Source organism: Lissotriton vulgaris, chromosome 6 (assembly GCF_964263255.1).
Source record: "Lissotriton vulgaris chromosome 6, aLisVul1.2, whole genome shotgun sequence".
NCBI classification, from domain to species: domain Eukaryota; kingdom Metazoa; phylum Chordata; class Amphibia; order Caudata; family Salamandridae; genus Lissotriton; species Lissotriton vulgaris.
The window spans coordinates 1,637,969,582-1,638,041,670 of NC_141694.1; positions in this window are offsets into that span (position 1 = coordinate 1,637,969,582).

Genomic DNA, 72,089 nt, shown 5'->3' on the forward strand with positions numbered 1-72,089 from the left:
TAAGGATATGTTAATCGTAGGCTGGACAGCCTGTTAAGTGAGCAATTAAATAGGTACACTTATGAAATTCTACATGAAAGATGAGAGGTCTGAACTTTCATGCCAACATTATATCAGCTAGACTGCTCGAGGTTGCACATTGATCACAACAGAAATCATGTTACCCCACCAAGCAGCCTTATAGATTCATATTCAATGCTGTGTAACCCACAGCAGCAATTAGGAAGCATTTCTAATTCTTTTTAACAGGATTTTAGCTTTTCAAGTGTGTTTTACTTGAATGTGTCCAATTAAGATATTGTATGGTATTGTAGCATTTGTTTAGCGCTTACTTCCCATATGTGAGGCGCTGAAGCACTTACCAACATAGATAGCAAGCTATACATGTAGTTGGAAGTATGTGGTTGGAAGGGTGTTGTGTTGTTTTGAGCATATGTGTAATGTTTTTTATGTCATGCGTGATGGGCAACAAGGTACAGCTTACGTTATGGAAAGCAGCACCAGGGGTTGAGATGGGTGAGGCTATGTGAGAGGGAGACTCACAAACTGTAATTATAATAGCAAAGTGCCAGCTTAGCCACAGTGATAGTGGAATGATGTGTGCCTGTACCCCACAAAGGGTGATAATCACAGAAGGCCCAGTAATCCACAAGGCGACATGTGCCTGGAAGCAAAGGCTTTCAATGAGTAAAAATATGCCAAAATCGCTAAAAAAAAGTACACCTGATAAGGGGGAAGGGAGCCGAAGAGAAGTCAGGCTGACAACCTCAGCAGAAACAACACAAAATTGAAAACATCCAAATTCCACCTACTTCTATGGACCCGATGGAAGCCAACATTTTTAGCAGAACTTCACACAAGCCTCTCTCAAGCTGCAGAAGGCTGTCAAAAGCAGACAATCACCAGTCGGACAGGTTTTAACCAGATTTTGGTTTAGACCCCAGCCTCACTGATACCCTGCACCTGGAAAGGTGAGTGACAACGCGCTTGATAGGGTTTTGCCCTGAGAGCACAAGAGCAAAATGGCTGCCTAGTGTTGCCTTGCTGGCATCACCCCTCTATGCAAGCCCGATATTTTACTTGGAGTCCCAAGGACCCTTGTTCATTCTAGCTAACATGAGGAAACAGCCTCATGACCTTCAAGAATTTACTCCCAGAAATGTTCACCTTCGTTACTAGTAGTGAATGACATATCAGGGTAAAAAAGAGATAATTGAAGAAATAAGACTTACCCTGCGTCCATTATTTTGTCTAGGAGAGCATCAAGGCACAGATTTGTATTTCTCAATTTTTCAATCTTGGCACTGCTCTTCTCTGATCCAACAAGAGTATGCAGTTCCTTTTAAAGACAGTGGAATAAGGGTGTAGAAATACCGTTTATAAGAGGGGGAATATGCTGCAAAAGGAGCAAGTGCCCTCACACACCTGTATGCGGGTCATGCTTAATCATCGGGCAAGCTCCTTCTCGGGCCAGCACTGCAATGCCCAACAGGTACCCAAAAGGGAGCACTTTACCGGAGAACTTTTCATAGAACTGTTGGACCATTATATATAGTAAGGAGCTTATATGCTGGACCTAACGACTCTTGGTCCCCCCATTTGATATAACAGCTCTTCTGTAACCTGAGAGCCTTGTGAAAAACACGTTGTGTGTTTCTCCACAAGTTAACTTTACTTCTGATCTCCAATGTCCTAAGTAATATCCTGATCGGCTCAGGAGATCGTCGCCACCTAATCATTGAAGGAGAAGGTAAGCATAACACTCATTTTGTTGCCTTGTATCATTTCCCTGTAAGTTATGAATGAGCTTTCTGATACCTCTCATATGTATATGTTTGTATTAGGATGTAGGCGAAACAGGGCACATTCTACCAATAACTTCCAGATGTGTACAGCACATAATACGAAGATGGCAATTTCTTTTATTTTTACATTCCTGCCCTACCCCATATTTTTCTCAAGTTTGACGACCACATAAAGTTGTGAATATATAGATGAATAGGACCATCTTTTTGGGGTGATTGATGGATTTTCATCAGAATAATGCCGTTCTGCCACTACCACTTTCAACTGGCCTGACACCAAATGAAAAACCTGCAGACCCGAGAGCAGAGGACGGCCCGGGACCAGGGTTCGATTCCCGGCGCGGCAGGTTTCTGGACCAGGGTCAGCGGACTCGATAATTCTCTCGCCTCGGTGCCCACTCTGATCAGCGATCACACTCTGCAACTCTGGGCATTAGCTTGCCTCATCTTCACTAACGGCCCCACCAGACCGCCGGGGATGCCTGGTCTCACCCTGGAGATACCCATTAAGGGACCATCTCTCAGGGAAGCCAGGAAGGGTTTCGCAGCGGTCGAAGCGCCTTGGGACCCTCCGGGTAAGTAGTGCGCTATATAAATGCCTATACATACATACATTGGTATGAAAAACCCCTAAAATCTGCAGCATACCTTTACTTTAAACACACAGATACTAAACTTTACGTGATTAATCAATACCTGGGAGCCACCCAATGAGAATAACCTAGAACTTTGAAGTTACTCTATTTATGTTTCACTGGAATTGTCTTTTTATGTACCTGTCAATTTTCCTACCTCCTCCTTGTCTGAGTGTAATGTTTCCTTTTACCTGCTTTTTATAAGTAATGTATATATTCCTCACATGGCTTACATCCCCTGTGAGGAGTATATAATCATTCTGAATCCTAAATCTGAAAGCCTTTTTCTACAGAACTCTGCTGTCCTTTTTTGTGCTAGTCTGATGTATGAAGCTCTCAAAAAGAATAAAAAAGGTATTTATATCTGAATTCAACTTCATCTTGTTATACCCTGTTGCATAATTTTTACCAGGGATGCCATTCAATTTATTTCCGGCAATGCTCTCTAATTATTACTATGCACCAATTTGGTAACACACAGTTAACTAGGAGTTAGACTTGCCATCTTTGTGAGACCTGTGTCTAGCTTTCCCATCCAATGTGACTGTGTAATCCGCTTAATACAGTTTCAAAATAGATAGACGTATTTCATTTGTATATGTATCTTTTAATTCATGTTACTGATATCCACACTTTGTCTCTTAATAGCTTATTGTGATGTTGCATGCAAATCAGAGGGGCCTCACATCTTCCCTTTCGTCCAGGGCTCACAAGTCCTAGGACTTGCAATGCCTATTGGCTATGCCAATGCTTGTTATGGATGAAAATAGCAGACAATTGTTGCTCATAAGAAAAGACCTGCAGCATATCTTTCAGCAGCTCCTCTCTTCCTAGCTTTCTCGCATCCTGTGTTCCTCGTAAACAGCTTCCGACACCACGGTGAAGAAAGACAACTGTCTTTTAAAAAATGCCAGCAAGCTAGCTTTCAGCCATGTGTTTCAAAGCATGAGAATTGTAACATGGTAGGAGCTTGTTTTTGAAAAAAGGCAGGCAGCCCACATAGCGTTGTCAGTCTTTCCCAGTTGTTCCTTTCCTCATCAGCCCATTAGTGATTGTTTACACTTAATAAGTAAAAAGGGCCATATGTTGTTTGGCTCACCAGACACGCCACTTAATGCAGAAGCTCTCAAGTAGACCTGCCATAGTAATTATGTTTGCGGTTTGGCTGTCCATTTGTAAACACCATTAGGGTGCATTTCATTTTGTTGAACGGACAAGTAGATGTTGTTGTTCCTGTTTTCTTTTACAAAGTCCTCGTGAATTGTATTTACTTGCCTAGAATGACAATGGAGCCATTCATTTCATTTCAACTGAGGCCTGATTTATCTCAGATGCTCTGCACTATTCACTTAACCAAAGAATGTTTATAGAAGAGCAGTGGCTGCATTCAGTAATAAATGCCCTGCTACCAGTCCATCCAACCGGTCCACCCACATGCCTTCTGACGTCTGCTCCTGGGAACGACAACTTAAGCCCTTCCACTCTGACTCAGATAACAATGTGCTATCATCTTGAAGTATTAAGATGTGTTTCCTTATTTCTTCATGGCACCCTACGTTGATGAACCCAAATAACTAGTCATAGCCAAGGATAATATTGGAGTTAGGTTTCCTCAAATGATCCAGATAACTGATTCTTCTTTTTATAAAGAAAGTTCTATATCTTATGTTTCAATTGTTGAAAATGAAGAGATGCACGTGCCAAAGAAAGTCAAGTTATATATACGGGAAGCAAAGTGTTCAGGTGCAAATGTGCCTCTCCGCGTAGCAATGTGCCACACATTGCACCCTCAATTTGAAGACCAACAAAGGCATGCCTTTTGTTGCTACCGCATAAAATCCACGTTATTACTCAGAAGAAACTCTTGAGTGTTTTAAAGCACCATGGCAGAGGTAGAAGAGGAAAGTGAGATTCTTGAAACAAGTGCATCTTAGTGGTCACAGATGTGCCACAATCCCCAATAGTACAGGCACAGTCTCAAAACAATTGTGCCACCTTCACAGCGGGGACTGTAAACTTTGTGGTAGAAACCAACATATTGTACACATTTGAGGTTGTTTAGCCTCCAGCTAGCAATGACACCCGCATGTATGGCTAGCTTCTAAACTAGGGTTCTCTGAGGGTTGGAAAAAAGACAAACAGAGAAAAGCTATTCTCTACACCACATTGAAGAGGCCCAGAAGAGACTAATCAACAGAACTCGTGGAAACTGGTAGAAGAAACACAAGAAGCAAAGTCCTCATTGTTAAGGCTCTTTATACCAACATCCTCCATGGTGAGTCCTGGTCCGGGGGGGGGCGAGGGGGGGGTGCATTACCTGAGACAGTGCGAGAAATCGTCACTTTGATGCTAGATAGCAATTAGATTTTGGCTGACATTGGAGTGGTTCTCTCTAGTCTTGAACTGACACATATTATACCCGTACTGAAGAAAAACAACATGGACACAGATGTGCCAGAGATTGCTTACCAATAACAAGATAATGCGAGCTACAAAATTAGACTTGAAAACACTTTCAAATGTATGTGGAGTGCAGAATCTACCAGTACCATTAGCGCAGTCAAGGGGCATCGACTGCATTGCTACACAAGCACTGGAAAAGCCAATAGGTCTTTCAGTGTACATCAGCGTGGCTGAACGTTACAAAAAAAGTGCTATGACACAGCCAGCCCTGACTGCGAAAGACAGTGATTCATGTTCATTGAATGGGATTATTCTCTACCTTCACAAAAAAATCAATTTACTTATTTTACTTACGAGCTAAAGTTCGCCATTTCAAGGCAGTGCCAAAAAGCTATGCAGAATAGGGAGTGCAGTGTCATTTCCATCTTTTTAACAACTTGACACTTGGTATGAAGTTTGGGCTTTTTTTGTGGCGGGACAGGAAGTGGCAAGCAATAAAAAAAAGGGAGGTGGTGAAGGTGGACGGGGCAAGCAACAATGCAGGAAGAGGGTAGGGAGAAGGGCAAGCAGTCATGTGAGAGGGGGTAGGCGGAAGAGGATACCTGAAAGAAGGAAGCAGTGGAAGGACACTAGACAAGGGAAGAATTCAGGGTAGGAACAGACTCACAGAGAGGAAATGTAGCCAGCACTTGCTGACCAAAGAGGAGGAATGAAATGAGAGTGATGAGGAAGCCAGCCAATGGTAAGCAGTAGTCGGGCACTAAGCACGCTAAGTAAACAAAACATCACAAGTTGCACCCTGTCAAAGAGGTGAAGGTGCCACTAAACATACTGAAAGGCATAAAACTACCAACAATGCCCCCAAAACATTTGTGTCCAGCCTGAAGGGAAACAGCCTTTACCATGAAGGAACTTTATCAAAGTTAATGATGACTCATGGGTAGTTAAGAGGCAAAGGGAAGTGAGGGTGACTTGAGAGTTCATGGGTGGGTAGGGGTAGAAGTATGTGAGGGCGACTTGAGGGTTCAGGAGTGGATAGTTGTAAAGGAAGGTGAGGGTGACTTGAGTGTTTGTGGGTGTTTAGAGGTAAAGGAAGGTGAGAGTGGCTTGATGGTTATGGGGTGGGTAAAGATAAAGAGAGGTGAATGTGACTTGAGGGTTTAGGGTGGGTAGGGGTAAAGGGAGGTGAGGGTGACTTGAGGGTTCATCGGTGTGCAGAGGTCCAGGGAGATGAGAGTGACTTGAGGGTTCAGGGTGAATAGAGGTAAAGGGAGGTGAGGGTAACTTAAGGTTTCTGGGGTGGGTAGACGTAAATGTAGGTGAGGGTGACTTGAGGGCTTAGGAGTGGGTGGAGGTAAAAGGAGGTGAGGATGACTTCAGGGCTCAGTGGTGTGTAGAGGTAAAAGAAGGTGAGGGTAACTTAGGTTTCAGGGGAGGGTGGAGGTTAAGGAAGGTAAGGGTAACTTGAGGGTTCAGAGATGGCTAGAAGTAAAGGGAGGTGAGGGTGACTTGAGGGTTCAAGGTTGAGTAGAGGTAAATTGATGTGAGGGTCACTTGAGGATTCAGGGAATGGGTAGAGGTAAAAGGAGGTGAGAATGAATTGCGTATTCAGGGGTGTGTGAGAATGAATTGCATGTTCAGGGGTGGGTAAAGGTAAATGGAAGTGAGGATGACTTGAGGTTTAAGGGGTGGACAGAGGTAAAGGAAGGTGAGGGTGACTATATTGGATAATATGATATGGTACAGCCAGTCATTGTACTGTATAATATGGTATGGGGTAAAGAAATGCCTTTTTGAGCATGATCACCCGAAACGTTTTGGATTGATGCTGCTGTTTTGTTTACTCGAAGTGTGCACTGAGTCCAGTCAAGCAGGTCTCAGTACCAGTGCTCTGACTCTTTAAATGGCTGTCTGATTGGTTCTTCCACAATGGACATATGTTAACTTACTTCCTTGGATCCCAAGTATATGGTACCAGGGGTACTCAAAGCTTGTCCATCGTGATTTGCATTCCATTATTGAGTCACTACAACTGTGACAAAACTGGCTGGCAGAGATGTTTTTGAACTGCAAACTCAAGTTTGACATTTAAAATAATGACAAAGTACAGACATTCCTTTTTTTTTGTTGTAAGACTTTATTGGCAGTTGTCAAATACACAATATAACATTCGCGTGTTCAGACATTAGTTGTCACGCAATAAGTATTTCAATGCTTGCAATACACAGCTATTCAGCCGACAACCTTCCGGTCCGGCAGCATTCATGAACATTGTGTTCGAGACAGTCCAATAGTAGATAAAGAAATCAAGTGTCTTACTTTTGTTATTTTATCTAAACAAAACCATAGACTCATTAGGAATAATAAACAATATAGCAAGATATCAATATACGGTCATCTGCTTTTCTCAGAGAGGCCTTTAAACCTAAAAACAACCCCAGAACCTTGCGCTCCTCTTCCTATCATTGTGTTAACATTCCTCGCACCCGAAGAGTTAACTGGGGAGACAGATGCTTTGTAATAGCCACAGCCAAACTTTGGAATCCTCTCCCCACTTACATCAAAATCAGCCCCACCCTCATGACCTTCAGGAGACAGCTGAAAACGTGGCTTTTCACTCAGTAAACTGCCCTTTCTGTTTAACTATTTTCTGTCTGACTACTTTTGATCTATAGCGCCGAGACACCTTCGGGTATTTGCGCGCTTTAAAAGTCGCATAAATAAATAAATAAATACATAAATATCAGTGGGTTTTCCCGATTCACTATTCTATTCCTGTCGCGTGACCTTCTTAAAGTATCCCACCCTCGTATGTATATTCCCCTCCCATTATTTCGTTAACGTGTATGTATCACTCCCCCAACTCATCCTCTCCTTCAGAACTATCATCTTCCTCTTCCGGTAGAGGTTCACACAGGTCACCCCTATATTTATTCCAAGGTAACCATATCCTGTTCCATTTGCGAGGGTTGGCTCTGATCTTATAAACCGCTCGCTCGGTCATCATCAACCTATACATGTGTTTACACAATTGTGCTGACGTCGGTGTGTCCGCTGCCCCCCATTTCTGCGCTATATCACGCTTGGCCGCCATCGTTCCTACCACTACCCACTGCTGGCCCTGTCGCGTTAGATCAGTCTTTCCCCATATATTCAACAAGCAGAAGCTCGGGTTGGTGTGAGTGACACTTCTAGCGTTTGGGATATGGTCTTCATAATACGTGTCCAGTACTCAATAATGATCGGGCAAACCCAAAGTGTGTGCAGCAGTGTCCCTTCTTCTCCACAGCTTCTCAAGCAGTTTGGATGATCAGCCCTATGTATTCTGTATAGGGTGGTTCTGGTGTAATACACTCTGTGTAATATTTTAAATTGTACCAGTCGGAAGCGGGCCGACACACCTGCCTCCCGCGGGGATGCCAATGCGGCGTTCCAGTTCGTTTCATCCATTTCCCCCAACTCCTCCTCCCACTTGTCCCGTAGTTTAGTTAGTGGATCAGGTAGGTTGTTCAGCAACTTTCTATAAGTGAGTGATGTGGCCCCTGTTTGCATAAAATCAGTGAGTAGGCGGTCCTCCAATGGTGAGGATTCGGGGACCTTTGTCCCCGGCTCGATGGCTGTCATCAATGCGTTTCTTATCTGTATATACCTATAGGTCTCAGTAGGTCCTAGGTCATACTGTTGTTGTAAGAGTGAGAAGCGGATCATGCCAGTGTTCGTCCATAAGTCTCCCACTGTGGAAATTCCTATATTGTCCCATTGGGTGAATCCCTTACTGTGTCTCAGACATCCCAGTGATTTAGTGTCCCACAAAGGTGTAAGTTTGGTTATTACATCCCCCCACTTCAGCCTAGTCTGCGCCTTATGCCAGAGTACTATCGTATGTTTCGTTGGGCCCATCAGTTTTGTCAGTAGACTTTTATTGTGTAGTGGTGCCAACAGACTCTGCGTGCCTAGCTGTGTCCTGTCTGCCAAATAAGCTGGGTCTTCTTGTTGTGCGTGGATCCATTGGTTTATCACCTTAAGCTGGGAAGCCCGGTAGTACAACTGTATGTTCGGCAGCGCTATCCCACCATCATACCATCCACGGTTGAGTTTTATATGCGCCACCCGAGCCAGGCGTTCTCCCCATAGCAAACCTGAAATTACTGCTGTCACCTTTTTAAAATATGAGGGTGGTACTAGGGTTGGTGTATTCTCCAGTACATACAGAAGACGTCTACCTAAAAGTGTCAACGGCAAAGTTTTCCAATACCTTGCATCTGCCTTTAAGCGAGTGAGTGGAGGTAACAGGTTTTGAGTATAATGGATCGAGTCGTCTCTGGCGACGTGGATTCCCAAGTATTTAAATGAGGAGTCTGCAATTGTCATCGGGCAATCGCTGGGTAGATGTGGCAGAGGACCCTTCAGTTCATAAATGACTGATTTCGACCAATTTATGGTGTAGCCAGAGTTGATACCATGTGTGTTGCATAATTCTAATAATGTAGGGATGCCAGCGGCTGGGTCAGACAGGTATATTAACATGCCATCTGCGTAGAGGGAAACCCTGTCTTCCCAGTGCTCCCCCCAACTCACTCCCTTCAGTAATGGAGTGTCTCTAATGACAGTCGCCAATGGCTCCAGGACTAACGCAAACAGCAAGGGGGAGAGCGGGCAACCCTGTCTCGTCCCCCTGGCCAACGGTATTTCTCGTGAAATGTGCCCATTGACATGTGCAACAGGTTGTGTGTATAAAAGTTTAATCCATGCGATAAATTTAGGGCCGAAGCCCATGTGTGCCAATACTGCAAAAAGATATGGCCATTCTACCAAGTCGAACGCCATCCTGGCGTCTAATGATAAAATGACTGCTGGTTCCGTCAATAGGGGGGCCAGTGCGCCATGTACTCATCAGAGGTTCAGTGCCGTACTCCTATGGGGCATAATACCGGATTGGTCTGGATGGATCAGGCGGGATAGGTGGGGCAGCAATCTGGTAGCCAATGTTTTCGCCAATATTTTGGCTTCCGCATTGAGTAGCGGGATTGGGCGGTACGATCTACACTCGGCGGGCGGTTTACCCGGTTTCCGGATGGCCACCACAGTTGCCATCCGTTGATCCACAGGCAGGATCCCATGCTCCAAGCTATCTTTGAGCATGACCAGCAACGGCCCGCTTAGTGTGTCTGCCATCGTTTTGTACTATTCAACCGGGATACTGTTGGGGCCTACCGCTTTTCCTGTGTGTAGTGTGTTGATTGCTGCCTGTATCTCATCTATCGTGAGGTCTGCCTCTAGTTCATCCACCGCGTTTTGGGGTAAAGTCGGGGTGTGCACCGTTTGAAGGGCCAGCGCCGCAGCACTTGCCGTGACTTCCATTTCCGGGGTATATACTCCCTGAAAATGGTCCGCGAGGATATCAATTATTTCCGATGGGTTTGAGTGCAGCTTACCACATGGATCTGCCAACTGTAGTTTGGTCCTGCTACCCTCTTTCTTTTTATCTAGCCATGCCAGTAGTTTACTGGCCTTGTCGCCTATATCATATATTCTGTTCGCAGTCGCTGTAATATTCTCAATTGTTTGCCACCGCACATGATCATTGTGTAATTGGTGGCATAAATTAAGTGTGTGTAGTGCGTCCTCTGATGGGTGTGCCATGTGCGCCGCGTTCGCTGCTTCAAGTTTCAGTTCTAGTTCCTGCAATTCCCGTTGCTGTGTGCGCTTATGCCCTGTTATCGTTGTAATGGCAAGCCCTCTCAGAACCGTCTTATAAGCTTCCCATAGGGTAGTGGGGGATGATACTGAGCCAGTATTTTCTGCAAAGTAGTGCTGAGTCACCTTCTTCAATTCTTTCCGGACGTGTGGTACCTTAATATATCCCGGATAGATGGGGTACATTCTTTTGCGAACCCTTCCCGAGCTCGAGAGGTTTAGTGTTAGGGGGGAATGATCCGAGATACCCCTGGGTCTAATCTGTACATCACTGATTGTTAGGTGACCGTCCCCCAGTGTGAGAAAATAATCTATGCGGGACAGACTATTATGAGTTGCAGAATAGTAAGTGTATTGGCGACCCTCAGGGTTGAGGTGTCGCCAAACATCTAACAGTCCCTGCGCCTCGATGTAGTCGCTAAAACGGGACGGGCCAGGTGTGTGTGTTCGGGTCGGGAATCTATCTTGTGTGTTGTGTGCCACTGCGTTGAAATCCCCTCCCACTATAAGGTCACCTTCCGGGAGATCCAACAGTAATTTCCCGGGAAGAGTAGTCACATGCAATGCTGGGGGAATATACACAAAGACAATGTTGAGTGGTTTGCCTTCCCACTGCCCGATTGCCACTGCAAAACGGCCATACTCGTCGGTTCTCGTGGAATGCAGTATAAAGCGGGACGCTTTTCTCATTAAGATGCCCGTTCCACGAGACCCGGAGGTAAAGTCCGAGTGTACCACCATGCTATATCCTCGTCTGTCCAGTGCTTTGCTAGCCGTTCCCACTAGGTATGTCTTCTGAAGTAGGATCAGATCTGGATTTAGTCTTTTAATACCCTGCAGGACCAACCCTCTCTTTATCTTGTCTCCTAGGCCCAGACATTCCTTTTTAATGTACTCAAGTCTACTCTTAGGCAGGTCTATCGAGAGCTAAGGCAGGGTGCATTATATTAAAAGTTAGAATATGTGTTTTTACCTGTTCAACAGGAAAAAACCCAAATAGTTGTTTTTGTCACAGAAAAGTAGGTAACCCCATTGGCTAGCACAGGGTTATATGCTAACCAATCAGCTGTGCTAATCTCTGAATGGTACTCTTAAAGTTGGTACTTCAAGGTATCAAAAGAGTTGTTGCGTTAAACCCGATTTGATGCTCATGTCAAATTAAATTGAACTTTTAAGTTTGATTTACCTTTTTAGAAAGTTGCCACTGTGATATGATGCCCATAGTTATCCTGTGACCATTTAAAGTTGTTGGCCACAAGATAGCCTTCTGTCCTCCTGGGCGAAGGTGTGAATGACTCCCAGGAAAGAACACAAAGGGCCTGCCGTTGGAAGAGCTGTTACCATTCCCTGGCAGAAAGGGTGAAAGAGGCTGTGAGTCCAAAATGTGAGCTTCAAATAGGAAGCTGCATTTGAAGGACAAATGATGGACACAAATGAGAAGGGCTACTCTTTTGATGTAGTAGACAGTTTGGAGTCGGGGGCAGAGAGGGGAAACAGTTGCAGAGCCAGTTTTCCTAAGGGTGTGTACCCTCAGGTAGCCATATCTCTTTGGTGGGCTACCAAGCTCCACACACCAGATGAAGGGTGCAGGCAGAATATTGCAAGATGTTGTCATCAGGCGAGACAGGAAGGGACATTGTAATCCATTGGCTAATAAGCACTAAATCCCTAAAGAACAGTTTCCGGGCATAAAAAGGCACCCCTGGCACCCAATCATCAGATTTCATCTGCACTTAAGAGAGGACTGAAGATGACCTGCCTTGCTGGCAGACATAGTCTTCAGGAAAGGCTAAACAGCACCTGCTGTTCCTTGGGCTAGCAAAGACAAGACTGTGTTGTCCTGCTTGACAAAACGTCAGCCTGAGCTCCAGACACAAGAAGTGACTCCAAGAGTCAGTTGGCTGACATCCTGTTACAACTACAGGGCCATAAAAGTTGCAGAAGGCTGCCTTGGCTAGTTAGTAGGCACAATCTCATTACCTCAGTTGACCACCGAAGTCCCAATCATCAAAAGTTACACTGTGTCTTCTGGACCTGTAGTAGTTATCGGAGTGCAGTTTGGTCACCCAAGATGGACACTAACCCAGGTAAGGGGAACCACTGGTTTTGCCGTAACTGGAGACTGGTGAATCCCAAAGAGAGGGCATACCTAGTTCATAAAGCAGGGATATGATGTAAACAAACTAGGTGATCTTTTCACCCCCGGGGAATTTAATAGTGCCTTAATCAAACCTCTGTTGGATTCCAGTTCTTCTGTCGACTAAAGCCTATGCCAATACATAATGAGTCTGGCCATGTTAGTGTGATTAATATGGTGTAAACCAATGTCTAGGAGCTGGGGAAGACGAGAGGCACTCTGACGGAGGTAAAAGACACTCCTCGCAAACCTGTTTTCTATTTTACAAAGTTTAACAGACCTAGCGTGTCCCCACAGTTCTGCACCATACATTGGTAAGTTTTTAACTCTTAGATTATAAACCTCCACTACTGGAGCAAGAGAGCAGGCATGGGCCTTCTTATGGAGTTTAGACATAACCCCAGCTTCTTATTGGAGTTTTAGTGTGCTTTTTTGTATATGTGTGGACCAGCTCATTTTATGATTTAAGCATGCCCCCAAGTAAACAAACCCCTGCACTTGTTCAAGTGAAACACTCTGTGCCACTATCTTAGCGCTGGCTGATTTATAAGGATTAAGCACCATAAATGTAGTTTTATTGATGTTAAGCTCAAGGCCTTGTGCACTGCAAAGGTTTATGAAATAATCTGCTATTGCTTGCAACCACGCAGAGTTTTCGATATTAATAGCGTGTCTTTGCAGAGAGCAACGATGCAATTGTGATGGGGCCCAGTTTTGGTGCATCATTGCCATGGGATTCAAGTTCTCATACTAAATCATTAAAGTAGAGTGTGGACAGTGTTGGGCCAACACACAGCCCTGGCAAACACCAGATCCAATGTTAAAATGGTGAGTCAGCGTACCATTGTTACGGTATACACCCGTTACAACGAAGTTTTTACAACAACCTACCATTACAACGCAGGCACTACAACGCATACCATTACAACGCATTGCGCTGGGGGGCGCTCTAGAATAGGGAATAAGTTTAATTTTATATCCAACACCTTCCCTAGTATCCACGGGGACTGGAGTTGGAATATAAAATTATACTTACCACTATCCAGCACCTCTAAGCGCTATGCGTTGTAACGGTATTCGTTGTAAATACCGCGTTGTAATGGTATGCGTTGTAACGTCATACATCTCATTGTTACCATATCAAATCCTGGCCGTTTTATGCGCATGGAGCTTGATTAGAACAGACAAAATGTTGTCAGGGACACTCATCTCCTTCAGAACCTTCCACAACTTGCCTCGGGGGATGGAATCAAAGGCTGATCTTAAATCAACAAAAACACATATAAGTAGCCTTTGTTGAGCTTCACGAATTTCCAATAGAGACTACAAAATCAGAGAATTATTATTATCAAGCCCCAGCGATAATTATCGCTAAGCGCACTTAGCGCTAGGATAATTATCGCCGGGTAGCGTGGATTTTTATCACTGAGATAGAGTGCTATTAGCAACGCTTATCTCAGAAGTGATAAAAATCCTCGCGCTAACTGCCAAATGAGAGATTATCGCTGGAAAACCAATGATAATCTCTCGAAGTTTGGTGTTAGCTTGATGATAGGGGTTCACAAACTTAGCCATGATATCCACCTTCCATAGGATATCATGGCTAAGTCAGGAAAATACCAGGTGTAAAAAAGCAGCGCTAACCGCGGTTAGCACTGCGTTTTTTTATCACTAACAGGGTTAGCGATATCCTTGATAATAGGAGAAATGTCGCTTAACAACATTTCTCCTATTATTTTTCTCTGGAACGCCCCCTTTGCATCTCATTAGAGATGCAAGGGGAAGCGTAGAGAAAAAGGGTGCTAACATGCGAAATTGCGTGTTCGCACCCTGTTGCTGATAGGGAGATAATTTTATCTCCGCTTTCTTGGTTATAAAAGCAGAGATAAATCCCTTGACAATATGCCCCAAGGTTCATAATGCTGACTCTATTTCTAAAGCTCGCCTGGAATGCTGAAAGAATGGAATTGTCCACGGCCAAGTCAAATAAATGCCCAAGAATGAGACGGGAAAAAAGTTTCCAAGAGGAGTCAATGAGGCTGGTGGGACTATAATTGCACACAGGAATAGCCATAATTACCTCCTCAACATCCTTATACTGAAAGGTCAAAGGAGTACTTTTGCCACCTGAACAGAGATTAACATTGTTTGTATCTCTATTCCTACAGATGGACTTGTCTGCATAGATGTTCAAGAAATGATCAACCCAGGGCTGGGGTTGGAGGTTGTAATCAACACTGGTAACAGTGTTGTGGTTGCCATGGGCCACTTTCCCCCAGTATTTGGGGTGGAGGACAAGTCAAGGCGCTCTTCTAGTAGATAAGACTTCCTCGGTTTAGTCCTGAGACCACCTCAGATTACATTTTAGCCAATAAACTGTTTATTCTTCAAGGTCTCAAGATTTTCACTTATACTGGTAGGTATTTCAGGGATGTCCCTCAAAACAATCAGATAGGGTGTGTACTCTGGGGGAAGATGAGGGTAGTTGGTGTGAGGTCTGGCAATGTGGCTGGCTGAGATATCCCTCCCTCTTCCTGCCAATTGACCAACTGCACTATTAACTTTACCTTGCGGCCTTATATTGCCTGCTGAGCGCATGGTTACCATTGGATTCTGGCAAAATAGGGAGTTGAGATGAGATTGGTGGCTTTGACACACCATGGGCCTGCTGCACATGCTGGTGTAAGAGCTCCGCAGGGGTTGATAGGATATTCTGCACCTGTGGGAGGTGGGCCCTTGGTGATGCTTTTTTGTTTTTTTCAGTGAATTTCTAAGGTTTTTGACATTCTATTTACTAACTATAACATCCCTGTAACCTTTGGTTTTTTAAGTGAATTTCTATGGTTTATTAACTAGTAGTTGCGTTTTCAGAGTAGTGTAAAAAGGGGGCGTGGCCTCTGACCAGCTCACAGTAATCCCGCTGTGTGGGGCTTACTGGAGGTAACAGGAGGGGTTTTGGACCCCAAGAAACCTCAGCATCCATGGGGACTTCATCCCCCAAACAGTCGGGCACCAGGAGGCCTTTTGCAGAGTGGTGGAGTAAAGGGGTGTGGCTTCTGCCAACCTCCCAAAATCCCGTTGTGTGGGGCTTACTGGAGGTAAAAGGAGGGGTTGTTGGCCCCCAAAGACCTTCAGCATCCAAGGAGACTTCATCCCCCAAAACGTTGTATGGCAGGTTGCCCCTTTCCACAGTGGTTGAGAAAGGAAGTGAGGCCTGTGGCAAATTGCCTGGGCTGGCCTTCTTTAAAAAAGAAAATTACATTAGGGGAGGCCCTTCCACCAGGCCTTTTTACAATGGGGGTCACATGGCCACTGGGCTGATTTTGGCCCGCACAGCCTATTAGTAACAGGGGAGGGGGCGATTTGAGGCCCGGGGTCCCAGCCTTTTTGGTCATTTTTTATTTGATAGTATGGAAGGAGGGTTATGCGGCCCCCACTCCAGGGCAAATTGTGGCCCCAGGGCACCATTCCCTAGGGCCCAGCCATGTCTCCTGGGTGCCCTCAGGAACCCAGTCTCTACTGGGACCACAGGAGGAGCCTGAATGCCCCCACGGTTCCTGCCGGCTCCCCACCTCTTGCGGGAGCCGCCTTTGCTTTTAGACATAAGGAGCTGCTAAACATGCAGCTCCCAGTGTCTGAAAACAATTCTGCTCCATTTCAAGCAAGCAAGAACATTACTGAGCTCTTGCTTGCTGGAAGCGGCACATTTGCTTTGGCTTGGCAGGAGCAGTAAAGCTCCAGCCAGGCCATATCAAACAGCCATGTCCCGCAGGTGGGCACCATGGAATATAGCTGGAACCAGCCCCATGAGGGTGGCTGTCCCCAGGGCCATCAATGGCTCCAGGAGGGGGGCTGTGCCACCCTCTTCTTTCTTGCTCGAGGGCCTGCCCTGGGGAAGTGGCGGCCCCTGGGGCTGAGAACAACCCGGGAGGTGGGCTGCGCGGCCCCTTTCCCATTTTTAAATTAGAATTTGGTTCCAGGAGGTTGTCTTGAGGCCCCCATTAAAAGTTAAAAACCCCTGGGAGGTGGTGGTCCCTGGGTCACAAGGGGTCTATGAGGCCCCCCAAATTTCTTTTGTATTAGACCCACGGAGATCATACCCCCTGCATTAATTTTAACAATAGCTCCGAGGAGGTGGCGGTCTCCGGGGCATGGAAGTTTATGAGATCCCCTCCATTACTTGTCTAAAGCCCCAGGGAGTTGGTTGTCCCAGGGCCACGGGCGAGGGTGGGTTCCTGAGACCCCCCTTTTGCTTTAAAAAATAATGGTTGCATGCCCCAGGACCTGGCCCACTCTGGGGTATATATATATGTTTAGCTCTTGGAACTCACTCAGAAGATTGTACATATAGAATTCAGTTATTTACAGAGTTTTACTGTAATTGTGAACAAGGTAGAACATTAGACATGCTGTTTAGAAAAATGAACTGTGTACTATTCTATAGACAATACAAAGGAAGTATTTTTTACGGTCTTGGGTGATGCCCATAAGGCACTTACGAAAGGTTTGGGAGAGGAAGCACACCCTGAAGAAGGAGTCAGATTAGTTCATATGGTTGTGTTTATTTAAAAGAAGAAAAATCCATCCCTTTTGCTTGATTTCACCATTGGACCTTGATGAGAGCAGACATATTTGACTCACTCTTTTAGCAAAAAGATGTCTTCAACTGACTTCGATAAATGGCCAAGGGCTTCTATATACTTAAGCCACCACAGTCACCCAAGGAATCCTTGGTGGGGCAATTCTTTGAAATGAGGCCAAGTGCGAAGAAGGTATCTGTAAACTTTGCAGCAAAGATTTCAACCAGGGGAACTGAATAAACAATATAGTATAAGTACCAGAGGGATGTGGGGTCACCTGAAGTCTATGCATCCACAAAGGCTTGCAAGGCAGAGTTGGTGCATGCTACGGACTAGACAACTTTACAGGAGCTTCAACATCATTTTCTCCAGGAGAAACTGCACAAGTGCAGGTTCTAAGTGCATAGGCAGACAAACACCCTGGTTAATAAAGCACTATTTTGCTGGTCTTGCAAGCAGATAATGTTTCCATCAGAGACTAAATGCTCTGCCCAAGATTAGCTTGCCCAAGAGCACAAGTGCCCCCTCGGGCAGTAGTTTTCTGTTTTTTAAAATCTTTTTTGTACGTTTTTTCCCCTTTTTGTTTTTAAGGAGATGCTGTTGGTGTTTAAAACCTCCAGTTGTGTGTTTATGTCCTACCATATTGCAAAAAAACATTACATTTTTTTTAAAACATAGAAAAGTATATTATAGTTGTTCAAAACTGTTAACAATAACTGCTCTTTTCAGAGTTACCCTATAGTGTCATGATCTATGTTTGTACCATGTTTATCTTTTTTTCCCTTTTCCAAAGCTCTCACAAGACTCTCGTGAGAGCCAAGCAGGCAATCCTTTGCATGCAGTCCAAAGGGACCGTGCTTAATGGTTTGCTCTTGTGAGTCTCTCACAAGATTCTAATTTTTACAGTGGATTGAGCATTTCAGAATAGTAACAGTGTGTTTAGTTTGATGAAATGCAATCCATTACATAATTACAGAAAAAATATATAATTTAGTTTTATGGGAAAACCACACTTGTTTTATCTGAATTACTTGAACATTGGCACATATCGCACATTGATTCTCATTTATTTTTCTTCAAGTCCATTTATTATTATTAGAAAAAGTTCAATCACTACTTTTTTATGATCCCCGAGTGTCTCGCGAGATCTCAAAATTGTTTTAGAGGAAGAATTTAAACGTTCCTTTATTACAGTACTTATGCATTAGAGTCCCCAATGTTAGGGTGTGTAGAGAAAATCGATTCTCAAATGAGACATTTTCATAGTTTAATAATGGTGCACAGTGGGGTGTAAGGAGACACTTGGATCTCTCCACAACCTAACATCAGTGTATAGTAGATTATGATGAGAGAGTGCCCCCTCCAGATTACCTTGCATGAACTTAACCAATGTGTAGAGTAGGGTGTAAAGAGACCTTTCCTCAGGCTCAGCAGTGCGCATAGTAGGATGGGGAAGAAAAACACCTCACATGTAAGACCTTACTATTCCATAGTAAGTAATGGCCTTTCCACTGAGACCTCTCCCAAGGAAAACAACCATGTATATTAACACCATCGCTGCTGATGGTATTCCCCTCCTATGCTGACTATGAATTTTTCCCATTGTTCATGAGGAGCTCAGCTCGTCATAAGCACAGCTCAACAGTGCCTCATGACGAGCTGAGCTCGTCATGAGCATCGAAGGGGTTAATGTGCAGAAATTAATATCACTGTACAGTCCCAGATCTCCCCGGATGACAGACATATACAGTAATGTGTCGGGAAAGATTCTCCTCTCCACTAACACCTGCCTCCAAAACAACATAGATGTGCTGTACGATGTTGGCAAGGAGTGGCCTCTCTACTGACACCTCTCCCTATGCCAACAGTGATACGCAGTGGTGTCTGAGAAGGGAGTGACCTGTTCGTTAACACATCTTACCAAAGTAAGAAGTGTCTGTAGTTGGGTTTCAGAAAAAAATATCTCTTTGATCATACTTCTTCCCATGCTGTCAGGTATGCAAAGTAGGCTGTTGGGAGAACAAGCCTTGTTTGCTGACAGATCTATCTTGTATGATAAGGCTGTGCAGTACATTGTGGAAAGAGGCTGCCCCCTCTACTGTGACCTGTGTCTTGGATGATGGCTGTGCAAATTAGGGTGTGAAAAGGGGCATCAACACTGTACTAAGGTACTTTATCTCTGTAAACCCTGACTGTTTCAAAGTCTCATAAAGTACAAGGACACAGATATTGTGAAGCATTGGGAGCTTTAGATTAATTAACTGGTGTTTTGAATTGTTAAAATAAAAAAAAAAATATATATATATATATATTCACAAATGTAGACTTTGGTTAATGGTTCAACCCATAGAACCTTGCTTGCGAAGGCTGTCTTCCTTGTCTATACATTGATGCATTTAAAAATGGAATGATCACTCCAAATGGCATGTGATCAAGACCCGTTATGGTCGAAGCAATTCATATGACCAACTGCGTACAGCCTTGTGTAATATCACTCAATCCTGTCACAATCTGGGGCTGAAACAGTGGATAACTACCCCTACACATATACAAGGAAACATACTGGACTTAATATTCGCAGCAGAAGATCTAATGACCTTGGATACAATTCTTCCAGTAGATTGGTCAGACCATCACCTCCTTATATTTAATATCCATACCCTGACTTACACAGGACCCGCAAGTGCGCGGACCAGAACCTTCATTGGTCGTGACTGGAGGAGCCTGTTGAAAAGGAAAGAGGAAGGAAAGTCTGACTTCCGTCAGGTTGGGACCTCATTCAATTTGGAGAGCGATGTCACTACAAACTATCTCCCATTATGCAATGAGATAACTAAGAAACTTGATGATATCATACCGCTGAAAACAATCAGGAAAAGAGGAAAACCCTCCGCGCCCTATATACGGACAAACTGAAAGAATTGAAAAACATCTGTAAAAAGGCAGAGAAGCTCTGGAGGAAAAATTACTCAGAACAGGAGAAAGTGCGATGGAGGCTTACAATCGTACAATATAAGAAGGAAATTATTAGAGCCAAAACAAGCCACTTCGCAGACCTAATTCTCAAAAGCTCTAATAAATTCCGCTACACCTTTAGGATTATCAGAGAGCTTTCTCATCCTGCTTGCGCTGACAGTCAAATCAACCCCTCACAAGAATTATGTGACGGCTTAGCATCATTCTTTCAGGAAAAAATCAGTAAAATTGTCGAGGGAATGAAAGGTAATTCTATCCCCACAATGCAGGATAACAGAAATCAAGTGAACAGAGATAAGAAGGAGGAATATGCTAGTAATCCTTCTCCAAACGCCATCTTGGAAAATTTTGAGGTCCCCTCAGAACAAGAATTTCTAAGAATAGCCCTTAACATGTCATCAGGATCCCCGCTAGACCCTCTACCCCATAGAATAGTTAGGGAATTCGGGGATGATATTTTCCCAGCTCTGCATCAGCTATGCAACCAATCTCTTTACACAGGCTCCGTACCAAAAAACTGGAAACTGGCGGTTGTTACCCCGTTATTAAAGGAACCAAATCTGGACCCAAACTGCCAAAAGAACTACCGGCCTATATCCCTCCTTCCATATCCGATAAAGATCATAGAGCGATGGGTCAGTAGATCCCTAGCCCTCTTCCTAGAAACCAACAACATCCTGGAAGGGGAGCAATATGGGTTCAGACCAGCTCATGGAACTGAGTCAGCGTTGCTGACAGTCATGGATGTCCTACGAATGAGGGCGGACAGGGGAGAATCAGCAATCTTGAATTTGCTGGACCTGTCCGCCGCATTCGATACGGTGAACCACGACATCCTGATTAAAAGACTAAAGAACATTGGAGTCGGAGGAGTCGTGCTTGACTGGTTCCGCTCCTACCTGACGGATAGATGGCAGGCAGTAGCTATCCCTCCATATCAATCAGTGTTCGTTAAAGTTCCGCATGGGGTTCCACAGGGGTCTGCAATCAGCCCCATACTTTTCAACATTTATATGCAGCCCCTGATGAGGATCATTAAAAGCCATGGCATCAGCGTGATAAATTACGCAGATGACACTCAGCTAATGATCTCCTTTGAAGGAGCTCATGCAAACTCACTGGAGACCTTCCACACTTGCATGCTAGAAATGTCACTCTGGTTAAACCAGAACTCCCTACAATTTAACAGTGACAAAACTGAAATACTGCACTGTCTGGTAGGAAGAATCCCCAAAAGTCTACCTACTGACTCATGGCCTCAGTTGTTAGGAGACTCGCCTACCCCAGTGAAATCAGTAAAGAATTTTGGAGTCACTATCAACAACAGCCTGAGCCTAGAGACCAACGTCAACAAGTAGGTCAGCAGCTGCCTTGCCTTATTGCGAGGACTGCGAAAGCTGCTACCTCTCCTGCCCCACAGACCAGAGCCAACATAGTCAGGAGCATCATCCTCAGCCGCCTGGATTACTGCAACGCCCTTTTGCTGGAATCCCCTGCCTATCTCATTTCCAGACTTCAAAGTATCCAGGCGGCTGCAGCTAAACTGGCACTCCCTCGAGAACGAAGATCTTCTACCACGCTTGCCTTGGTCGACCTCCACTGGCTGCCTAAACACCAGAGGATTTACTTCAAATCCTTATGTATTGTCTTCAGGGCAGTTCATGGGCTAGGCCCCCGACCACTCCAAAATAAATTTAACTGGTATGAGCCCATCCATTCTCTTCGATCCTCATCTTTAAACCTTATCTTGTGATGCCCATAAGGCACTTACGAAAGGTTTGGGAGAGGAAGCACACCCTGAAGAAGGAGTCAGATTAGTTCATATGGTTGTGTTTATTTAAAAGAAGAAAAATCCATCCCTTTTGCTTGATTTCACCATTGGACCTTGATGAGAGCAGACATATTTGACTCACTCTTTTAGCAAAAAGATGTCTTCAACTGACTTCGATAAATGGCCAAGGGCTTCTATATACTTAAGCCACCACAGTCACCCAAGGAATCCTTGGTGGGGCAATTCTTTGAAATGAGGCCAAGTGCGAAGAAGGTATCTGTAAACTTTGCAGCAAAGATTTCAACCAGGGGAACTGAATAAACAATATAGTATAAGTACCAGAGGGATGTGGGGTCACCTGAAGTCTATGCATCCACAAAGGCTTGCAAGGCAGAGTTGGTGCATGCTACGGACTAGACAACTTTACAGGAGCTTCAACATCATTTTCTCCAGGAGAAACTGCACAAGTGCAGGTTCTAAGTGCATAGGCAGACAAATACCCTGGTTAATAAAGCACTATTTTGCTGGTCTTGCAAGCAGATAATGTTTCCATCAGAGACTAAATGCTCTGCCCAAGATTAGCTTGCCCAAGAGCACAAGTGTCCACTCGGGCAGTAGTTTTCTGTTTTTTAAAATCTTTTTTGTACGTTTTTTCTCCTTTTTGTTTTTAAGGAGATGCTGTTGGTGTTTAACACCTCCAGTGTTATGTTTATGTCCTAACATATTGCAAAAAATACATTTTTTTTTTAAACATAGAAAAGTATTTTATAGTTGTTCAAAACTGTTAACAAGAACTGCTCTTTTCAGAGTTACCCTATAGTGTCATGATCTATGTTTGTACCATGTTTATCTTTTTTTCCCTTTTCCAAAGCTCTCACAAGACTCTCGTGAGAGCCAAGCAGGCAATCCTTTGCATGCAGTCCAAAGGGACCGTGCTTAATGGTTTGCTCTTGTGAGTCTCTCACAAGATTCTAATTTTTACAGTGGATTGAGCATTTCAGAATAGTAACAGTGTGTTTAGTTTGATGAAATGCAATCCATTACATAATTACAGAAAAAAAATATAATTTAGTTTTATGGGAAAACCACACTTGTTTTATCTGCATTACTTGAACATTGGCACATATCGCACATTGATTCTCATTTATTTTTCTTCAAGTCCATTTATTATTATTAGAAAAAGTTCAATCACTACTTTTTTATGATCCCCCGAGTGTCTCGCGAGATCTCAAAATTGTTTTAGAGGAAGAATTTAAACGTTCCTTTATTACAGTACTTATGCATTAGAGTCCCCAATGTTAGGGTGTGTAGAGAAAATCGATTCTCAAATTAGACATTTTCATAGTCTAATAATAGTGCACAGTGGGGTGTAAGGAGACACTTGGATCTCACTGACATCTCTCCACAACCCAACATCTGTGTATAGTAGATTATGATGAGAGAGTGCCCCCTCCAGATTACCTTGCATGAACTTAACCAATGTGTAGAGTAGGGTGTAAAGAGACACTGCCTCTCCACTCACACCTTTCCCCAGGCTCAGCAGTGCGCACAGTAGGATGGGGAAGGTACACACTTCACATGTAAGACCTTACTATTCCATTGTAAGTACTGGCCTTTCCACTGAGACCTCTCCCAAGGAAAACAACCATATATATTAATGTACAGAAATGAATATCACTGTACAGTCCCAGATATCCCCAGGATGACAGACATATACAGTAATGTGTAGGGAAACATTCTCCTCTCCACTAACACCTGCCTCCAAAACAGCATAGATGTGCTGTATGAAGTTGGCAAGGAGTGGCCTCTCTACTGACACCTCTCCCTATGCCAACAGGGATATGCAGTGGTGTCTGAGAAGGGAGTGACCTGTCCGTTAACACATCTTACCAAAGTAAGAGGTGTCTGTAGTTGGGTTTCAGAAAAAAATATCTCTTTGATCATACTTCTTCCCATGCTGTCAGGTATGCATAGTAGGCTGTTGGGAGAACCAGCCCTGTTTGCTGACAGATCTCTCTAGTACGATAAGACTGTGCAGTACATTGTGGAAAGAGGCTGCCCCATCTACTGTGACCTATGTCTTGGATGATGGTTGTGCAAATTAGGGTGTGAAAAGGGGCACCAACATTGTGCTAAGGTACTTCATCCCTGTAAACCCTGGCTGTTTCAAAGTCTCATAAAGTACAAGGACACAGATATTGTGAAGCATTGGGAGCTTTAGATTGATTAATATTTTAATGTATATTAAAACATTTGAACTGGTGTTTTGAATAGTTAAAATAAAAAAGATATATATTCACAAATGTAGACTTTGGTTGATGGTTCAACCCATGGAACCTTGCTTGCAAAGTCTGTCTTCCTTGTCTATACATTGATGCATTTAGAAATGGAATAATCACTCCAAATGGCATGTGATCAAGACCTGTTATGGTCGAAGCAATTCATATGTATTGTACCCTTTCATAAAATACTTGTTTGCCTACACATAAAACCGGAGTGGCTTGTTCATTTTTTGGATTCGGAGAATGTGTAAGATTGGAATATCTATGTATATCTATGTGTATATCTATGTGTATATATATGTGGTGCATGGGTAAGGCTTTAGAACTCATAGCCTGTTCAAATCTGATTTTTTTGGGGGGGTTGTAATTATTTTTATGTTTTATTAGTGTTCAGATTTTTTTATAGGTTGCACTTTTATCATTTGTCAGAAGTGTATATATAAAAGGGACGTTTGTGTTATTGTATTATAGTGCAAAACGTACCTTGGGACATATATGTAAGGGAAGTGGTGGATTAGTCTTCCTGGCTTAATGCCTCACTCTACCACTTCAGAAACTCAGGGCGGCACCTTATTTGAAAAAATATGGTGCAGCCCTGCATTCCCCCTGCACTGGCACTACTCTTAGCATCCTAGTGCCAACGCAGGCACCCTTGCAACATATTTCAAGGGTGTCTACGTGCAGGGAAAGATTGTTTATGTACAGGAAGTTACCCCTTCCTGCACATAAACAATCTTTAATTGCTGAAGCCCCTATCGCTACAGGAACTTTGTAAAATGTGACATTCCCTAGGTAATAGGGGCTTGTAAATATTCCCCCTTGTATGTTAGCTGCGTTGCCTTCAAATCTGCTTTCGATCTGGTTCTGCGTGACTTGTTATTAACTCCGGGCGGAGCTCCGGTTGTGCTACTACATGAAGTATCACGGAGTTGGGGAAAAAACTCCGCCCCCTCCCAGCCTCTACCCCCCCTAATAGGAAATATTAAAACATACATTGAAAAAGAAAAAAGCAGCTTACCTGTACTGTGGCGTCTCCAGGCTGCCCCCCTCCGCCTCGCTGTGGTCTCTCTCCCGCAAACCCATACATCCGACGCACGTCTTGCGAGAACAATATCTTCTTTAGTGGTGGCTCTGCCATAGCAAGATTTGGAATAATATTTAGAGCATATACAATGCAACCTTTCACTAGGAGTGCCTTCTTTGCAATAGGTTTATCAACTATAACTTAATCGGAGTTTCCCCTTATTTCCCCATATGTAATTTGATACATGTTGCAATTTGTGACATTACATCTATGAAGAACAAAATTATTAAAATATATGTTATGTCATGTAGATTATATGTAATTTAGTCATTATTGTTAAATTTTTACAACATGTTTTACATCATGTACTTACATTTTTGGCATTTCGTTTTTCTCGAGTAGGTTTATTTTGTGCCATTTAGCTATTTAGCATAAGCTTTTCTTTATAAAATTTTACTGCTGAGAAAAAAAAATTGTAGTTATTGTTGTCTATTTAACTTTGTTGTTTTGTACATTTTTGTAGCTATAACTAAATGAAAAAACGGTTCGATATTTATTCACTACTTGCATTTCTTTTTGTGTTGATTGTATTATCATTTTCTTCAGTTTCATGACTTTGGTTTCTTTTTTATAGCATTCTTACCTTTGTTTCGGTTTAAAAGCAGTTGTTATTTTTGTGCATATTAAAATATTTCATTTATTGATGTAGCCAAGTTTAGGTTATGTTATCATTCTGTACTTACTTTGTAAAATTCTGGCTCTGCAGGCAGGCAGAGACACAATTTGCTGCAGCGATATCTTGTGATGCTGCAGTTAGTTAGATGTTCTCTTTTTTTAAAATGTTTTATTTAGGAAAGTGTTTATATATGTTGACTCTTTTTAAGTTCAATGTTATTGGTTTATCAATTTGAATTTTATGTACTTTATAGGTAAACACTATGCTTTTTACTGCTAATTTTGTATGCTTCATTTATCTATATTTCTGTTTGTTGAAAGGAATAAATGTACATGCATATTGTAATAATTTTAGGTATAACAATGATTAACAATATTTTTTTGTACTGTTTTGGTCATTTCTTATATTGTTTACTGTACTCTTGCTATTTAGTATTGATATATTTTAGTTTTTGATATTTAGGTATTTAAAATATTTTTTCAATTATATTTTTGTAGTTGATACTCACGTTTTTGTGTTTTATGTATAGGATGGTAATATTTGTTTTTATGATATGTTTTAACACTATTTTATATAGTAATATTATTTTTGTCACTATACTGTCACATGAAACATTGCCAAGAATCTATTGTGGTCAACACTAATAGATACAGTGGGCTTTGGGGCATTCCATTAGTTCCCATTAATTGGCCTTAGTGTCAATCTAATGTGTTTGCTTCTTATTCATTTGCTTTTCTTCCTCTTATATTGTTTGTCTCTCCCTTGTACAACAGCTTCTTTGTCATATTTTTGTGTGGATTACATATATCCTTCCGTTGCTTTCATTCCAGAAACAATGCTTTCTTTTTCTAACAGCACTACAACGGAGTGTGTGTATTTTCTTGCTATCACTTTTGTGTGCTACTTGCCCCCTCACACGCCATGCTATGTTGCTTTCCCACCCCTCCACCACTCTCAGCTCATCTGTTGCTTCCCTCATACCTGCAGGCTTTATTCTGCTTTTTATCATTTTATTGTTCAAACCCCAAGTCCCAGGTCATCCGTTGTTTCCCAGCCCTCACCTTTTGCTCTAACTTGGTGGCTGTGACTTGCCTTTCCCTCCCATCCACTTATCTGTTCCTTTCCCACCCCCTCTCTTTACTTGAATTTTAACAAAAAAATCTTTTTCGAAGGGCCCACAGCTGTATTTTCCTTCTGGGACACCCAGTCTTGATGTATGTTTACTTCTTACTTTACCACTGCAAGATTCATGTCGGGCATCTTGGAATGGTAAATTACATTTTAAAGATTGGCTAACACATCATGATAAATATGTGCACAAGCATGGTGAAAGATGGGTGCATTTGTGTAATAACACTGCTACAACTTTTTTTTTCACAGAGTTGAACCAACTTGCCAGTCTCAAACATGTTGAGATTAACATTGATAGCAATATGTTTGTAGATTCGAATTCACAAGAGACCCTGCAGAATTAAGAGGACATCTTACATCAAACAGGCAGTCGTGGCCAGCATGTAAAATGGGTGGGGGGCCGCACAGGGAGAGGGTTGCGCGCTGGGTGGTGGCGTTTAATTAAAAAAAAAAAAATACTTACCTTCCGGCTGGCCAGGTTCTGCATTGTCTCTGCTCCTCTCATGCTCTCCTGCCTCTAGTAGGAACAGGAAGCAGGCAGCCAGGCTCCCAGTCCCACCCCAAAGCAAATCATAATGCTGCAAGCAGTGTTGTGATTGGTCAGGGCACCTCCCAGCCAGGGGCTAATAGCCCGGCCATGTTCTCCATGTAGGCTGCATTGCAGCTAGCAAGGAAAAGAGCAGATTGCACATGAGTGGTTTGGTCAGCCCCAGAAGGGCGACCAAACCAGTCATGCACACTCAGGAGTGGGCACACCACTCCTCCTCCGCCCAGCCCTGCTCGCAGAGCAGCACCACCTGCACGCAACCAAACCCTTCTCTTTTCTTGCCGTGCGAGAAGCAGAAACATAAAATGGTAGTCATTACCATTTTATCTTTCTGCTTCTCGCACTGCGAGAAAGCAGGGGGTGATGCTCCTCCGCCCTAGTGGAACACAATATGCCAAATTTTGTTACTCATACCTTTGTCAGACTCAGGTACATAAAAAACGTCATCTTTACCCACAAATGATCTCAGAATTACTATTGGGAGGAGCAAATACAAATATGCATTTGCTCATTGACACTATCCCTCGGTCTGCAGATTTTTCTAGTTTACAATCTGAAGTTGTAGTGTTAGGATGGCAAGTATGTCTCTGGCAGTATGCAATTGAGGCTATTCTATAGATTGTTAAGTATTGGCCCGATATTATTCTTTAAAACATATGTTCAACAAGTTATATGAAAACTGTGTATGTAAGTAGATTAAATTACTTCCTCTAGCATGACTCAACACTACACTGTCACTGCAACTGCAACCCTTCACAGTCCTACAGATCACATATCACTCCACATATGAGCACATCACTATAAGGTACCTTAAAAAAAAAGTTGCTTGTAAAAATCAAGAATACGCTTCTGTAGGAGGATGAATATGTTTGGGGCATATTTCAGACTCTTATGGAGCGCTGAAATGGTATACCTAGAAAAGTTCAACAGTTGTAGTTTTTTCAGAATACTCACATATGCATAATTTACAGAAGAAGAGTTTCCTAATGGTGTACCATTCACATTAGGGGTGGGCAAAATTTTTCATTCTGCCGGCGGAATTTGAGAACTTGTACAATTACACTCTACTCTTGTAAATCGGAATTTCTAATAAATTCTCTGCTCCACCAGCGGAATTAATCAGCACTGCTTCAGTGCAGACATGCTCACGATGGGCTAACCATATTATTCATCATAATTGTTAGACGTTCTGTTATGGCGCTTGCCCACATCAGAATGCTCATTTTGGGAGATTTTAATGTATGGTCTAATGGTGCATGGAGTCATGCTATAGAAATCTTCTTCAGTCCTGCGAAAATCTGAATCTGCAACAATGGCTCACAGAACCAACGCACAGGGAAGGGCATGCACTGGACCTCATTTTTGCAGAAAAAAATGCCATAGGAATGGAAAATATCCTACCTATGGCTTGGACAGACCATTACTTGGTTAAATTCCGAGTATATATCCCAAAAACTAACATCTTAACGCTAATGCCATAAAAAATTACCAGGGCAGAAAATGGAGTGGTATTTTGAAAAGAGCAGCATCATCCCCTGTATTCTTTATGGATAGGGACGTCAAAAAAAGGGGGGTTTCCTTTCTGTGGTTATTTAATAAAGTTTGTACAATAAATCAGACCAATAGAGTAAGACCACTGTTGCAGGACAGATTTTTTCAATATCCTCAAAAACTCATACCTTTAGACCAAAAGATGTATCAAAAGTTGTCACATTTATTTAAAAAAGAAGAAAAAGCAAACATTGATATTAAAAAATTCAGACAGTTTCATGTAAACAGCAAAATACATACATATACTTATTCTTCCTAATGTTACAATGTAAAATATTTTAAAATAAACAGAGTTGTCGACGCGTTTCGGTGCTTATTCGGATCGAACACCTTCCTCAGGACTTATGGTTAAAAACTTCATAAATTTTCAAAGCATTTTCAGTTTGCTATGCCAGTCTTGATCCTGGAGTGTAATATTTCTTTGGTTTATATGTTCACATCTGCTAGATCATCTGGAGGATTTGGTAATCATGTGCAGAGTTTGAACTATTAGGTGGAGACTTCTCCGCGCGCCTTTCTTTGTATATATATAGGTCGCCTCAAAGTATTCTGGAACCTTCTTATAGGTTGGTTCCAATTTCTGGTTGGTTCAAGCGCGCTTTGCACCTTGATTACAGTCCTTGCACGCGATCCAGCCTGGTCTCCCCGGTCTCCAGAGACCGGGGAGACCAGGCTGGATCGCGTGCAAGGACTGCGCCTTGTTGCGCCATATTTAAAAAGTGACGCATCTAGGCAGATGCGTCACTTTTTAAACCCCTGCGCCACATTATACCTGCGTCAGGTATAATGTATGCAGAGGGGGCGTTCCCCCGCAAAAAGCCTCGTAATAGTGACGCAGTGAAATCTATGAGATTTCACTGCGTCACTTTTAGGATGCTGTTGCGTCAAAATCTTGTGCCTGCCTCACAGCAGGCGTAAGACTGACGCAAGCCCTTTCACATGGGGCTTTCCCCAGGCTGGATCGCGTGCAAGGACTGTAATCAAGGTGCAAAGCGCGCTTGAACCAACCAGAAATTGGAACCAACCTATAAGAAGGTTCCAGAATACTTCGAGGCGACCTATATATATACAAAGAAAGGCGCGCGGAGAAGTCTCCACCTAATAGTTCAAACTCTGCACATGATTACCAAATCCTCCAGATGATCTAGCAGATGTGAACATATAAACCAAAGAAATATTACACTCCAGGATCAAGACTGGCAGAGCAAACTGAAAATGCTTTGAAAATTTATGAAGTTTTTAACCATAAGTCCTGAGGAAGGTGTTCGATCCGAATAAGCACCGAAACGCGTCGACAACTCTGTTTATTTTAAAATATTTTACATTGTAACATTAGGAAGAATAAGTATATGTATGTATTTTGCTGTTTACATGAAACTGTCTGAATTTTTGAATATCAATGTTTGCTTTTTCTTCTTTTTTAAATAAATGTGACAACTTTTGTTACATCTTTTGGTCTAAAGGTATGAGTTTTTGAGGATATTGAAAAAATCTGTCCTGCAACAGTGGTCTTACTCTATTGGTCTGATTTATTGTACAAACTTTATTAAATAACCACAGAAAGGAAACCCCCCTTTTTTTGACGTCACTATTTCCCAGTCCTTTCTGGGTTGATTCGGGAAAACTCTCTCCTGTTTCTCGATTCTTTATGGATAGGTCCACTGATGTGGACAAACATGTGGCTGAAAATTATGTGGCCTTTTGCGAACAGATAAGCACTAGGCTTGAGCAGAGCTCCTTTGAAATGTTTTTAAAATCAAGTAAAATTTTAGCCCCTTGGTACAATGAAAAATTGGGAAACTTAAAAAAGGGTTGTAAACAGGCAGGACGGAAATGGAGAAAGGCGTTTATAGATGAAGACAAGGTCGCCTGGAAGGCAACAATAGCTAGTTATAAAAAATAAATTACTATTGCAAAAGCAGAGTATTTTACTGATGAAATCATGAAGGCACCCAACAGTACCAGGAGTAGCTTTAAAATTGTGAAAGATATCTCCAAGCCAAAGTGTACAAAAAATGAGGTTCATTCCACACTAGTGCTTTGTGATAATCTGGCCACTTTTTTGAGGAGAAGATTAGTAAAATCATAGACGGGCTCCAAGTGGGAAGCATGACTAACATAGAGGCCCAAAGTAGTATGAATAGGAAGCCGCTATCTAACCAGAAGGAGGAGTGGATTGGGGTGGTTACCCCTGACATCCTGAATTGTTTTGAACCTCCGTCGGACGAGGTTTTTAACAAAGCAGCCCTTAGTGTCTCTTCGGGATCCCCTCTGGATCTGTTACCTCACAGAATATGGAAAGCACTGGGGGCCTCATTTATGAAAGGTGACGCATCGCTGCGTGAAAACAGTGATGCGTCACTTTTCACTGCGCACTCCTTGCGACACCAATGATGCGTCATATTTAATGTATGACGCATCATGTCGCAAGGACTTACAGATACGTCAGTATTTCTGACGAATCTGTAAGCTCAAAAGTGACGCATTGCTGGAGTGTGTCACAAAAGTGACGCAACTCCAGCAATGCGTCCTTTCACATGGGGAAAGCCCCATGTGAAAGGGCTTGCGTCAGTCTTACGCCTGCTGTGAGGCAGGCACAAGATTTTGACGCAACAGCATCCTAAAAGTGACGCAGTGAAATCTCATAGATTTCACTGCGTCACTATTACGAGGCTTTTTGCGGGGGAACGCCCCCTCTGCATACATTATACCTGACGCAGGTATAATGTGGCGCAGGGGTTTAAAAAGTGACGCATCTGCCTAGATGCGTCACTTTTTAAATATGGCGCAACAAGGCGCATTTTTTACGCCGCTGGTGCGTCACAAAAAGTGACGCACCGGCGGCGCAAAACTGACGCAAGGCCTCATAAATAAGGGCCTGGGTTTTGAACTTTTCCCTATGCTTAGACTGATCTGTCATCAATCTTCTAACAGTGGGACATTGCCAAGCTGCTGGAAACAAGCAATGGTAACTCCACTTTTGAAAAAATCCTCGCTTGACCAGCTTGCCCAAAAAACTACCAGTCTATATCCCTCCTACCCTACCCTACCCAGTGAAGATCGTAGAGCGATTAGTCAGTAAGACACTTTTGCAGTTTTTAGAATCCAACAACAAATTAGAGTATGTGCAATTTGGAATCTGTCCAGGACACAAGACAGAGACTGCCTTAGTGACTATTCTGCATGCTCTTCGAATGTGAGCAGACAGGGGCCAATCAGCTATACTGATTTTGTTGGAACTGTCCGCCGCATTCGATAAGGTCAATCATGAGGTATTATGGGCTAGGCTCGCTAGAGTCAGAGTAGGGGGCATGGCACTGAAATAGCTTCAATCCTACTTAACACCTTGCCCGCTAGCGGTTTTCCCGCTGTGCGCTGGGTTTTTGAAAAACCTGCGTTACATGACGAGCTCAGCTCGTCATGAGTGTACGAGAGGCGTAACTCATGACGAGATGAGTTTGTCATGAGCATAGAAGGGGTTAACAAACAGACAACAGGCGTAGTCCTCCCTCCCTTTCGATCAGAATTCAGAACTATCCAGCATGGTGTTCCACAAGGGTCCGCGATTAGCCCAATTTTGTTTACTATCTATATGAGCCTACTGATGGCCATCATCAAGTCACATAATGTTAACCTAGTACATTATGCAGTTGACACTCAACTTATCCTGTCGCTGGAAGGTAATCAGTCTTTATCCTTGGAAGACTTCCATGCATGTATTCAGGATATTGCACAATGGTTGAAAGACAACTATTTACAATTCAACAGCGGCAAGTTGGAAATTTTATGCTGAACAGGTGGGAAAGTCCCTCTCTTACTTCCTACTAGGTTCTGGCCTATCACTACACAGATGCAGCACCTATACCCTCCAAGATGGTGCAAAACCTGGGAGTTAGCTTCGATAATAAGCTGAGTTTAGAAACTCATGTGAACAAAACAGTTGGGAGTTGCTTCTCCCTGATAAGAATGCTTCGGAAGGTTCTCCCACTGCTACCTATACCGCCAAGAGCATTGATAGTCAGGAGTCTCATCCTAAGCTGACTGGATTACTGCAAATCTCTGCTAGTAGAGTCCCCAATATATCTGATTGGGAGATTGCAGAGGATCAAGATAATGGCGGCCAAGCTAGCTTTAATGAAACCAAGACGCTCATTATCCTCTCAGGCTCTTTCAGAGTTTCATTGGCTCCCAGTCTTACAGAGAATACAATTCAATTGTCTCTGTATTATTTTTAAGGCTCTGCACGGATCTGGACCCTTACCATTGCAAAATAAATTTGAATGGTATGCTCCCTCTCGTAATCTTCGCTCTTTCTAAGCTAAATTGGTGAGAGTACCCAGATTTAAAAGGTAAGATCTGGAGGAAGGGTTTTTAGTGTTGCAGCGGTACAGCTTTGGAATCAACTCCCAAATGATCCCAGACAGAACGAAAATCTGATGGCGTTCCGGAAGAAACTGAAGATTTGGCTTTTTTGCTAGAGCATAACTTCAGTTTTTTTTATCTGAAATGGAATACTATCATTCTCACTGCACTTGGACTCAGTAGACTATACGTATCTCAGCGCCAGGATTCCCGTAGGGTCACAGTGCGCTTTATAAGTTTTGCTAACATTAACATTAACGTACCAAAGAGATGTTTGCTGAAGTTGGTCTCTGATGATAAGTACCCAGGCAGTGCTGCAGTTTCTGTACTTTTTAACATTTATTTTGAGGCAAAAACATCATTTTGGTAGTCATTGGGCAAACAATTATCTCCCTCTTTCTGTCGCAAAACCAGCAGTAATTATACCAGGGGCGTTAAAGTGTTTTCTAGGGGGTCTTCTAAACAGAGCAAACTAGTTTTTTTTCTGGCTCTTCCACACACTAACTCCACTTATGAGTCTCCTTTCTGCTTACCTTCATAACTGCCAAGGTTTCAGATTGCTTATGTGTGATAGTTCCATGATTTCAGTGAAATTATGAGTGACATTCAACGATTATGAGTGACTCTTTGCTCACTAGCAAAATCAAGCAAGATGACCAGGAAAAATATATACATATCAGAAATGTCACTCATTTGAGCAACCAGAAACTGTGAGGAGATCTTTCAACAGCTACAAAGCACCAGAAACTGAAGTGCTCTTGTAACCTGGATGAAGTGTAAAACAAATGTTTATGAGTGGCTGCGGCTATGGGGACTGACTCCAGAATTCTGCTCCTGTCATTCTAGAGCCACCCTTAGGAGCTCGTTGTGCTCCCTGTCATGGCTGCCCCAGCTCCATTTACCACTAGGACACTGCGCTGCTGCAAATAAAGTTCCCACTGTTGCTGCTACTTAATTGCTTCACCCTTAGCTCTCAGGTGGTCAAAATACATGATTAATTCAATTTACTGCGGTGATGAGGACCACCACATTAAAATTAACCATGGGCGAATTTTGCGAATTCGCGATCTGCAAATTTGCGGATTTGCGAATTCGCAATCCGCAAAATTCGCGAATTTGTGCAAATTTGCGGATTTTTTTATTTTTGTGTACGTGGGGCGCTTGGCGTGTTCGCGGGGCGCTTTGCGTGTTCGCTGGGTTTTTTTTGTGCAAGACTGCGATGCGCGCTCTAGTTCATCACTGTCACCCTCTCGTTTTTTGTGCCCTTCTGCCCTCTGCCCCACTAGTTTTTGTGCCATTCTGCCCCCTGCCCCACTCGTTGTTGTGCCCTTCTGCCCTCTGCCCCACTCGTTGTTGTGTCCTTCTGCCCTTTGCCCCCACTCGTTGCTGTGCCCTTCTGCCCTCTGCCCCACTCTGTGACCTTCTGTCTCTGCCCCACTCCTGTTTTATTTTATAATGGCGCCAGCGCCATTCTAAAATAGTTACTAAGTTAGCTTCATCAGGAAGCACTAATAGATAAAATAAAGCAGGTGCTCGAGCACCTGCATTTTATCTATTAGTGCTTCCTGTTGAAGCTAATTTAGTAACTATTTTAGAATGGGGCTGGCAGCTTGCCGGCGCCGTCCTAAAATAGTTACAAGCTTGAAGCTTGAACTTTTGCCCCCCGGATCGTTCCACTCGCGGATTCGCGGATTTTTGGCGAATTCGCGGGAATTCGCAGATAGCAAATTTGCTGAAAATCCGCAAAATCCACGAGCAGAACGGATTTTGCGCCCATGCGTAATTAAAATGCATTAGTCTAACGCCTGTTGCGTGGTACTTGGCAGGGCTGTACCTTCACCCTACCGTCCATCAGCTCCAAATGCCATCATTTACTGTCCAAAGCCACGCTCTCTCCCCCTCTGTGCAGTCATAAAAATAATCTTAAACAGTAAACCGAAAGTGGGAAAATACTGCACCTACTGATAGAGACTTTGTTAGGTAACGAGAAGCCCATCTCAGAGTAATAAAATGGTACAGGGTCAATAAATGGCATATTGTAGCATTAGGGCTTATCATAGATGTAACGACGACTAATATGGCCGCAGCAGGGACTGCTAAAATAACATTTGGCCAAGAAAACTAGTCAAGGACATAAACTCGATTGCTTGTATTTCTCTTTGCTTTGCAGTTTCATTCCAGTAAACATGTATAATAACACACTTAGAAGGTGCCGCAAGATAATCTTTAACTGTCAAAAGAGATTATCCTATTTCAAAATGGTGCCTCCTTTGCTTCAGTGTCCTGTGTCCTCTGAATGTGTTTAGACAAGGCTGTGGACAGACAGCACAGATTGGCAGCATAGAGACCAGACCTTCTAATTTCGCAATCTCGAATTCCCCCAATTTACTCCCAGCATTTAGTGCTATTTTCTTAATGCAGAATGCTGAGGATGCATTTTGCTCTAACAAATAGCATTAAATGCCATAGGACACGAAAAGTGAGTGCCAATATCTATTCATGCTCAATAAATGTGCTCTTGCATTAGGATTTTTCCCTCCAAATGACTCTTAATTACGAGAACGGGCGTAATCGCATTAGTATTGGTAATTCGGCATCAAAGAATAAGGCAGAATTACCAAAATGACTCCCACATAATTGAAATCCGCAGAGGCCTATAGATTGTTCCCTGGAAGGCACTTACTCTTTCATTTAATGGGAGTATTAATGTTTCCAGGGTCGAAAATCAACTGCAAGCATATGTATGTATGTGAGGGCACACACAGTTATCATTTGTGCATGTTCGTCTACTTTTGAAAGTAAGAGCCACTGGATGCCCAGAAACGCACCTCTTGCCTAACATTTTTTATTTGGAAATGTTAAGATACTGTTCAAATTTCTGTATTACCAAATTACATTTGTGAGGGTAATATTCTGCTAAATCGGATTCAGTGGATCAGTGTATAGATTTTGCCAGAACAAATGCATTTCGCGTTATATTATGTGAGCTGTCAGCTTTGTGAACTTTATCTTATGAGAACAGAGGTAACCCTTTTCTGTGTGTGCAGGAACATTTGACTGGCCTCTTGTACGCTTGAACCCCAACGCAAGCCAAGAGGAGGAGGGGCAATTTAAGGCGGCTCTGCACTGTTTTCGTGATATAATTAGGGCAGTTATGTAGAGGTCTGCAGCTGAGACTATCCCACCTGAAAGTTGGAAACAAACACATCCTGTGGATTTCTGAGAGGATTGTTTTGTGCCCACAGAAAGAAAATAAACACCAGACGGACGGAAATGACTGGCATGTGGGTTTGGTCTGGCGCTAATTGATCATCCATGGCAGAGACGTCTTGTTCTTGATTTAAACTAATGAGACGTGGTGCTGAAAGAAAAGAGTGCGTTGTGTGAGGACAAATCCGCAGCTATCAACAAGGCAGGGCCAGACAGCTGCATTATGTTCGGCTCAGTTGGTACTGTTGTGTTTACCAGTTGTAAACACGGGGTGCAGGGGCATGGACGGTAATGATGGATGGTTATTTTACCTCATGACACCATCATTACTCTCACAAACCTCCAACCAGGTTAATGTTGTGCCTACAATTCTTTTGCTCTTTTGAAAATACATGAAAATTAAAAAGGCATCTGATAAAGCAAAGGTTCTTTTAATGGGAATAATAACAGGTAAACAAATGCTTACAGCAAATAAAGTTGCCTTAACATAAAACATCATAATACTATACCTTGAAAAGCCCACGTGCACATAAATATATATCGGTTATACACATTTTATGATTAGGGAAAATTGCATATATTCACTGCCTTAAAATATTGGAATTACGGTGCAAAATACATTGCGTTGAAAGCCAGTCAAGTAAACTATGAAAGTAAAAGTCTCATTGAATGATATACATGGTTTCAACCAAATTCTGCAATGTGGTGTGTTTTTAAGTATTCTGGAGATAGAAGTCTTGATGTTCACGTAAGGTTAACAATCTTGGTTTAATTATTGTCAAAACAGTAAGTTAACATGATGGTTAATGAATGTCTTATTAAAAGTTGAAAAAAACATCTACTTTCAATGATGGCTGAAATTAATTAAACTAACTTATGCACATGAATATCTTTTTCAAATTTTAATTAATACTTCCGTTAATATTTTATATGAATAAATGGATACATGAAAGGATGTATGTCTGAATGAAATACCTATATAGCAAGCTTTGCTATGTGGATCGCAGTCCTAATACGAAGGAGAGACTGCACGGAGATTTATGACTAAACAACTGAATAGGATCTTTAAAATTATAGTGCTTCATAAAATGTAATGCTTGAGAAGCTGTGAGAATTCGCTCAGAATATATAACTTTCAGATTTTTTTCCCGTCATTAGATTCTTTACCAATATCACAAAATAAAATAATAGACAGAGTGTTGAAACTTTGTAAACACTCAGCCTCAGTCACAGATCAGGGTTTAATCCATCATTATTTTGCTCACCGCGTCACCCCAGTTTGGACCGAGCCATATGCAAATCAGTCTTGATCCTGTTCCCGTGGCAACAGTACAGCCTGAGCTGCAAAGCCAGGTCCTCCCTGGACCAGAAACAAGCACCCTTGGACCGGTTTTGGGGTATCACCCCTCATCAGTCAGGCAGGCTTGAAACCAGTGGCACAGCAAGCACAGGCCCAATTCTGGGTATACCGTTAGCTACTTAGGGTGCTCATAGCAACATCACAAAATAAAATTATGGATGGACTGTTGAAACTTTTTAAACACTCACCCCCAGTCACAGATCATCGTTAATTTGCTTGCCACATCCTACCAGTTTGGACAGCCATAAGCAAATCAGTCTTGACCTTGCTCCTCATGAGAACAGTCCAGGACGAACTGCCAAGCCAGGTCCTCCCTTGGACTGGAAACAAGCATCCTGGGACTGGTCTTACCCATTGAATTCCAAGTGCCTTGCTTTGCTTCATCATAGAGTCTGTACAGAAGCCAAATGTATCTGGATGGGCTCAGTCTTAGTAGCCAAGGGAGTCTCTTTGGTTATTGGGTGGGATCCTAGATTTAGAATAGTCTGGGGTGTCCTGAGGGTTAATTTTATGTTCAAAGGGCACCAGTGCATTCTTTTTGGAATTCTTGTGGGTGAGAGTCCTTTGAATATACTAGGGTGATCCCCTAGGACTGGTATGGATAGCTGGACTAAGCACGGTTTAGACTGCCTCCAGATATTGTTGTATGGTTAGATGTTTGGGAAGATAAATGGATCCAGTATCAGTTCTCACCCCCTCCTTCTTAGAATATATCATACCTTAATTTAACTGCTTATTTCATTCACTAAGCCACTGAAGCTCATTCCTCCCTCCCACCGTCCAAGGCAAATATTATACAGTCTCAGTCGGTGTTAGAACCAACTGAATTGCAGTATTCTACATCTTGACCTACCCAAGGTCCTTTTTAAACATTTTGTTTATCTAAAATGCATCGGCCATATTAGTTTATGAAGCATCTATGCTGTTCTCTGTAGCTCATATATTCTTTTTATTAATTGCTGATTGAGGCCAGGATATATTTTTAAGACTCTTTGTCTGGTTTATGGATGTGTCCATAGACTGGCATCTCTCTTCCTTACAGCTTATCCTAAGCATCAAACCCCTTCAGGGTTCATCTGTGCATAATTATATTCTCTAAAGGCAACATAACAACAACATAATGCATGTTGTTGATGATAAAAGCAAGAATTAATGGTACAATTACTTCTCATTGATGTACTCATGGGAAATAAAATAAGAGGGCAATATTTTGAGTGGGTTATTACCATTGTTAAACAAAGTAGTAATTCATACAAGCTATTGGAGTTTCTATTTGGGTCAGCTTTGCAAGAAGGCAGAGGGGGCAATACTTCAGCCTTTTGTTTGAGGCTCACAGGCGTTAGACTCAGTTGGATGATAGTGCTCCACCCAAAATGGCACTGCTTTTTAAAACTGATGACTACATTCCTCTTGAACGGTCCTGTTGAGTCCTAAAATCCTCAGAATCCTATAGATGGTACTCCCCCAGGGACTACTTACTCTTCTTTCTGTCACGGCACAGAGTATTAAGGGAGTAGTCAACTGGGGAAAGGGTAGGATACTGGACAACTGGGAAGAATATCTGCAACAAGAAAGCCTACCCTTGACATCCCAATTGCTCCCTTATGTTCTTATCAGATTTTTTTAATCACCTGTACATAATGTTGTGTAGTTTTTCAGATCTCTATATCTGAGATGGGGTAAAGCTTCTAATTCTTATGTGTTCACCTACGCACCAAAAGGAAGAAACATTAGTCTGTGTACTGTTTTATGAACAATGAATGCAAGCTTGCTGTGAAATTACCACCAATATCAACCCAGGGGTTTTGTTGATTTCCTTTTCGGTCTTTGCTGTACCATCTGTGGTTTCTTCATCAATAACCAACACCCTCGGCAAAGCCCGGTAATTTCACCCCATTAGGCTATGTTAGAAAAAAAGGATTTCTCAGAGAAGGATGGATTACTTTAGGTGCAAACCAAATAACTGTTTGCTTCAGAATAACAAAACATAACAAAGACACTGGCAAATCAAATTGTTTTAGAAAAACGTATGCAAGAATGTTAGCAGAACTATACTCAATGTCAGAGGATGCAAGTTACATAAACATCAAAGACACCCCTATCAGACATTGGTCACTCCAAGAATAATGGCGTTTGTCCAAAAAGTGGGACACCTCACTCATCTCCACTGGAAACCTGGCCTCAACTATCAACTTGTACCTTCTTCCGGATCACTGGCAAAAACTTGTGAGGAGAGTAACTGCCAAGCACCTTCTTAAGTAAGGACTCAGAATACTGAGCACTGTGGTCCTTGGTGGGACACCTTCTATAACTGACCTTCCCGAGATGGCCACCATGCTTAGGGTGCCAGGACTTCAAGTTTCTAAATGTGTCAGTGTTGACACAGTTTGTACATGCAATACTGGTCCCATGCATACAAGAAATATGAAAGGAATAAAATATAGACAGAGTCAATCTATATTACGAGTGACATGTCCAGCCGGACAGTGGTCTTCAAAGTTTCCTCAATATACACTTCGTTATAACACAAGGAGTACCTTCCACAATTCAACCAGTGTGGAACACAAGCCTGTGCCCAGCACTAACAGAACGGGTACAGAAGGTGGATATAGAGAGCGAAGAAGGGCTTTTTAAGGCAAAGCACGTTTTCTGTCATTAATGCAGTTGTGCAGAATTTTTTAACGAGGCACCATTACAACACATAGTAATCACGTTTTAGCATTAGGTGCTCAATAGGTCTTTGACACAGGGCTTATGGTGGCAGCTCTTTCATGAGCAATCTTAAACTGGAAACCCCTGCTGTATTCTAACCCCATGCCTCAGACCACATGCAGCTATAAGACATAGGGACCTAGCTATAAGAAGTAGGGACCTGTAATACCTTGAGATAGGTTGTAAGTTGGACAGTCTTCTGACAGGGCTATTGCAACATTAATTAATGGTTGGTGGTGACTGATTAACAGTTATGTGAAAAAATGAGATAACAAAAAAGACATCATCAAACCCCTGTGGCTGGGTCATAGTAGTCTGGCAAGTTGACTGTATTTCCTTTATTGATCCTTGGCATATCCATCACTGTGAAACAGGCCTCTTTACATGTACACCAGTTGGGAGAAAGCTTGCTGTCTCTGTGTAAAGTTATTCAGTCTATTAAAATTTCCTTTCTCCCCTCAATGATAGTGTTGTGTAGGAACAACTAAGGTGAGATACTCTTAGTTGGGTGACTCTCTTTGTATTCAGCCCGTAATGCTTTGAGGTGTTTCATATGGTTGAGTCATAGTCACAGATGCTTGTGTTTCTTTGCCTCCCTGTCTCCCTGCTCTGCTCGTTTATTTCCCTTTCCTCCAGAAGCCAATGCAAAGTCAAGGGTGTTCCTGAATTGAATTAATATAAACCGGTGCTCATCCTACCTTAACCATGTGTGTTCCAGTGCATGAGCCTATGGCTGAGTCAGGAAAACCCTAACTAAAATACAGCGGCCAAGGTCATGGCCACTACTGCTCAACTCAACAGAATAATTGGATCTGGTCTTTCCACCTATACCTAGGAACATTTAATACGGAACACAGCGTTCTTTCACACTCTCTCTTCATACATCGTTGTGATTAGATGAGCAATTGGACCATTTCCATACAACAGTACTACAGTAACACTCTTTCCAGGTTTCACATAAAATAGTCCAAAAATGAAGAAGGAGCTTTGCAAGTGCAAACAAAAGGACTGTGTTTAATTGGATGTATGACCATTTTTCCAGCAAACTCAATGTCTTTGTAGCTGATAAGTGTGGTATCCAGAGTGTGGAGGAAGTATGGGAGTTAATAGACAGATGCAAAAGGGTATGGTAAGAAATAGACAGCATGTGATGGAGCGACCTACAACACATTACACAGAATGTGCAAGAAGTGAAAGTTGTACTACATCTACTCAAGCATTTAGAAGAAAGGTATCACAAAGGCCTTCCTCAGACCTCAATAAGGTGAATAACAAGTATGGGCATGTGAGACAATTTGAGGTGAAAATCTCTAATTGTGTTATCTAACAGCTATAAATCAAGTAGACTTGCAGCATGTTAACTCAGCTTAAATGATAAATTCATACTAAAAAACTAGAAGAATGAGGTGCAGCATTATGTCTGATTACACTACTAATAGGCAACTATAACAAACAGCAACACAGTTCTATGGTGCTTATGTGCATCATAGCTAAGTAGATGTTAGGAGAAAGATAAAGTGTAACATCTGATGACACCTGCATTTTACATTGGGAGGGGATACATTTACACAGTTTTGAGATTGAATTGGAACAACAGTTTATGACTATTATCTGTTTATTTCTTTGACTGAGGCAAGAGGTACTAGGGGATTCCATCTGTGGATATTTTATGCATAGTTTGGGTAAATGAAGGATGATTTGAGAAATGACTCTCACACTTTCAGGACCATGTTCCTATGGAAAATAAATTAGATAATGGACAAAACTGAAGGAAGAATAGTCATCAAGGGCCATATTATCAACAAAGGGCGTTACATTATTGCCGCTTTTATCGGCAGGACACTGCCGCAATAGCGGCGATAATGGGCTTGATAATATGCCCTAGTAAATTCCCATAGAAGCCCAGTTTCAGGTGTGAACATGGGCTTCTATGGGAATTCACGAAGGCATATTATCAATCCCATTATCGCTGCTTTAGCTGCAGTTTCCTTCCGATAAAAACGGCGATAATGTATCGCCCTTTCTTGATAATATGACCCGTAGTTCTTACTGTAATGCAATCCACATTTATGTTTGCTTCAGGAGATGCACCAAGTAGGAACATAATGTCGATTTTAAAGAAGGCCTACATTTATCTTATTGCCACATAAGGTTTTACAAGGGGAACACAGGGGTTGCTCTGTGAGTTAAGGATTCCCTGTTCTTTGTAGTCTTCTATACTGATATAATAAAGAGAGAGCCCAAACCTTTGAGGCGGGTAATCTCAGGAACCACAGCACCAATCACAACACCCAATACAGCATTGGAAAGGGCAGTTGCAGCACAAGGACATAGGCTATGCAGACGCCCACCATATACATTTAAAAGGTAAAAGAACCGTGCCAGCAAATAGTCCCTTGTGGGCGTGTCTGCATTGTGCTGTGGGTGTGTGCTAGGGGCGTGACAAACGCTGGGGGCGTGTGCTACGTTCCGCCCTTCATGCCATGTCTCATATCGTGTGCTAATCCCACCCTGCTCCCTTTAAATACCCCTGCACCCCATAATCATAACCCACTCTTACTCCTTAAAATAACCGAACACCCATAAACACTAACCCATCTTAACCCTATAAATATACCCTGTACCCCAAAACCCAAACCTATCCCTAAACCCTAAAAATACACCTGTACCCCAAAACCCAAACCTAGCCCTGAACCCTATAAATACCCCTGTACCTCAAAACCCAAACCTACCCCTGAACCCTAAAAATACCACTGTACCCCAAAACCCAAACCTACCCCTGAACCCTAAAATACCCCTGTACCCCAAAACCCAAACATAGCCCTGAACCCTTAAAATACCCCTGTACCCCAAAACCCAAACCTACCCCTGAACCCTAAAAATACCCCTGTACCCCAAAACCCAAACCTAGCCCTGAACCCTAAAAAATAACCATGTACCCCAAATCCCAAACCTACCCCTGAACCCTAAAATACCCCTGTACCCCAAAATCCATACCTATCCCTAAACCCTAAAACTACCCCTGTACCCCATAACCCAAAACTATATCTGAACCCTTAAAATACCCAAACACCCCAAAACATATACCTCAGTACCCCAAAACATGTACCCCTATACCCATACTTACCTTATCCAAACATTAAAAAAAAACATGATTTTACCATTCATGCATTTACAACGAATTTCGTTGTAAATGTATGCGTGGTAAAAGCATATAAAATGTAATGCCATGCGTTATAATGGCATTGCGGAGTCATGGTACTTTCGTAATGAAAGTATGCAGAGTGATGGTATGCGGAAAGAAATTTGCGAAATAATGGGTGTTTACCCTCCCCCGGTAAGTACATTGGTGGCACGGCGGCCCACATCTCCAGCAACATACTCATATTTTTTCACCACCCATTTGAAAAATGCACAGGTCTCTTTCATTGATGGCCAGCACCGACATACACTTTTAGACACACCTCCCGCCACAAGTTCTAGAATTGCGAACTTTAGAGCTGGGGAGCTACATTCGAATCTCTGCATCAGCTCAACATCCTGTGATTCCAGGCAAATCGATTTGTCTCCCCGTGCCTACCGCAAATGAATGTGTTCTTCTGTAATTTAAGTTGTGCTCTTGCCATGTTGTCGAGTTCGCGCTATATAATATTGCAAGGAAAAATAAAGTGGGGAAACTTAAGTTCACACACTACTGAACGCGCACTCTTAAGTGCATCAGCAGTGCACTGTGAATCGGAGCGTTTCACAGGCCTGTCACAGATAAGAAATGCTATCAAAACGAAATCCTACAAAACAATATACTACTGGCCGGCAGCAATTCATACCCGGACAACGTCGGGGGGGGCTGCTAGTATCTAATAAAGGGGCAGACCCAGCCAGGAATACCACTATGATAGCTGTACATAGGGACATCAAGATATTGTAGTGTTATCTTTATATGCCTTACCCCCACTCACGGCTGAAGGATGCTTCTGATAGGAGGTGGTTGATCCTAGCATGGACGGATCTGGAGACTGATTAAACCAGGGTGCCATGCCTACAAAATTATCCAAGTTTGTGAGACTAATTGGTGTCATAGATATCTGGACATTTCAGCATAGTGCCAAAATGTGAAACTCATTTTATCAGGTGTTTATGGGACAATGTCAGGGATAAACTATTTGTTTAGGTCTGATGTGGTATATTCTAGGAAGGAGGGAGCGAAAAGTGATACAGGGTTCGCACACCTTCCCAAACATCTAACCAAACAAAAACAACAGGAGGGAACCGCTACGATCCTTAGTCTATGTCTCCATGAGGATCACCAGATGGTAATAAAAGGACTCTCACCCACTGGGATTCCAAGTGGCTTACTCTGTCATAGAGTCCTCATGCAGATGCACAGTGTATCTGGACAGGTTCAACATTGGTCTGATGTGTACCAATGGTCAGTCTGTTCCTTATAATTTCTGTCCTGGGGAATTCCTGACCACCTTTTATTGATGGAGGCCCTAAGACATCACCGTAGAGACAGAAATGTGATGTTGAAATCGGAAATGTGAAAATTTTGAGATAAAGACCTAAGTTAGCATTTGACTTCCATAACTGCTCAGAGAACAATGAAGGTGAGAAGTGTGGAAAACAATCAAACTGTTCTATGACAAAATACACACTTTTAGATTTCTGAATACAATCACCTTATTCAAATTGTAAGATGATGATAAGTTGATCTCAGTAGAGGACTTAACAATTAAAGCGGTTGTATCTGCAGTAACCCAGACTATGAAAACCTCAGGGCCAAACACCTACAAACTGCATTTTATAAACAGTTATCATTGCATTTTATAAACAGTTATCTGAAAAATTCAGCCTGGAGCTCTTGCAATTATTCTTAGCAGTGAAGGATGAAGAATCAATTTCCCTGATTGTGTGGTATGTGACCATCATGCTTATTTATACCCGAGGCAAGAAAACCCACTGCGAACTATTTATTTTGCAGACCAATTTGGCATTTCAGTGCTGAGATGAGCATCCTACTACACTGAAAAGTGCAGAGGCGATAGCTACGACAAATGCGAAAAAGAGTAGAGTGATATTGAAGGTGGTAACAAAAAAGTAATGAGAATGCAAATTCAGGGCCGTAAATCAAGCAATGCGAAGGACTAAACCCTGACTAAAGGCCGGGTCATGGGGTTTCAGCATTAAAGACCGGTGATTTTTGTTGAAAACTCGCATGCTCAAGTGTCAGAAATATTAGAAATGTTGTGAACAAACTATGAGTCACACTTAAATGCAAATTAAACTAAACATTACCAATCTCTTGGTAATGGTGCCTAAGAAATGATGAAGCTATTGGGTCTGCCCCAGAGCCTAAAATAAACACTTGAACATCCAGATACAGCAAGCTCAGGCGAAGTCTACCTTTACTTCCACATTGCACTGGTTTATGAACTTCCGAACACATAGAAACATGACCTTCCCATTAAAGCTAAAGCTCCAACTCTAGAGAAATGAGTGAAATTGGAACCCATGGTAAAAATGGATCGGCCTGTAATCTGTGAACCACCTATGTCTTGGAGAAGCGATCAATCTACCATACTGTGTGTGGAAATCTGGGGGCATATTATCAAGCAGGGCGTTAAAATTATCGCCGCTTTAGCGGCAGGAAACTGCTGCTAAAGCGGTAATAATGGGCTTGATAATATGCCCGTGAGAATTCAAATAGAAGCCCATGTTTACAGCAGAAGCTGGGCTTCTATGGAAATTCACAAGGGCATATTATCAAGTCCATTATCGCCGTTTTAGCTGCAGTTTCCTGCCGCTAAAGTGGTGATAGTTTTAACGCCGTTTCTTGATAATATGCCACCTAGTGATTCCATAGGGACTAGTGAAACTGAGGCTATGAGTTGTGATAATGAAATTACAAATATCTCTAAGAACAAGCGGAGGGAAGACACAACCCCAAATTACTTAGATCATCGTGGGAGAGCAAAAAACATGCATAAGTCTATAGAGATCAAATATTAACAAGGCGCACATTGCTAATTTGGAAACCTTGAATGATAAAGGGAATAAACTGTCAGATAAGATCATTTACAACACTTGCAGAAGCATTTGGATCAACTCAGAAACAAGTTGAAGATACTGTTCAAATGGAAACTGCTCACCAAGAAAGAAAATGAAACATTTGGGAACGTAAGTGTGAGGTTCCAGAAATTCGATCCTGATATCAAACATTCATGTTGTTATGATCTCTGTATGGTCAGATTGCTCCAAGACAGGCCCACACACCAAATGTACTATTTTACTGTTTTATTGCTGAACTTCAGTAGCAGGCCTCCTTACAGTAGCTCAATCCTATGGAGTACATTCTTATGCCCCTAATCTAGGGGCTTCCTAAGGCTATTATTGTGTTTTTTTTCGGAATTTCTTAATTGAAGAGAAGAGAAGGCTAGATTGTAAAAGCTGTTTTGCATTCGTAAACCCTGCGTTTCATAACATTATTCAGTTCGCGTCTGCAGAATACCTTTTCGGTGTTGAAAACCCACTTTAGGAGTTGCAAAAGTTCTTTGACTCATGAAATTATTTTTGGGACACATACTGAATGGCCTTTTGGAAGGGACATATAAGGGACACTACTTCCAAATTGAAGGTCGATATGAAAGCATTATTGGATTACAACCACAATTATGGCTGCAAACTACTGATCAATGGCTTAAACCTCAAAGAGGATGGTGGCTGATTTGCAGAGAGAGGCATATTGGTAAGCTCGTGGGGAGTAGGCAATGGTCTGAGGAATAATGATCTGCTCCCTCTTAAGTTTTCCCAAATGGAAACGTTTTTTTTTTAATCCGCAATGGCCCATTTAAATGGACCTGCATGACTGTTGGATCAAATTCGTAGGAGAACAAATACTGCATTTCCACTTCTAAAGGGTCACGGTGGCACTAAGAGCCTCAGGACCTACCATCACTGATGAGGGTGGCACAGTGGGGAAGGTCAGGCCCTCTGATTCATTTCACTGAAGTGCACGACTATCCCCTCTAAAGTGTAACATCCCTGTGCTCCTGCTCTCAAAGAGATGCTGCAGAGTGAGTGCTGCAGAGGAGCAAAGCAGTTGTTCCTTCCTTCTACTCCACACCAAGAACTCCACAGTTTTACTACAACACATCTGTTTGCTCTCACCTACGAGGCATGTTTTAGCAGTCCGTAGGCAAAGTCCTATAGGGAATCACAGAGCTTTCAGTGGGAGTAAAATTTGGGTTGGCTTCTGAAAGGTTAGTGACATAAGTAATGAAGGACATGGCTTAATACATGTGAAATTCAATCCTGTGCTTTACACAGCCTGCTGCCTGACCAGCATTTAGGTGCCTCTTTGTGACTTTTCTGCTATAGCCTCTCACTATATCAATTAACAATAAGCATATGCCCAATACAAGCCATACCTATTCGCTTTGCGAGTGCTTGTTAGCAGTTTGACATTAATGAGTAAAAACAATCATTTGATTGAAAATATCTAGAATTGGAAATTAGAAATGGTACGTATGTGGCCATGACTATGTGTGCACTGGAGTGAGGCCAAAGATTGGATAAGCATGCATAATGACCCACAGACTCACACCTGCCTTCAGCCTCAGCTCCAGAGCTCTCAATTGTTCCCCATGATAAACACCCTGTCACAACCAGAACTTACCTGGACACCAAAATGCAACTCAGCTCACATGTACTATACAAGCATTGGATAACCTAATGGCTCAGCCTTTTAGAGCAGAGACCTCTTGCTTTGCTAATACTTAGGGCCTTAACACGAGTACAGCGGTAAAGGGACCCCCATACTTGAGGTGGCGGTCCAACCACAGCCGTCCGCCCACCGTATTGAGACTTCAGCATTCAGACCACCTGCAGCCCACTACAACACAGCTGGCACCATCAAGGTCCTGGATCATGATGTGCCGACAGTCTTGGAAATAAGGAGGAATTGAGGTAGTGCTGATCCCAGCACCACCGTCCACATTATGACTTGCTCTTCCCGAAGCCTTTTCATGGCAGTGCCTCTGCCTTGAAAAAAGATGGCGGAAGGGAAACGAGGGGGCCCCCAACAGGGCCCCCTGGCAAATCTGCCCATCGGGGTGGAGGCAAGGGGCACATGATGTGCCTTGCCCCAAGTGCAAGGTTGTGCATGCACTGTGTGGCATGCGTGACAAGGTGCATGACGCACCATGCACGGACAAGCAATTGGCGCTGTCACTGCGGCGGTATGCTGCATAGGCTCTCCTATGAGCCTAACATACCAATTGTGAGACTGCTGCAGCACCGCCCACCTGCCCAGGATTATACTAGCAATCCGGTGGGTGGGCTTACCAAGGCCTTGGCGGACTTCCGGGAACCATGGCGGTTCCAGCTGAAGAACTCCACAGTCATAATAAGGCCCATAGTAATGTAACTTCAAAGTACAATGCAAAATTGTACAAAAGTAAAGAGAGTTTGCAAATTTTAATACCTTCAAAGTCTTCACTTATGTAAAATATGAAGGTAAATACAGACCGATATTGCTAAACCATTGACAAAGCCAATAAGTTTCAAAGGCGGGATCTGTTAGCTTTGCCACTCCCTGTTTATACTGTACAATGTTTTGTAATAACAGGACCATGTATTTTAACATTTACATCAACAATATTCAAGTGGGGGGGCATGGTCTGAGCACCCAAGGTGGTGGCCACAACTTTGACGAGGCTCTGATCAAGCCCTGACAATCCTATTACTATCCCGAAGATTCTGAAGCCATCAAAGCTAGCAGCGCTTCACCCTGAAGCCGAGGGGAGGTGAGATTAGGGATACATTTGCCGCATTTGCTCAGTCCCTTCCAATGGAAGACCTTCCTTGTTGCAGACTGCAGTGGTGTGCTGCTGCACCAGGAGCTGTGGCAGGCTATTTCAGGCAGCAAGCTATGCACCTGCCAGATCACTATGGGGAGAATTCAGATCGCCGGCGTGCAACAGGGATGGAGGCACAGTAGCCACAGCATTGCAGAGACAATGCAAGAGGCCTGACAGCAGAGGATAGTGTTGTGTGGACTAGTGGAGGCGGACTGGGCTTAGGACCAACAGGAGTGAACCTTCCGGCCCTCGTTTCCATCCACCCTTCCTCCTGGGCCTGAGGTGAAACTGAGACTCACAGGACTGCACTGGGTGATTGAATGGATGGGGACCATGATGGTTGGGTAAGAGGGGGGGGGATGCTGCTCAGCTAGCGTTCACATGGGCCTGCGGTTAGTTAGCACCTGGGGTATGAGCTGTGGTGTTGTGTCTGTTGCTGGCTCTCTGTGGCTTTGGGACCACGCATGTGCACTGTGGTGGTTTGGCAGAGGAACCAGTCCCTGGGTTTGATATCGGCAATTGTACCACAGACTGTCAGGAGGATTACATGGACCCTTGCCATCTGGGTCCTTCCTTCCTTCCTTCTGTCCTACAGTGGATAAGGACAGCAGGGCGTTGCAGCTCAGCTCTGGGTACCACTTGTTTGGCAGCTGTGCTCTTGCTGCAGCTGTTAAGAGGTTTAACAAATTGTGAAGCTACTCCTGATGTGACAGAATATCCTAGCCAGTGTCAGAGAACCTGAGGAGTGGTGGCTTGCTCCTTGTTTCCCTCCCAATGTTTGCATATGCCTTTGTGTTAAGTGGTCATGTCCCTGTTCTCGTTGGGCAGCCATTCTCAAGTTGATAGTTTGGCCCACTGCAATGGGGTCAACCCAGTGGGACTTCCCAGCAGTGAGCAATTTGATACCGTGCCCTACTGGGAACCTATGGCGACAAGTATGGTAAGGGCCACATGGTAGCCTAAAAAGAAATGTTCCCAGTTTGCAAGTGTGTTTCTTGCTACTGCACCGCTTTTCAGGTATCAGTGGTCTCTTAGGGTAAACACATACTCATCATCGCAAACATGATTCCTCTTTAGTAATAAATCAGCTTCTTAACTAATCAGATTAGATAGTTATGTATTCATTTGAAGTGATCTCTGACCATGAATCCTGTGAATCACTCAGTTGAGAGCACCGGTGAGAGTTAACATGAGAATCAACAACCAACATGATGACTACACTGTGGTGAATCGGCATCTCACAGAGTGCCCTACAATGGAAAAGATCAATCACCTAATGGATGCTGTTAAAATGATCAAGATGAAAATAGAAACCTGGTGTGATATCAATGTGCACATTACGCATGTGATCATCAGTGTTACTCACAAATGGCTTTTACCAAACTTTGTGGGTGCATCTATACCAGAATACATCTTGATTAAGTAGCTGTCATGAGTGCTCCTAAGTTTAGTGAAAACACTGTGTGAAGTACGCTGTGTGGTGTGCCAGTTTATCCATCAAAAATCATGGTAGGACAGGACCTGCATCAATTTAAATTCCTGACTGTATATCTCCGAAGGCTCCAAATAGTGCTGGGCGCTCAATATTGGCCCACTTCTGTGCAAAACACAAAAGACCTTGAGTTGTGGGGAATGTTCCAACATCTATAACGGACAGTAGGGCACTCTTCAAAAGGATCACAACCGCTTGTTTCCTTTGCATACTTGAGAACTATCCATACACCCTCCCCAGCACTTTTTCACAGACATTAACTCTTTTCTGGGGAGGTTCCTTTGAGCGGGAGCTAAGCCGCTCCTAAAATATACATACGCACCATAGGATGATGGCTGGGCTTACCAGATATTTTCCTCTATTATTGGGCTTTCAAGTTCATTGCTATCAAAAACAGGATCCTTTGGAATCACAATGACACCGCCCCAGACTAGAAATCGATGTTCTCCAGACTTTGAACATTGTTACTCTGTTATGTGGACCCTCTGTGCCCTGTGGACTTTCTGAGCCTACCAGTGTTTCTCTTAAATCCTGGATTCCAGCCCATAAACACATCAAGTGGTAGAAGATGCCCTCAGGTTAGTCCCTCTCTTGCTTCCATATGTGTGGGCCTTGATCAATTTAAATTAGTGGACAAAATAGCAATCTTAATGTCTGAGGATATGTGGGTGGGCAATCACATCAAGTCATATGAGCTGTAGACCGCTGAGTTTGCCCTGGCATAGTTTTACATTTTGCAGGTACCTGCAGCTACAATACACTCTCCTACATATCATAGACCTACTCATAGCTCTTCCAGACTTTAAACCACTTGAGGCAAAAATTATAATGGAGCTCCTTGGGAAAAAGGCATGTCATTCATTTACAGATCAGTGGTGATCGACACCACAGATCCATTAAGAGTTTTGAAGTCCAGAGGGCAGAGGGAGATTGGCGTTACTGAAGACAAGGAGTGAAACAAAGCCAAAATGGCCTTGAGATATCTAGCTGTCTCTTCCTCACTACGATTATTTACAATTTGAATACTTTCATAAAATGTACTCTGACCGTGCTCAGCTTTGGAATATGGGGAAGAAACAAAACAAACAGTGCCCACACTCTCAAGATGACAAAGAGGGCAATTTTCATAGGATGTAATCCTGCCTGACAGTGATCCACTAGTGGCACCTGATATGCAAATGTTTAGGTGAAATACTCTGGGGCCGATTACAATATAGTCCATAAGGCTCCAACCTGCGGTTAGAGCCTTTAGCTGTATCATAATTGGCTGCCCGGTTTCCTTTCCTACCGCCTCATTATCTGGGAGGCGGTTGGTAAGAAAACCAGCCAGTCATTCCGGCTGGCTTCCAATGGACTCAGAGAGTCCGTCCGTCAGTCGGAAGCCGGCAAGTAATCTTAAGGGTGGGTCTTTCCGCCCTTGAGAATACGATCCCGGTTTCCGACCTGATTTCCATGCTGGTCTGTCAGACATGGAAACCATGTCGGAAAGCGTGTTTCGGGGCCCACAGCTGGGCGCCCTTTCATGTATGGCCTCCAGTTGGAGACTGAGGGGCATTGATCTCTGCTCCTTGTGGCAGGCACCTTGAGGTGTCTGCCACGGGGTGCAGGGATGAACCACAGCTCCCATTTCACTATGGGAGCATGCATTACAGCCATAATGCATTCTCCCATAGTGAAATTTAGGAATGCGACCGAACAATGTTCAGCCACATCCTTATGAGGCGGTCGGGACCCGACCAGATGTTGGTCCCAGAACCGTGTTGATGTCCCAACATCATAATGCGCCCCTCTGTGTGAAGCAGATACCAAACACGTAATCCTGTTATTAGGAGAGTAATGGGGAGGATTGTTTATGTCCGGGCCCTTTTGCAAGTGACTAATGGTGACTAAGATGGATATGACCCAACAATGGATTAATGTAGCACCCCACCTCCCCACTCAGCGATTGGTTGAATGACACTTATATGTGGAGTGTCAGTTCGGGCTCCTTTGCTGTACATGAAAGTGACATACTTGTTAATCAATGGACATGTAGTAGTGTGAACATGTCAAAAGTAAAGTTCAGTACAACGCATACAATATGAACCTAACATTGACATCTTTTGCATGTTTCATGAATAGTCCTGTTCATATTGACAGATCATTGCATACCTCCCAGCCCCACAATTGGTATGTGTGTGGATGCTTCCAGTGATGTGGGTTCGTCTCCCCCACAATGCTGGCAAAGTGCGTTTGTCTCTTTGTCTTGGAAGATGCATCTATAAGCAAAGACAAGCTAGTGTTGTATATTGCATGAATTAGCACATCATTTTCACTCACACCTGATCTATAATATTTGAAGAACATGAGGCCTGACACATGAATATTGATACTACCCAACACCTGTTTAATGCATACCTGTGGAGTACATTGCACAGCATGAGGTCATACTGCATTTTCATGGGACGAGAGCTGAAGAACTACCTAACTGATGGGTGGCAGCTTCATGATATCTTGCTTACAGTGGACTCCCTAGTCACTCCAAGGTGGATGGGGTTCAGTGATCTCATCTGTCGGGGGTGAGCCGCCATCTTTAGGGAGGTGCAGGGATCGAGGTCTAGTCTTTCAGACCCTCCCACCCTCTTCCTGTATAAATGTGTATAATTTCCCGTCCACGCAGCGGGCGGGCGCGACGATGGCGCACCGAAGGCGCGCCAAAGGCACGCCCGTCTGCGCCAGTCTGCGCACATACGGGACCCGGGGCCATATCCCCTGGTCCTTTCACGGGTATTTCTCTTTCATATAACGCCAAACAACTACTTGATCTAAGACCTTCAAGTACTCACATTACGACCTCTTTTAATATGCTTGATCGGTTCCCTCAGCATTGCTCTGACTGTTCTTTTCACTTAGATACCCCTCTCCTTTGTAACAGTATAAAACGACAGTCAACTATTTCCTCTCCTCCTAGCTTGGTATTCTTGAGTCACAATTGTCGTTCTCTGCCCAAACATAAACGAGAAATTTTTGACTTGCTAATTGATGAAGCACCGGAAGCGCTCTTTATTACTGAATCCTGGCTTCATCACAGCTCCGGCCCTGACATTGCCGAAGCTTTGCCGGCTGACTACGCTATTGTCAGAAATGACCGTCCTAAGAGGGCAGGGGGTGGTGTGGCAATTATATTTAAGAAAAAATATCAATGCCAGTCTGACCCTGTTATTTTAGGAAGTTGTGAAGCACTGCATTTCAAGCTTGCCCTTAATTCTAAAAATACCCGCACAGGACTTCTAGTGTATCGCCCTCCGGGCATTGTAAATTCTTGGCATACTCAATTCTTGGAATACATTGCATCTGTTCTTACTTCATCTAGCAATTTTCTAATTGTAGGTGACTTAAATTTGCATCTCGATGACCCTACTGATAGTTTGGCAGGTAACTTCTTTCTTTGCAGATCTAGCCTCTATGAAATTAACCTTACACAATAAGGGCCCCACTCATAAAGGTGGTCATCTTTTAGATCCTATTCTTTCTAACACCACTCAACTAGTATGTCTTCCTGCACTGCCAGTTTCCTGGTCTGACCATTACCTCATTAAATTTACTATAACGAGTAATGAAGCACAGTCTAAATACAATCCTTCTGTGAACATCAGGAAGCGTGACTGGAAAAATCTCGATATTGTTGCTTTTAACAAAGTCCTGTTCGACCTTGTGCCTAAATTTCCACTAGACTTGGATGACATGGATGCGGCTGCCAACTCAGTGAATTCCTGGCTTCTTGAGGCTATAAACATCTGCCTCCCCCTTGCTAAATAGAAAATAACTGTTCACAAGTCACCTGCCCCCTGGTACAATGAAACCCTTCGTCTTCATAAATCCCAATGTAAAAAACTGGAAAGTGCCTGGAGAAAGGACTATTCCATCCCAGCCGGTCCTATATATAGAACAGAACTAAAACTATATCACAAGGCTTGTGCTCATACCAGAGCCACCTATGTTAATAATATGATCACTGAAGCTATGAACAAATCCAAAATATTGTTCAATGTAGTGAGAGATCTTGCCGGCTCACAAACTACTGCTATACCCCCCCCCCTCTCCAGCAGTAAATGTGACGAACTTGCCCAGTATTTTACTTCTAAAATTGAAAACATCTACCAGGATATTGCTGCTCATGACGACAAAAATGCCTTAACAAATTCATCCTCGATCATGAATAGTGGTGCAGACACTATCTTGTCTCCCACCGAATCATGTTCACCTTCAGCCTCACTGTTGACTTGGCCTGATCTTTCGCCTACTACTCTATTGGAGACCTTAAACAATATTAAGTCTGGTTCCCCCATTGATCCCTTACCTATTTCGATTCTACGCAAGCTAGAGCTCCCTCAACTCACTATGATCTGCACCTTACTTAACTTCTCTCTTAGCTCAGCCACGGTCCCTAGCTGTTGGAAGCATGCAATGGTCACCCCGCTATTAAAAAAAGACTACTGCGGATCCCAATGTTGCTTCAAATTTTCGCCCCATTTCATTACTGCCTGCATTTTCTAAAATTCTTTAAAGGCACATTCATTTGCATCTATCGCATTTTGTAGCAACCAACAATCTTCTTCACCCTTCCCAGTCTGGTTTTCGTCAGGGTTTCTCAACAGAAACCACTCTTTTAGGAGTGACTGAGAATCTTCGCCTACTATTAGATCGAGGCGAATTGGCTGCACTGATATTGCTTGATCTCAGTGCAGCCTTCGATACTGTATCTCACAGTATCCTCCTGAACAATCTTGCCTCTTTCGGTATTGGCGACAAAGCCTTGCACTGGTTTTCGTCCTTCCTCACTGACCGGACTTTCCAAATTTTTTCTAATACGTCTACGTCCAACACTTATGTCTCCCCACACGGTGTGCCCCAGGGTTCTATTCTCAGTCCTCTTCTTTTTAATCTTTATGTTATTCCTTTGGCCCATATTGCTCACTGTTTTGGTCTGAATCTATTCACCTACGCTGATGATTCACAGATTGTGTTCTCTCTATCCCAAGCTGATCCCACCTCTGCTTCATCTTTGCAAACGAGTCTTAGTGAAATTTCCCGTTGGATGAATCGCAATTTTCTTAAATTAAATAGGGATAAGACGGAGGTACTAGTCTTTGGAAACAGACCTGATCTTTGGAGCCCGAGACACTGGCCTTCGACCATGGGTTCCTTACCCACCCCATCAGAACGAGTGCGCAATCTTGGGGTCATCATTGATAAGGATCTATCTATAAAAGACCAGGCCACAACGTTGCAGCCACCTGTTTTACCATCTTAAGGTGGCTGAGAAAAATCTTTTGGATTTTGCCTTCTGATACCCAGAGATCTGTTGTGACGGCCTTGGTGACCTCCAGACTAGACTACTGGAACGTGCTCTACCTGGGGTCTACCAGGGCAGTCATACGCCGTATCCAATTGGTTCAAAATGCTGCTGCACGGCTTCTCTGCGGTTGTTGAAAACGCGATCACATCACTGAGCGTCTAAAGGAGCTGCACTGGCTCAATCTTGACAACCGGGTAAAATTCAAGGCACTGTGCTTTATGCACAAGATCAAAATTGGAGTCGCCCCCTCCTATCTTCAGTCCCTCGTTAAACCTTATGTACCTGCTCGTTCTCTTCGTTCTTCTTCCCAACACCTTTTTTGTATTCCTAAGTACAGGCTCTCGAGAATGGGTGGTCGCTCTTTTGCCTCCTTAGGACTCAAACTCTGGAATTCTCTTCCCTTAGACTTGCGGATGGAGAACTGTCATATTCTCTTCCGTAAAGCCGTAAAGACCTGGCTTTTTGTCCAATAAATTTCCCTCTGGATTGTATTTTGCTACCACTGTCTTTCAGCGCCTGGAAACCCTTACGGGTAGCTGTCGCGCTATATAAAATAAATAAATAAATAAATCTGTATTTAGCAAAATTTCAGAGATTGGGACGTGATTTGACAATGGTATAAGTTGAAGATTGAAGTATAATATGGACAGATGTTGAGCAATCTAAAGTTACCATATGCTGTCCAGTCTGACTCTCTTTGGCATATTGATGTTATACCCTTCATTTGTTTGGCATGAAGTCACACAGTACGGTCTCAAGTGAGTTGTAGATGCCTTACCTGATATATAAGTGTGGTATGCTTGGGAGCAATATAAACATGAGAGGAGAACACCTACTATATGACTGTATCAATAATGCATTACACTTGATGGTGTATTTATGAGCGACATTTTGAATGATACATAGATGACTGTGTTCTAAACCTGAAAGGAATTCAACAGTTTCACGCATAAAGGACTGCACTTCCTTGGAGCTGCTGTGTGATTAGTCGTTGTGGCCAGTTCAGATGCTATTATTAGAAGGATAACAGAAGTGAAGGTTAAAGCAGATGGCAGTGGAGTATTCAAAACAGATTCTGCAATGTTAAGACATAAACAACAATATGAGATGAATGAGGGCATGCATTTGCTTTGTTTCAATATGACAATCAGCATCTGATAGGCACAGAGAGATATGAGTCACTGTAGCTATAAAGGACATGTGGACATACCATGCAAACAAGAGAGCAATATTTGTGTACTCATTTTTAGTGTGTGAGTTAAACACGGTTTGGATTTATACCAAGCTCCCTGTGTGAAGGGGATGAACAGTCGGATAATCCTGGTTGGGCACTTGCCACAGCAAAAATGTGTGCAGATGCGGAGAGTTGAAATGGTACACACAATGAACCTCAGAAGAAGAATTAACATGATTGATGACATACTTTAGCAGTACATGTTTTGAGATGTGGCTTCAAATGCAGGTGTAATGTTCCTTTCTTTCATCTTGTGTGTTGTGTTGAATGTGTGGCACTAGGCCCTATGTGTCTGACTGGCAGATATGCATGGTGTAGGTGGTGAGATATTTGCAAGGGCAGTCAGATGTTATTACTTGACTTTAGCTTACCTGGCGTGATGATTGTGGGCTCTACTACATATGGACCTGGCAACCAGTGGCTTGGCATAGTGTTGAGATTACTCAATGTGGGAGAGTCTGAGACATGAACTGCTCTTCAACAGAGGACTATAGATACCATTTACATCCTATAAAACACCTAGTTTCACCCTACTAACCACTGTACAACATCCTGTCTACATCAATTGTGCAGAGCCCTGCAAGTTGTAACTTTCTTTTTTGTTTATATTTCAAGATGGTGTCCAATCAAACTCTTACTTACCTAAAATAATAAAGACAAATCAGCCAAGGCCTATGTGTTTGAAAAGGTACAACTAAATTCTTTGTCAGTCATGTCAATTTGTAGTAAGTTTATCATAAATGTAGCTCTGCACAGGCATAGAATTACATTTATATATTTATTTTTGGGAATCAGGCTAATTGCTTCAACCTCAAGAAAGTAAGATAACAAATGTGGAAAGCCTATGTACATGTATTAGGTAAGCTTTTTTGTATGTTACATCATTTCTGAAAGTTGGGTTAAACCCCTCTATTTTTAACCATATTATTTACAACATAAGGAGCAAGGATTTGTATCCAATCTCATAAACCCCTATACAAGCTGTTCCCCTTGGTATTTTACTAAAAATGAATACTTCTAATAGACAACCCAGTACTTTTTCAGGTTAAACAGTTTTTCTAGTAGACACACATTGAAACAGGCACGACTTTACTTCGGGTTTCAGTGGTTTTCTGAACACAATTAGAGGATTCGGCTGCAGGCATTTATTGAACGAGGGCTTTCACACCCACTTGTGGCTTTTTAGATCGAGCATAGGCAGTGCTTGCGCTGTCTCTTTGAGACATACTGTATTCACTCTGAGGGCTTACAGCCCACCCACTGCTTTTGATTTGTGTGTTTTACTCTTTGTCCCTCCTTTCACGTTGTTTATTCCCTCATATGAAGCAGACCTCTATTCTTGTAGCATTCCACTTGTCCCATTATACTTACTGGCTCAGGGACTATTTATGTAAACTTGGGACAGCATTTCACACAGGTGTTCATGTTTTGACTAGCTGTCTAGTCTGTTTCTTAATCCCTCCCCCCAACCAATTTGTGCTGGTAACTTCTCCTCGCCAGCCCACCCTGCACATTTATGTCGATCTGCTGGTGAATGTTGCCAGCTAGCTCATTAGGAGCATTTGTATCACAGCTTTTAAAACAAGGTTTGTAAGTGCTTTGTGACGCAACTCGTGCTACGTATCTCTTGGTAGTCTCTTTCCCAACATCACCACTAAGCTGTACACACTAGAGCCCACCTCCTTCTATGCCCTACTTCCTGCATCCTTATCCTTTTACAAGCTCCGGGTTCCGAACATGCTCTTCTGCTTCCTTAATGTGACTTTGAGGGCAACAGCAGCAGAATGTGATTGGGTGGTGCAGGAAGAGAACAATACTGTTCGTGCGGACATGTGCCAGGGAGAACGTACAAAGGGCCCAGGGGAGAGTCCTAGGGAGTGGCACTGTGGTGGATTTAGCTGAATTGCAGAATCTCTCAGGGGCCCACGGTTTCCTCCCGATGGAAGAGTGCCCGTAAATGTACATTTGGTTTCCAAATTGAGGACTCGGGAGACGCTTGACCTTACGTGCAGACAGTTGCTTGTGTGTACCTGTTATGCCTGGCGCCCCCACCAAATAGGGCCCAAGATAGACTTGATAATAAGCAGAGAGCCACAGTCTCCTTCAAGGCTTTTAAAACACACTGCAAGTACTTTCAGCTCTTAGATTGTCTACCTTTGACTGGGGCCAATTATGTTTTGATAAGCGCATTGCTGGGCCTGGACAGCAATTAGCCAAGGCACCGACCTATTATGTTGTTTTTTTGGGCAGTAAAGGCCTGTTGTTCTGATGACAGTTGATGTTTCTATAATGACTCCTTTTCGCAGATGAAAGTCACCCAAGCTGTTTCCAAGAGCGTGCGTGGTTAATTTCATCCCGGTAGGCTAAGTAATAAAACAATGTATTAAAATAGTGGTGTTTCAAGGCCTGGTGTGACCTGACGATGAAGCAGAGAGATTGCTTCAAGCTGTTGTGTCCTACTGCAAAAAAAAATTTCACATGGATTCTTTTCGAAACCCAGTTCAATCTGATGCTGAGCAAACAAAGTGCTTTGCTTTCATTTGCTGCTGCAACAAATGGTGGACGGACTGGCATGGCGTGCAAAAAAACTATGGATTTAACCCAGACCTGTGAATGAGTGTGAATGGTTGATTTGTTCAGCATTCCGTCCATCATCTGCTCTTTTTGCATTTGTCGCCCTAAGTGGGAAGGGTATGTCCAGACGTGGGTCCCGTGCTTGCTACGCCACAAGATTCAAGCTAGCCTGGCTGATATGGGGTGATACCCAGAAACAGGTCCTAGGAAGCTTGTTTCTGGGCCAGATAGGACCTGGCCTTTAATTTGCAGCAGGATGGAGCTGGAAACCTAGTGTTTTTCCATGTTCACTGTATCATCGCTAGGTGGGACGGCAGGTGATGAGTTGTGATACTGAGTGAGATGCAGATCTGGCTTAGTCTGTTGTATAGGAAAATTATGTCGTATACCGTTTTTAGGTTCAAGCCCAACTTTGTCTCCTTCTTATGGTTTGTGTCTTTAAAACAGAAACACATTGTTTTCCCAATAGGATTTCACTACTTTCCCATGCCTGCTGATAATGGGTGTTATTCCCTAAAGTGGAACAGGATTGTAGCACACACTAACATGGCCTTTTGTGCAGATAGTGCGATTTACAATTTGTAAGTGAAAAAAAACAGGTTTAGTTGAATCTCAGCATTCAAATTATTTAAAAAACATCAGGCCCCAGAAGGCAATGATTTCAGTACACAGAAGTATTTCCGCTGTTGCATTCAGCAGTTTTTGTTTTGCAGTGAAAGAAAAAACCTCTAATTTGTTTGTGCACATCTTCAAAGTTACTTTATAGTTTAACATTCAGTATCAACAGTGTTTCTCCATTTTATGCTTTAGAAATAAGTTTTTGAGGCGCTTTATGTGCTGATTTTTTAAAAAGCGTAATCAATTTGATTGTTCCGTTTTTAATGCTTTAGGGTTTTGGGTATTTAATATGCCATGGTTTAACGTGCCTCGGTTGTATCTTATTTCACTAAAACTCTTTCTATTTTCATTATCACGTATGAAAGCTCTTCCAGATATATAATTTCAGACTACCAGTTGTACAAAAAACATTTTAATAAGTATTCTCAATGCAGTACTATAATGTCCCTCTTAATGTCAAAGCTTCTTTGTTAAAGAAATACACTTTTTCGAATTTTGAAGAGACTGTATCATATTTTCATTAAATAGTATGAAAGCCCATCCTTGGGTGTGTGCGGCTGTTCACCAGTGGCATGTGAACTAACAGTAGATGTTGTAGCATCCAGGATAATGTGCTGCATGGTTAAATACTCACAAAGCCTAACACACAGGGAAACTGGAATACCTGGCCTCCATGCTCAAGAAAGCCGGCCAGTCAAGAAACCTTAGAAGTTCCAACACCCTCTTACTAATCCCTCTGAAAACACGCAAGCAAAAAACTGTGGCACGCTCCTTCGCAGGAAACGCACCCAAAATCTGGAAATCCATCCCAGTTGATATCAGGACTACTCCTTCCTACATAAAATTCAAAAGACTCTTAAAAGACCTATACCTCAACGTGCCTTCCCAAACTGAATTCTGAAATGCACAAGCCGGCACCTTGCTGCCACCAGGCAATTGCTCCAACACTCCCCACCTCATTCCCGACCCCTAACCCCTAACACCCTACTCTGCTTTACTCCTGGAGGAAGACTGAGCTCAGGACTTTACCCACGCATCGAGACTACTTCGGAACCACTCTACCTCAATGTGTTCCTCAGAAGCACAGCACACTGGAACTTTTGAACATTTATGCTTTCTTTTGCCTCTTTTATGTGTTTCTTCTCCCCTATATGCTGTAAAGCGCTCCGATACCTTCGGGTCTGGCTAGCGCTATATAAAACCTCTTAAAAAAAATACTCATAAGATCTCAAAAGCGCAACCTACTGGCTATGCCAATGCTTGTTCAAGCAGTGTTTATTGCTTTAAACCTCTTCCTCTACAACTTGCATCTGACTCAGTAGGCATGCCAGAACAATATTGTGTACATTGTGTACATCACATCATTTGCTGTTGTATTTATTATTAGCACTTTTACCAGCAGATGTTATTTTTAAGCATTTTAGTGGTACTCAATTCATCGTCCTCAGAATGTTTAATGGCTGAGTCAATATTAGTGATATTGCAACCAGTGATCTCTATGTTTATGTTTATTGATACCGCCGTGCTATGTATTTACTGTTTTTATTTTCCCTGTTTTAGTAAGATGAGAGGTAAATTGTACTTTTATGGTTGTAACAAACCAAATAAAGTTTGCTTTGACTGACTGACTGACTGATCTCTATGTTTGAGGGACAATAGAATTTATATTACTGAGCTGGTTATTATCCTAGGCTAATTCTCTGTTATGCCATGAATCTGGGATAGTAGTGCCTATGTTAGATACTCTATGTATGGCCAGACTTTTTTTGATGAAGGGCAAATCCTTGTTTTGACCTCGACAAATAGGTGTACAAGCAGAGTGTGTAATATCCAGTTCAAGTACAGACATCTTCGAGTTCAGTCGTGGTATGAAAATGTATTGATATGTGTTCAGTCTTTTAAGAAATTTGTGGAGTAGCTAGGCTTCGTTATGCTGCCATTTACTTCAGCAGGGCTAACTTGTTTACATAACTTTTAACACCTAGCATGGCCTCGATTTTGGATTTAGCAAACCTTCCTATCCCCTACAAAAATGTGTGAATTCAAGGAGATGAACCTTTAGCACCTGAATTAAAGCAATTATTTTGTCAAAGTGTGTCAACAAAATTTAAGGCAAATGTGTTTTCCTAACAAAACACAGATGCTTGCAGAGTGGAGAAAATAAAACAAGTGCATGAATGACACCCTTGTTTAATGTTAATCTTGCAATGATGAGACGCGTAATAGAAGCCTGCTGTTCTCTCTGCCTGAACCAGAAACATTCACATTGTACCAATGAATTTTCGATGAGTGACTGCTCTGGGGAAATGTAGTAATATAAAATCTGTATTTAGTTTTTCGAGATGCTGATGAATAGGCTCCTCTAATACGTTTACCAGTTAATGTGTTTTAAAAGACTGACTGCATAAGTCGAACCCAGGACATCCTAACCTAATTGCAATTGGAGATACTGCACCATTAAACAGAGCAGAAGATTTGTTATATTCACTCACTCACTGAGTATAATCTCAAAGTTTGTGGGGGTGGGGGGAGGCCGGCAGTATTGGTTTATGGCGATTTTCAGTTTGTAGTTAATACCTATGTCTTTTTCCTAAAGTTTTAGAAACATGAGGGGCATATCAGCAACGGACGGCGATAAATAACGCAAAGCGCGCTTAGCGCTTTTGTACTTATCGCTGGAATTTATCGCCCTGTTAACGCGTTATTAACAACGCGTTTCTCCAAGACAATGTAAATTCCAGAGTTAGCGGGAAATCGCCGTTTTGCAGGGATGTTCCCTGCAAAACGGCAATAAGCTTGATGATACGACCCTGTGGTCGTAACACAAGAATCCACCCCCATGTTAAACATACATGAGTCAGGATTTTAGCAGAGGTTAGTTTTTGGCGAAAACAGCGGTTTTTGCCCAAAACTAACATCTGCTAAAATGCGTGGGCCGCCTTGTAAATATCGCAATGTGCACATCAGTGATATTTTACAGGTTGTACTGCCCAGTGACGCCCACTTTTCATCTCATTGGAGATGCAAAAAAGGGTACTAACATGCGCAACTGCATGTTAGCATCCCCTTGCTAATATTATCTCCGATTTTTTGGCCAAAAAAGCGGAAATAAGGCCTTGTAAACATGCCCAAGGTTTTCCCACAGTAAATATGATCATTTATTCTCTGAAGCAATTAACATTAAAAATACCAAAAATGTTGTATCAGTTTTTTCTCATGTACATTGTCCCAATGTACATGGACATTATAAATTCACGTTCAAGAGTCTCTCTTTTCTGGATGCATTTGTCTATTAATATTAAAAACTGTGTTAATTGTTAAAGAGAGCAACTGATACCATGTTGGAGAAAGGAACAATCTAATTTAAAACAAGCTTTGGGATTCTATTGGCTTTACCAATGGTTTTATGCCATGCTGCATAGCATCCCCAGTGCTGTGCAGCATGGCTAAACATGTTTTTTTTTTTTTTTTTAAAAAGCCTTTCATGCAGACGCCTGTGTCATTTCGTATGGACAAACACAATGCATGAGAGTGTTTACAAAATGACGTGGGGAATTGTTTTTTTCTTTTTAGGATCGGCAAATAAAAAGAAAATAATATGTGCAAAATAGTTCTTTAATATTTTTTGAGTGGGCTGTGGCAGAAGCAATGGGGCATTAAGCAACGAGGGTGTAAGCAATACGGGACACTGAAGCAACAGGGTGGGGAGAAACAACAACGGGGAGCAAGAAGAAGGGAGAAGATTTGGGGAACAGAAGTTGGGACACGATTTGGGACACCAATAAGAAGCAGACAAAAGAGAGTGACAGGAAACCCACCTATACTGGTCTCGCAACTAACAGCGCGTGCACTGCCTAGTATGCTCGACATTAAAATGTAGGTCTTTGTTGAACTTTGTTCATTTTTTTTTTTACTTTTGTCTTTTAGTTGGAAAACATTTCCATAACTATCCACCTCTAACATCTCAACTAACTAATCTCTTCCACAAATCCCGCTTCATATAAGTATGGTGCCTGTTTTTCACAGATATACAACTACGAATATGGAGTAATTTATTTCCTCTTTGCATGTTTGTAATTGCGATATGGAGGAAGCAGGTTTTCCTTGCAAATGTACAAGTGCATATTGTTTATACCTAGGTCCAAATTAATTAAAGGAACCCAAAGGGCCATAAGGTCACTGTAAGTGCTGCTGTTTTAGGTCAAGCCCTCTATTGAATGGTAAGAAGCCCATTCACACATACAGCTGTACTATTCATAGGGTCTCATAAGCCATGCATATGGAGAAACATGTGCATGGTAATGTCTTCATTTCCTCTATCACTACGCCCATATGGGTCATGGATCATATTTCATTAAACACCGGTAAATGGATTAAGGGGCATATTAACAAGGGCTTTATCTCTGCTTTTTTGGCTTTAAAAGCCAAAAAACTAGCGCCCTATCAGCAACAGGGTGCTAACACACAAATTTGCATGTTAGCACCCTTTTACTCTACGCTTCCCCTAGCATCTCTAATGAGATGCAAAGGGGGCGTTCCAGAGTAAAGTAATAGGAGAAATGTTGCTAAGCGACATTTCTCCTACCATCAAGGATATCGCTAACCCTGTTAGCGATAATAAAAGCAGCGCTAAACGCAGATAACGCTGCTTTTTTAAGTCTGGTACTTTTCTGTTTTAGCCATGATATCTTATGTAAGGTGGATATCATGGCTAAGTATGTCTATCCCTATCAGCAAGCTATCGCCAAACTTTGTGGGATTATCTCTGTATTTCCTGCGATAATCTCACAATTGGCAGCTTGAGCTCTGAATTTTATCGCTTTGGATATAAGCGTTGCTGATAGCACGCTATCTCCGCAATAAAGTTCAGAGTTTGCCGGCGATAATTATCCTAGCGCTAAGTGCGCTTTGCGATAATTATCGCCTGGCCTTGTTATTATGCCCCTAGGTTTTTACCTATATTTAAGCATAGGAAGGAAATTCATTACGCACAACTTTCATGTTATGTATGAATGTTGATAGACACAAGGTGGAAAGCAGGTTTGAATGCAGGTAGGTGACATCCTTTCCCCCAGTCTGCATCTAACCCTTCACTGCAGGAGGTGTGCACCAGTTCATAAGAAGTGCAGGTGCACCTTATTTTGTGTATCTCCACCTATGAATTATGGATATACAAGATCACCAGCTGGCTAATTCCTGGTCCAAGTTAATTTGTAAATTAAGTGAATGGGCAGGATGTGCCAATACAACAGTAATTTGGCATATTCTTCACAGCATTTCCAAGCACACACTTTCTATCTGAATTTGATTAGACATTAAATCCACTTTTTTCCCCTTCTGCCGATATGCTAAGGTGGGAACAACTTTGAAGATTAGGCTGCTAACATTTACATCACAAATTAGCACTTAAGGTCCAGTGTAATCAGTTTCTTTGGCCTTCTAATCATGCTCATTTGTCTTGTCAGAAAGTGCACAGATATTTAGCTGTTAGTATTGTAAAGTTAAATATGCTCGAATGAATTGAATTTCAAGGCTTTATTCGAGGAATATACTCATAAAAGCGCAAACATACATTTAAAATACATTACAAAAAAATGTTCCTTATTTATACAGACTTTTTAAAACATTTGTACATACCGGTACATGAACAATAAAAGAAAATATTTAGTATACATTTGCACATTTGCGCAAATATCCCTTGATACCCTATTTATGTTACATTGGTAGAGATTGTCTTCCGTCTAATAGACCAAGCCCACCCCAGATACTTTGCTGTTCCTAGAATGATAGGCATATCAGTGGTGGTACAAATGATTCATAGTGCCTCTACACCCCTGGATGTCCCTATGTTTCTGCAAACGGGAGTTAGCCAAACTCTTCTCGGGTGGCATGAGCTTTGCACACAAATAAAAAGTGGCCTATGCTTTCCTTAATTGCACCACAAACCGGGCAGGATGAGGTGGTTACACTCCTCCACCTTCCCGTCAGTGATCTCAAAGGGAGAGCACCTGATCTCAACTGGAAGAAAAGCTTCCTGTCCTCTGGGTTTGTAATACTGTCCCAATATAGTTCCAGTATAGGACACAGTTTAATTTCTAGGAAGCGCCCCGCCATTGTATCTGACCTCGTTCTGCTCCACAGTTTACCATCTATCCAATCCCAATATACACTTTTGATTGTATTTTTACTTGGAAAGGGTTCTTCAGATGGATTATCCCATAGATTAGAGAGGCCGAGGTTCCCTAAAGCTGCTCTAAGATTTTTTAACCACACTATTTTGTGGAAAATGTCAGCTTTGATTATAGCAAGGAACCCCTCGGCGTAGTGCCTTATCTCCGGGGTAGTCCAGAGGCGTCTCCAGTAAAGGATCGGGCGCAATCGCGCTCGGTCACTAACTGATCTTCCCCCTAGATCAAGACCAAGCGGGATCAGTGGTGTACTCTGGGGGAGACCTGTGATTCCCCTTAGGAACCTATTCTCCGATATCTGTAGAGGGAGAAGCCTATCAAAGCCCCATAACTCCGCCCCATATAGAGCAGACCCAATAGCCTTAGTGTCATATACTGCTAGGACTGGTTTTATGGGCTTTGATTTTGACTTTTTGTGTTCCACCCGGAGTGCCCCCGAAATCTGTTGATGCCTCAAGACCGCAATTTCCACATGCTGGGACCATTTTAAATTATTTGCTATCTGCACCCCTAAATATGTAAATACAGTAACAGCCTCTACTCACAGTTATTCAAACGTATTTTGGGCCGGGGTCTACGCTTAGATGAGAAGGCCATCAGCTTGGTCTTACCCACGTTAACTTCCAGGCCATGTTCCCCACAGAAGAGATCAAAGATGTTTAGGGCTCGCTGCAGGCCTGCCGGTGTTTTAGATAAAATCAACGTATCATCAGCGAACATCAGGATCGGAACCCTGACGCCCGTCAACGAAGGTGCATGAACACTAGCATCCAGCATCCTAGCCACAATTCCATTAATAAATAGGGAAAAAAGCAGGGGGGCCATAGCACACCCCTGTCGTACTCCGCGTCAATTGGGAAATCGGCAGATGATTCGCCATTCATGCCCCACTGGACTTTGGCGAAGTTACATTCATGTAGCCTCATTATCAGGGTGAGCAACTCAGCTGGAAGGCCTATATCACTCAGAACTGCCCAGAGCTTTCTCCTTGGGACCAGGTCGAAGGCAGCCCGCAAGTCAACAAAAGCGACATACAGGCTGCCCTCACCAATGTTAAAAAGGGTTTCAAAGACAACCAGTAACCAAAGACCCTTTTATGTTGCCCGGCGGTATCGCCTCTATGACCCACCAATGTTAATCAATGAAGAAGCAGGCGCTGGAGACTGGAAGGCAGGAAACAGGGATTTTATTCTCTCCGGAGGAGAACACATCAATTCAGACAGCAAGTATCGTCACGAGGTGCTCTCCCCACATCTCTGAGGCCTGGCCTCTTATACTAGGGTTTATGACCTTTATTGCACGTTACACATTCTCGCAACACTTTGATATTTGAAAGAACATCCTCGGAATCTCCCCTTCAGGCCCGTTCCCACATACATTTCAGTTGGATTCCCCACCCCGGTCACAACAGGTGATGGTTGTCGCACAGCAGGGCATTCCGCCGATTCACGGAATGCATGGGGTTGATCGGATCTCATAGGGTGGGGGCTTTGATCGGCTCGAGGGTCTTTTGATGGGGAGGGGAAGCTTCTTACTGTACGGGGTAATAAACAGTATCCGCAGGGCCAGGTGGCGGCCTGGGAACAAGGAAGACAAACGGGGACACAGGAAAAGGGGGTTTGCATCAAAAGGATCTGAGGCCCTGAAAGGAATGAGGGGGGGCGTCGCGCTGGGAACAGGATGGGATTCCGTGGTGAAGCTGCGCTGAAGAGGGGTTTATGACCCAAGGCATGAGAGAGCGGGGGTTGTCAGCGTGCGGGGGGGATGCTTGCGAGGTTAAGAGAGAGAGAGACGCGCTGGCTATCAGCGAGGGGCAGGGAGGCCATGGTGCTCAGAATGGCTGCCGCTTACGCGCACGAATGGGCTCGAAAAGGGGCAAGATGGCGCCGATAATGTTCACCAAGCTTGTATAAATTTTCCACAGTCCTCCCTTTAACATTTCCAAGACATCTTGCTGGCCTATTTCCTATCTATATCTATTGCAGCGGTCATAAGTAAGGGAGAGGGGACTTAGGCAAAGGAACTGTATATAAACATCATATTATAAACATCACATTGAAAAATCTCATCATCTAGTAAGCGGGTTCATTGTTAAGTTGGTTGCAGAAAAAGTCATCGTAATGTAATATCAGACTAGAATTACGTAGCGAGGGCGTTGGGTACAGATCATAGATACTTATAGTCATTCGAAATAGGAGCTGGTAAGTTATCATATAAGTAAGTCCTTTTTGTATTCGGCGGGAGCATAGTTAGTCCAATGGTGATTGGGAGAGAAAGGAGATATAGTAAAAAATATCAGAGTTCTCGGTGTCTTTGTCGTCTTCTGTTGGCACTGTTGAGCACCTGGATTACAAGTTGTTCTGTCAACAGAAATGTTCATGTGGATTGAGTCGTTGGGGGTCTGCGGGTAGGGGTACATCTTGTCTGGTGTCGTCAGACCTCATAGGAGAAATGCGTTACGGTTTTGGAGCAGGTGCATTTTCTTCCGTAACGCAGAGCATAGGATTGTGATGAAAAGTGCAATTGTCCCTGAGTTGTGGGATCTGTTTGTTTCTTGAGTCTCTGTGGTGGGTATTTCCTGTTGCTTCCATCATCATTGAGGCGTTCAGCAGCGGGTAGAACCACATACTTCGTTCATCTTCTCTTTAGGGGCGACCCTTGGTGGAGTTCTAGGTCACCGTTCTGAGATTAACATAGTTCGTGGTCTACTTAGTCGGAGCTCCCTCCCTTTTGACGCAGGGAATACCCTTCTCTGGGTAGCTCAGTAGGATTGTGGAGGAACTTGGAAGTTCAGGTGGAAAGGTGTGGGTGTGAACAGTCCTTATGGTAGGTCGGAGGAGGAGGGGATGGAGCAGGGCCAAGCCGGGAACAGATCAGGGGGACGGAGGATTTGAGACAGGCGGGTCCATAACCAAGTTCAGAGAGCGGGGACCTTTTGGCACACGTCGATCATAGAGCAGGGGCTTCAGGTCAGCCCTTTCCTTAGTTTTGTCTGAAACAGTGCCTCATCCTGCGACTCCTTACTGCTGTGGTCTCGCCTCGGCCTCCGTCGCTGATGTTCCACGATCCGCAGTCAGGCCGCGTGCTCCCACATCCGGTCTCTTTCTCCTCCGACAGTGATACCCTTGAATGAGTTTTGAAAAGACAGTCTTTAGAGATTTTGCAGAAGAAGGTAATTACATAAATCTATTTCTCTCCCAACACCAAGCAACTGGGGTAAACACTCGCTACATTTGAGATTTTGCAGCCAACGTATAAACAATTGATGATGGGTTTGCTGGATTCCTTACAACTTTTCCTTTGTGGCTAATTCTTTGGCGTTTTGTTGGTTATTACATTCATTCGTAATAGGTACGAGGTCTGGTACCCATTCATTGCATTCGTCTATTACAGTAGATGTCAGTTCTTCTGGTAGAGACCCATTTCCCTAGTACGAGTCTTGCAAGGCTAGGCTGGTCTTCAGGGCTTTGTATTTTACGAAAAAGTGCAACGTGCTATTCACCATAGTCTGATAGGCATCCTTCTAAGGGATGAATCTAGGCAAAACGACTCTTCATTACATCAAAAACATCCTATTTTCAACAAGGTTTACTGCAACAAGTTCTTTCGATTTTCGATCTAATTTTAACTTTGCACACATCTTCCTAACTTTCTATATAAATTCTCGCAACCTGGTTACTACAAAAACTCGGGGGGGGGGGGGCTTGCGATAATTATTAAACTTATCCTTGGGGTGGGTGGGGTCTTATGGAAGGCAATTAGGAACACAGCGAATTGGAGCAAGGGGCGTTTTTCAGGTTCTCGTTCAGGGCAGCTGATACCAAACTGGGGGCATTTTGGGAAGACGGGGGTGTCTCGATCATTTCTTACTGCTTGGGGTATGGAGACAATTTGGAGTGGGGATGGTCGCATTACCACAGACATATTTTATCATAGAAGCCACTGACAAATAGTTCCCTGACTGTGGGTCAAATTTAGGGAACCTTAGTCGTCTTACCTGTCCCTTTCCTTTTGGCCAATTTAAATTTCATCCATATTTAGCAGAAAAGGAGAGGTAGTAACGTGGTACCGATACAATTTTATTTAGGACGAATTTGTGCAAATACTTGTGGTATTTGGGGCCAATCAGGAGGTGCACCAGGTTCGCCAATTAGGTGCCAGTCGCTAGGAAGAGGGAAAGTGTGGAGGGGTGGAAGAGTGAGAGAGAGAGAGAGAGAAAGAGAGAGAGAGAGAGAGAGAGAGAGAGAGAGAGAGAGAGAGAGAGAGAGAGAGAGAGAGAGAGACAGACAATAGGCCAAACAGTACACGTGTGACATGGAGAATGACCGTGGATTGTTTGGGCTATTCAGTGCGTTACCCAACGTTAGACGTTTCGGGTCTGTGTTAGGATGTAGAAAGCATGCAGTTTTGGGACGGAAGAGCATTAGGTCAGGTACAGAAAGATCGTGCATTGGGTAGGGCGTCTTTTTGTGTCGTCTTGCAGCGTTAGTCCGTTTTCATGCATCGGGCGTGACGTGGCTCCAGATCCTTTACGGTACCCTAATCAGGACCCCAATGTAATCTGCAGAGGGAAAAAGGGAGGAAAAAGGGGGGGGGGGACAACATTCGAACACATCAAATGTACGGGCACGAAAGTCCTTTACTTACCGCATACTCGTACTTATCTCTTCGGGATATAATCCCTAGGGTCTTGGTTTCTGAAGTCAAGGGGGCGGGCAGTGTGATAGGTGGTTCATGGGGGGGGGGGTTCGAGGATGGCATTAAGGATCGTGTGTAGGGAAACGCTAAAAAGAGGAATCAGAGGTGCCTAGCGTGAGGTACCCGGTTTTGTAGATGTATCCGGTCATCGGGATCCCTAAATCATTCCCAAAGCTGTGATGTTCTAAGGCATATCAGTTCTTCGTTCAACCCTGTACCTTAGTACCTTC